General features: G+C 40.7%; 1 long non-coding RNA gene across 1 annotated transcript, besides 2 other annotated features; it reads right to left on the minus strand.

The window, feature by feature from the left end:
- Positions 6,320 to 6,429: an enhancer, noted in NCBI's record as "active region_16790". NCBI's record gives its function as "activates an Ori minimal core promoter by ATAC-STARR-seq in GM12878 lymphoblastoid cells {active_cell/tissue: GM12878}" and the evidence as "EXISTENCE:reporter gene assay evidence [ECO:0000049][PMID:35858748]".
- Positions 6,520 to 6,589: an enhancer, noted in NCBI's record as "active region_16791". NCBI's record gives its function as "activates an Ori minimal core promoter by ATAC-STARR-seq in GM12878 lymphoblastoid cells {active_cell/tissue: GM12878}" and the evidence as "EXISTENCE:reporter gene assay evidence [ECO:0000049][PMID:35858748]".
- NRAL (NRF2 regulation associated lncRNA) lies at positions 39,287 to 40,744 on the minus strand. The gene is made up of 2 exons (NR_186236.1): positions 40,542 to 40,744; positions 39,287 to 39,578 (listed from the first exon to the last, which is right to left on the minus strand). It is a non-coding gene; the product is annotated as an NRF2 regulation associated lncRNA (long non-coding RNA).
- Between the last annotated feature and the right edge of the window lie 31,345 nt (positions 40,745 to 72,089).

Below are 72,089 nucleotides of genomic sequence, written 5' to 3' on the forward strand. Positions count from 1 at the left end.
CCTCCCATAGGCATGCAATAAATATTCGTGGATCTAATGAGTAACAAGAAAAAGAAGGAACAAAACCCTAACCCCTCCCCTACCCAAACCAGTGGCAACCGGGAGGATCAAATTCAACCTTGATCAGTCAGAGGCAGCATTCCTAAATTATTCCCAAGCAGCAATAGACAATGATTTACCTCAATTAATTCAGCCAGTTAAAAGCTTAGTTCTTACTTGCCAACCGAAGGCTTGAAGGCAAATGTGTTTAAGCCTCTCTAAAGATCTTCTGAGTGATTACAAGAGGATTGTAAACATCTCTGGAGGCAGGAGATGTAAGTATAGAAGGAGCGTTTGTGCTTGGCATTGTGCTAGGTACTTTCACATACAGTGTTTCAATTTATTGTTCCCATGTGGATGAGAAAACTGAAGCACAGAGAGGTAAAATAATTTCCCTTAAAGTTATGCAACTATTAATGGGTAAAGTTTGGATATGAGTCCGAAATACTATGTATGTTTTCCACTCGTCCACACTGTTCTACAGTGACAAAATGGAGGGCCTTTTCTTGTGGGTTGTAAAAATCTAAATAAAAAATAAGAAAAGTACAAAGGAGAACAGCAGGAAACTAAAGTGAATAGGAATTAGTGGACACTGACAGCAATATATTACCTGATTACTTTATGACCTGTGGCATCTTTTATTCTGCTGCTTATTGGAACAAAACCTGTATAATTCAATGTAGACTGAGAAGAATCTCTGCATTTGGGCGATAGGAACTTTAAGAATCCGTGAGCTTAGAAAGCAATTTGAAGCAGAGGCTGTAGATGATTCAAAGATCAAATCCGAGGAAACATGTAATCAGAGGGATCAAAAAAGTGCTTAGGGCTGGGTGTGGTGGCTCATGCCCGTAATCCCAGCACTTTGTGAGGCCAAGGCAGGCAGATCACTTGAGGTCAGGAGTTCAAGACCAGCCTGGCCAGCATGGCCAAACCCCGTCTCTATTAACAATACAAAAATTAGCCAGGTGTGGTGGCGCAGGCCTGTAATCCCAGCTACTCTGGAAGCTGAGGCGGGAGAACCACTTGAACCTGGGAGGCGGAGGTTGCAGTGAGCCGAGATCATGCCACAGCACTGCAGCCTGGGTGACATAAGCGAGACTCTTGTCTCAAAAACAAAAACAAAAAAACAAAAGAAAACCCAAAATGTGCTTAGACAGAAGTGAGAAAAAATAACTTCTCGGTAGAATTTTAATTTTTTGTAGTTCTGCAGCGCTTTTGGTGATTCAATCCTTATAGTAGGAAGCCCTCAAAGAATTCAGTTTTTTGGGCACTGCAGTGTCTAAGGCTGTGCTAAACATTGTGGTACATTCAAAAGAAATGCATGGTTGTAATTTCTGCCCATAAGAGCCAACAAGGCAGTCAGGGAGTCAAAACAGGCCCAGAACATAGGAGATAGAATCATCTGTGATGATAGAAAGTCAATTATGAGGAAGGAATAGGAAATAAGGAAAAATAGAATACACTGCTCATTTGGTGGATTTCTTGACCTTTTCTCAGTGTCTCACAGTTTGGAATACAGATTTATGTGCATCCTTACAGCAATCTTGTGAAGGAGGCAGGGGAAGTATTATTATTAGGAGACTCAGAGGATGAAGTGATTTGCCCAAGGCCACCCAGCTGGGAGTCAAGCTCACACCCACTGATTCCCAGGCTAGTGTTCTTACTAGACGATAATTCTTTATTGAGTCACATTTTATTGGGCAGTATTTACATGACCTAATGCATTTTAAAACAGCGACAAGTTTCCTATTCACTGAGTTGACAGTGAGTATACAAATTTGGCTCAATGTTAAAAGTGTGAGAGGAGAAATCTATGACTTTGGATTCAGGCTAAGGAGACATTTGGACATATTCTAGGACTTGGCCAGTGGTGCGCTGCTTAAATGGCTCTAGAGAAGTGCAGAACCTGCTCTGCAGCATTTACTAATTTCCATAGTGTTGGATCCTCCCATCCTAGCTGATTCTAAGCTATCAACCTAGTTTAAGGTCCAGCTCAGGAAATTCCTGAATATCACTGCTAGCAGTAGTTTCTTCACTCTTCTACTGTTAGTTTTGGCGCTAAGAAGCATCTTGAGATAAAAGTTTAGACCCAACTTGAAAATCTTGAGTTTGGTTCCTGGGTTATGCCTCCCTGTCTTCTTTGTCTGTGCCTGTCCATTAGAATACAAATTCATATTATGTGTCTCATTGATTTCTTAGAAAGTGGTTTGACTTTATCTGTTTGATATATACATGCTGACTACATTATTGATTATTGCTTCTTTTTAATTCTCTTTCTTTTGTTTGAGACAGTCTCACTCTGCCACCCAGGTAGACTGATAGTGGTGCAATCTTGGCTCATTGCAACCTCCACCTCCCAGGCTCAGGTGATTCCTATCCCTCAGCCTCCCCAGTAGCTGGGATTATGGGTGCAGTTCACCACACCTGGCTAATTTTTTTTTATTTTTAGTAGAGACAGCGTTTTGCCATGTCGGCCAGGCTGGTCTTGAACTCCTGACCTCAGGTGATCCACCCACCTCAGCCTCCCAAGGTGCTGGGATTACAGACGTGAACCACCATACCCAGCATACTTCATTTTAATTCTTAAAGAACAATGAACTCCTAATGGATCTGAAGTCTTTCCAGGACCCATAAGAAAGATGTGGTTTCATTTAAATATTCTCCCTTTCCTTACACATGAAAACATTTCTATAGGGAACTAATCCATTCAAGATCTCTACTTTTGCTGAATTTCATATATTCTGATGTTAATGAGCATCTGATTCTGGGCTTCTGATGCTTTGCCTTGATTCTGTTGATTGCTATTCCTTGCCTTAGCAGCATTGCTTTTCCATGATTATGTCAAAATATTTGCTTTAATCATGTTGCTGTGAAAACCTGAAGCACAAGGTATCCATTCAGTTTTATTCTTCCCCAGTGGGCACAACTTTCACTGGATACTAATGAAAGTTGCAAATGTGGGTAAAGGAGAAACTAGTGCCTTTGGAGTTGGGCTGGTTATTTAAAGATGTATTGCCATGGCACTTAAGGGAAATGATTTATCTGTTTTGTTTTGTCCTCCTATAAATCAAAAACACACCACAGTGTTAAGCATTTCTCAATATTTATGCTAATATAAATTTGGGCTTACATACTTGACACTAATTCAGGAGAAGCTGTGGTATTAGAATAATGGCTACCTGTGACAGCCACAGTGTTATTCAACAAGCACTTTAACTCTTTATTAGGCTATGGATGTTCTGTAGAAAACAGACGCAGTAAATTTCCCTGGCAGAAGCAGCTTCTCTGGTAGGTAAACTGAGATCACATTTTTTGTCTTTTGCTTGGTTTTGTTTTTGACACTCGGTTAGCAATTGCATTTATAAATTTCTTACTAAGGAGGCACTTGGAATAGAGTTAGGAGTCAGAGGATGAGTCCTGTGGGAAATCGGAACCCAGAAAGTTTGACTCTGTAAGTCTTGAATAGTCCATGGATCCAGCAGGCAAACAAATAAAATAAACATTTGCTAAAGAACAGATTTTTGTCGCTTAACTAAGTTTCTTCCTTTTCTGTCATTGTGTTAGCATCACCAAGATGTGACTCTTTCAAGTTCCTCAACCTCTTTGTACCTCAATTTTCTCATAGAAAAATGGGAATAATAATAGAACTCATATCAAAAGAGTCCTCCATCCATCAGAGTGAGAGTGAGTGAGACAAATGCATATAGGTTGTGCCCGTATATGCACGTGGCAGGCAGGCTCACTACAGGTTACCGGGTGTGACAATTGCCACTGACAACTGGGATCCTGATAATATCTCTGAACTCTGGATTGTGTTGGAGAATTTGTGAAAGTCCACTAGACCTCATCAACCACAGGCAATTTTCTGAGATGTCATGTTGGGGCTTCCCCCAACTAGTCTGTAGCAGAGGCCCAGAGACTTGCTGGGGTCTACTGCACTGGGGGTGTCTTCAGTGCCTCTTCAGTCTATGAATTGGGCCAATTGCTGATTAGCTGCCTGGCTGACCTTTGATTGGGGGGAACACTTCAGCTTTACTTTCCATATTTCTCAGTGTCTGAGTGCATTTTTGACATTTCCTATCTGCATCTACCCACAACGTGCCCACATTTAATTTGGTAATTGGCTTCCTCTGGAAGATATAACTAATGTAGATACCATATTTCTCACAAAAATTTGGGAGTTTTTTGATCATTTTTGATGCAAAGTACAATGAGAATTCAAGACCTTATTATTATTCTTACTAAACAAGAGGCGCACCAGGTTTAAAGTCAGATTTGTTTCTGTGTTAATAATACATTTGTATTACCCTTCCTTGCAATCCCCGTCTCTACTCCTGCTATCTTCAATGTGAGTTTGCACTTGTCAAAATGAATAATATGCAGCATCAATTCAAACTCCACTTTTCCAGTGTGTTCAGCTGTAATAGTTTCACTTTGCCTTGATTCTGTTGATTGCTATTAAATCCTGGATTCCTTTAAAATCTGGGAGATGGTCCTTAAAGTCTCACTTATAAATTGTGTGCATTTATTAGAATCTTGCTTAGAACAAAGAGTATTCAAGCCCCTGGAAAAGATTGCCGTTTACTTCTACACTCTAGATAGAAGAGGTTGCAGAAACACATTTTGTTTTTTGAGGAAAAAATTGTTTCAAAGGTATAATAAATGGTTGTGGAGAAGCTCTTCCTTTTCCTTCCTTCCTTCCTTCCTCTGTCCCTCTCTCTTTCTATGTTTTGTCTTGTGGGGGAAAATTATAATCTAAACCCAACACACTTTAGTGAAGACAGCGGATTTTGGCCAAGATTCACAAGTTTCTTTGTGTCTATATGCCATTGATGTAAATGAAATGTTAGTTGAATGTATTATGACAGCATTATTCTCATGGGGTATATTTAGATTTCAAAATCCAGCCCCCAACTCTTTTATTCAATGACTATGGTTATTTTAGACTACGTTTTAAGAAATAATTCCAGATAAAGTATTACAAATATCAAACCTATTTTTAAGAAAATCAACCTACTCCAAATAAACACCCATCCAAAGTGTAGTTAAGTCAGTTGAGCATGGTAAATAAAATCCAGTGGCTATCAATACTGGCTGAGCACACCTGCAGGCACAGCTGTGTGCTGGGTGCTGGGCACAGGAGTCCTGGAAGGCACTGTGACAGAACAGCTTATGGGAGAGGAAGAGGGGACGCTGATTTGTTGAATGCCTGTTATGGTTACAACTAGATGCAGGTTTACCATGAGGCTAATGAACCTTGAGCTTTAGGGCCCACATTTGCACAGATCCTTTCCAAGACCCTGTAGCACCTAAGTAATATGTTCACATGGCCACGTGTTTTGTAAAGTTTGGAAAAATAAGATATTTAAGTGCAGTTAGTTATGATCACTGTTTTTGTTTGCTCCTACTTCCCCTTTTGATAGGTACTTCCTTTAGTATTGAGTAGTGGGTGTGTTTAAAGATGGCCACTAGTATTTTGGGGACCTCGTTAAGGGAAATTGGGTTGGGACAACATTTGGTTTTGGTTTCCTGGTCTGCAGTCACTTCATGCCCAGTTATGTTCTTGCTAACCATCCCAGTGTAGAGACAGCTTCCCAGAATACATGTACTGTCCACCGGCTGACACCCAGCATGGGGGACAAAACTCAGAGCCCAGGCGTTGTATCACAACAGCAACACGCTCTACAGGGCCTGGCATCAGCATCAGAAATAGGTGACCGATGAGGGAGACACAAGATTTGAAATGTACAGAGGCAGAATCTGGTGTCATCAATGACTGGTGAAAACGGAAGCTCTTTTCTGTCAGGAATATACTTAATAATGAAACACAAATCGCCGTGTATAAACCCACCATACATTTTTCTTGGTGTGAGAAAAACGTGAGAAAAATGTGAGAAATAGAATGGATCACAATTCTTGTATTTTTAGGGTACAAACCCGTAGCCATATTATAAACAGAAATATGGCTGTGTTTAATGCTTAATGCATCCAGCTATCAATAATATAAAACAAGTTTTGTTCAATTGAAGTAGAGCAAAGGCTAAATTATCTTTTTATTCTCTCTATAAAAATCATATTACAAAATCATTGTCATATAAAGAAGTGATAAAGACTGTGCAGCCAAATATGGGAAAAATATTATGGAGGTTCATCAGGCTATTAATAAAAATATTGGGTTATTTTTCTGTATTTTGTGATGCATATGGCATTTGGCAGCTTAAAAATATGTAATTTATGGTGATTCCTTTTCTCTTTCTAAGTACGCATTCACTTTCACTTTCTCTTCTAGTCTTTAGACAGTGCTCTCCAAATTGTAAGCACTCTGAGCCCCACACAGTCTGGATCCACCAGGCCCAGGCTCTGTGCCAGTTTCAGGCATGTTAATCTTATTTCAGCTGCACCTTGGCTGGGCATGCTAGAACCTGCTCATCCCTTTTCGTACAAAAAGTGAGGCTCAACAAGGTGGAGTCAGTTTCCCGAGGTGAGATATAAGCGCAGGCCTGGATCCTTCCCCAGGTCAGCCTGTATTCACCACATGCTGGATTCACACCCAAGCCCAAGACTTGGCAGTGAGACTTTTCTCTTTTCAAGGCTGCCCTTGATGTCTGTCCTTTAATGTAGCACTTAGGAGCTTTCTCATTTAGCCTTCACAGTAGTTTTTTTCTTGTTTCATTACACCTCCCTTATTTTCAGCAAACTTTAAAAAATCTATTTCACACTGTGAGCAGAGGTCACCAGGTGGAAATCTCAACCCCTCCTCTTCCTCTGACCCCCGCCCCCAACCATCCTCCTCCTAGCCTGTCCTAGTGGAACTCAGTGAACGATGCCCCTCTGTTTCGCTCCTGCAAACCAGCAGTCCTCCCCACTTCACTCACTCACTCACCTCTGCATTCAGTCAGTTCCAAGATTTGTAGAGTTAAGCTCGTCAATACCTCTTGCCCTCCCTCCATCCCGCCGACCCTCCCCTCTGCCCCATCATTAGCTCAGGCCCGGATTGGGATTGGTTTAACTAAGTGACCTGCTACTTGGCCTCCTTGGTTTAGCTCTTCTTTAATCTGTTCTCAACAATGCTGCCATCTGATTCTATTCCCCTTCTGTTTAGAATCGTTTAAGTCATTCATTTATCATCTAACAAATCCTTACTGAGATGCTAATTTGACGTGGGCAATGGGGACACAGTGGAGAACAAGACAAAGTTCTTACCTTCATGGAGCTCACATTCTAGCATGGGGAGACCCACTATAAACAATGTTAATAAGTTAAGAATATAGATATTTCTAAAATCTGGACAAAAATGTGCATGTCAGAGAGTGATAAATGTTAGGCAGGAAAATGAAGCAGGGTAGGGGACCTAAAGCAAACGAGCAGCAAGGGAAGGGAATTTCTTATTTTGTGTATAGACTGGCTGGAGGAGGCTTCACTGATAAAGCAGATATTTGTCTGAGCAGAGACTTGAATGAAGCAAGGGCGACAAGCCATCGGGACATGCGGAAGAACATTCTAGGAGAGGAAACCGTAGGAAGGAGCATGACTGCCATGCTGGAGGTGCAGCAAGGAGGGTGGAATCTTGGTACCTTGGTGGGAGCTCAGGGGCATGGGTTGACAGCATGGCATTGGGTGTATGTCATGGGAGGCCTCTTGCTATTGAGAGGTTTGGTTTTTACTCTGAGTGGGTTGCAGCATTGTGAGGTTTTGAGCAGAGTAGTGATATGATCTGAGTTGTAGGTAACAAAATCATTCCTGGCAATGTGTTGGGAAGGGATTGTAGAGGGGCAAGAGTAGAAGCAGGGAGAACATCAGGAGACCACTGCCATGATCCAGGCAAGAGGTGATGATGGCTTAGAGCGGATGGCAAGAAGTGGGCAGATTCTGGATGTCTGTTGCATGGTTCTGTGTCCTTCAAGATAAAATGCCGAGTGCTCAGCATATCACACAAGGTCCTTCGTATCTGTCTCCTTCATATTTCTTAGCTGTCCCTAGGGCTTTGCACATACTACTCTGTGTTCCCAGAGCCCCTAGCTACTTCCTTGAATGCACAACTCAGTAAGCCCTCTCTTTTCTTCCTCCAAACCTGGCTGGACTATTTTTTCAGCTCCTTGCACTTGTCTCCATTCCTTTGTGATATAATTGTGTCTTTACTTGTTTGCCTTCTCCACACTGGGCTGTGAGCTCTTTGAAGGAAGAAATTACCTGAGACTGGGTAATTTATAAAGGAGAGAGGTTTAATGGACTCGTGGTTCCATATGGCTGGGAGGCCTCACAATCATGGTGGGAGAGAAGGAAGAGCAAAGGGATGTCTTACATGGTGGCTGGCAAGAGGACTTGTGCAGGGGAACTCCCATTTTTAGACCCATCAGATCTTGTGAGACTTATTCACTACCACAAGAACGGTATGGGGGAAACCGCTGGCCTGATTCAATTATCTCCACCTGGCCCCACCCTTGACACATGGAGATTATCACAATTCATGGTGAGATTTGAGTGGGGACACAGCCATATCACCAGTGCTTGGCACATAAAGAGATATTCAATAAATATTTGTTTCGTGGTGAAATATACACACTAATAAGGCCTGGGCTTGAACTTCTTTTTTTTTTTTGAGAAAGGGTCTCACTTTGTCACTCAGGCTGGAGTGCCATGGCATGATCACAACTCACTATAGCCTCAAACTCCTGGGCTTAAGTATCCTCCCACTTCAGCCTCCCGAGTAGCTGGGACCACAGGCATGTACCACCAAGCTTGGCTGATTTTTAAATTATTTTTGTAGAGATGTGGTGTCTCTCTGTTTTCCAGATTGGTCTCCAACTCCTGGGCTCAAACAGTCCTCCTCCCTTGGCCTCCCAAAATACTGAGATTACAGGCATGAATCACCATGCCTGGCCTGGGCTTGAACTTCTGGTTCTTCAAGGAAAAGCCCTAGAGAAGCATTCCCAGCCTAGGGACATACATAAACAAAGACAGCAGTGGGATTTAACTTTGGAATATAGACACTGCAACCTTAGGAACTTTTTAGAGTATCGTGGGGTTTAAACAAACAAAAAGAAAAAACTAGCAGTATAGGCAAAAGGAGTGAAGGGTCAGCAGTTATGGAGTAAAAATACAAAGACTTACTGTTTGTAGAGTGCCTACTCTCAGTCATACTCTCTACTAGCATCTGAACTATGGAGTCAGAGATTGACCTGGAGGCTTCTGGGGCCCTGTGAAACCTGGCTGAGTGTGTTTTTTAAAAAAGTGTTATGGTCTGAATGTTTGCATCCTCCCAAAATTCATATGTTGAAATATTAACCCCACGGTGATGGTATTAGGAGGCAGGGTTTTTGGGAGGTGATTAGCTCATGAGGGAAGAACCCTCATGGATGAGGTTAGTGCTCTTACAAGAGGCCAAAGGGAGCTGATTTGCCCCTTCTGCCATGTGAGGTTACAGTAAGAAGATATCCATCTATAAGAAAGCGGGCCCTCACCAGCATCTGGCCATGCTGGCACTGTGATCTTGGACTTCCCAGGCTCCAGGACAGTGAGAAATAAATTTCTGTTGTTTATAAGTCACCCAGTTTAGTGTATTTTGTTACAGAAACCCAAACAGACTAAGAGAATAAGCTTCCAAGAGTTCACCCATCCTCTGAACAGGCAGAAGGATACAAACATGATGAAACCAGCATTTGAGAAAGAGTATGGAAATGGTCCCTTGCCAGGGTCCCCATGTGTCACCATATGCAAGTACCATAAAAATACTTATTCTTCTTGGCATCCCCAACAGCATTTAGAATTGATATGACTGCTGGGTACTTTGTCACAATTCACTTGTTAGTCTTCACCTAAGTGGTTTTATCTCTGTGTTTAGCATTTCGCCTGTATTGTCTCCCACCCTTGGCCCACCTCTTACTCTACCTGCTGCTATTGTAATTAGCTTTATGTGGCCAAATTTGACAGCACCTCACCTCAGCTACACCATGGACCTCTTGCTTCCTGTCCCAAGGCCCCTCTGACATCAAGGCTGAGAGAGATGCCTGTGGAACCCATTCACATACGCAACCTGGAAGTGCAGGAAGGTAAAGTTTCACAGGCAGCCCTTGATCAGTGGAAATAAGAGCTGGCGGAGAAATGCTTCCTCTTCGGTGTCCCTAGGCAGGTAATTCTGAGGCACATTCTTTTTTTGAGATGGTCTCGCTAAGATGCCTAGGCTGGAATGCAGTGGCGTAATCTCAGCTCACTGCAACCTCTGCCTCCTGGGTTCAAGTGATTCTCCTGCCTCAGCCTCCCGAATAGCTGGGATTACAGGCATGCACCATCACACCCAGCTAATTTTTGTATCTTTAGTAGAGAGGGTTTCACCATGTTGGCCAGGTTGGTTTCAAACTCCTGATCTCAGCTGACCCACCCACCTTGGCCTCCCAATGTGCTGGGATTACAGGCATGAACCACTGCGCCACTGTGCCTGCCTGGCCTCTGAGGCACATTCTATACAGTGTCTCAGAAGCTCCTGGAGGCTTGAGCTCCATCACTCACAGCATTGACTGGACAACACACCCTTCTCTGGGCTTTCCCCTCTTTCCTCTTTTATTGTCCACAGTGTCTCATTTCCATTTCCTGGGTTTGCCTCTCAACCAGATGTAACCCACTGTCTTAGACTGCTTGGAAGTGGCAGCACAGTTGAAGGGTAGAAGGGAGCCAGGCTCAGAACCCCATGCTTAGTACCCTCAAGTCATGAGAACACCAGGACTACATCTTGGAGCCAAATAACATGTTTGCAAACAAAATATACACAAGGAGCAGTTTGGGAGAAGCAAAATCATCAGCATGGCTGGTTGAACACCTTCTGTGAAAAGATTTGTTTTCGTTAGATATTCTAAATGTTACCTTCCAGCTTCAATAGGTCAATCCGTTTCTTTCTTCTATGGACACAGGGACCATGTTTTTCAGGAACAAATGACCCTGAGCTGAGAATCCTTGTGGGGCAATCTGCTGCATTATTCCCTGATAAATGGCCTTTACCATAAAGATGTCATGGATTGCCACAAAGAATATTCTAAAAAAGGAATATTTCTCATTATGAAAAATCCTGTGAAGACAGTTATCACAGTTTTGCTATGAACTGTCATAGCAAACAGTTGTTTTCTAGTTGATACAACATTATTTTGTGAAGTCTTTTATTTATTATTAAAATGAGAATTCCATTAATTTCAGTCTTGTGTTTCTAAAACGTAATATTTTCTCATAGGGATCAGGAATCAGGCAAACATCTTTCATTTTTGTCTAAGATGGTTTTGGGTAGACAAAAAGTGAAATGGATTCCATCTCTCACAAGTACAAAGCTGCCTTATTATTGGAGTCCCTCCATTATGCATTGTGCAGAGGAGCAAAAGTAATCATAACATGAAAATCTTTACTAATGTTATTTATTCATTTATTCACTTAAAATTCATTTATTCACTTAAAAATCTCTCCCCTAGTTAACACAAAATTTGCCATTTACTTTAACAAAATAGTATAAGTCTGCAAAGTGAAGCTGTAAATCTTACAAAAGATGTGGGATTGGTAAAGTTGATAAAAGTGATGTTGACAATTGTTTGAATCATATGCAAAGCTATAGAAAGATAGGTGCAGCAAACCACCATGGCACACTTTTACCTATGTAACCTGCATATCCTGCACATGTAACCCAGAACTAAAAATTAAAATTTAAATTAAAAAAGAAATTAAAGAATCAGTAAAATAAACAATAAGTAAAAGAGAAAAAAATGATAAACTAGAAGTTCTTCATAAATGTTTAAAAATCAAATGATTAAGAGGGCCCTTGAGAAAATACTAAAGTCCTAAAATATTACTATTTTTATGATAGGGATATCATGATGTGGTATTATACTATCATAAAATTTGGTAGAAAAGTTATGTGAAGAAATCTACTTGTTTCATTTTTGGTTCTAAAGAGTAATTTATAGTTGCAATTATAGCCCACACTTTAAAATATATGATAATGTAAACCTCTTTTGGTAATTTTTAGGTTTTTTCTTTTTTTCAAAGTGACGTTCCATTCAAACGTTACTCTCAGGCTCAAACTATTTATGCTGAATTTTTAGTTCTTGCTGTAAATGAATTCACTCAAAGAAGCTCTTGCCCATTATAAATTGTCCTGTATATGAAATCACAGAATCATGAATCAAGGCATTTTAGAACTTGGAAAACATTTTCAGGAAGCCATCTGCCTTTGTATGCCCACTTTGCAGTTGAACATTTTAGAAATTGGATGATACAGCTGACTGTCAGGGATATGGCAGGTAGGGGGAAAAGATAAGATTCTAAGTCTTATGATTCCCAACAGTTATCCCTACACTATGCTTATGCAATTTTGCCCAAATCATCAAAATTCTTTGCATCTGAGAACTCAAGAATTATACTTGATACATGGTCATACCTATAAAGTTTTTGGAGAAGATTGAGAAAAGGTGCCATTCAAAATTTAAATATAGTTACATAATTCTTGATTACTTGGGTCTCTGGATTCGAATGGAAGTACAGATAATTGAAAAAAAAACCTCGAATGCTTAAAAATATTTTAGCTCTGTTCTGTTTTATAATGTATGACATTCTCAAAATTACATTATATTTTTACTCTGAAGGTTTTAAAATGGTTTTTGGCCAAAAGTATTAAAATTCTGACCTAATAATCTAAAAACAGTAGATAATTCAGAAAGTATTTATATTAAGCTTTGTAAAACCTTATAGAATATTCTGGTAGTGAATTTATCTTTTCTAAATATATCTTGAGAAATGTGTAAAATTAGTTTGTCTTTCCTCTGAGCACAAATCACTAGTAGTGGGTGGTAGAAGAAGTCAGTTTTGAATTAAAAATTTGTCTTAGATAATCCACTGAGCCAAGAATATGCATTTAGATGTTACAGAGTTGCTCGTATTTCAATTTTTTAAGGCATTAAGAAAATACTCAAAATTGAGAGAGATGTTTTTGGATCATTAAAACTACTTAGTATCAATAAGAAATACAAATAAAAAAAACTCACCTTATTACTTATTGCATTATACTTGATTCCCTCCCATGTCCCCCTCTTGAAATTACAGCTGGTTAACAGATGGCAGACACTAAGATTGCACAAAGAAGCAGTCACACGCACACATGCATCCTCTTAATGAGGCCCCCACTTCTTAGGGTGTCCAGTGAAGACTACTGGCTGAGAAAGACCCAATTGGCAGTCTTCTGTCAGAGCTAATGTGGAAAGGGGAGGGTTTGGGGATACATTAACTCTGTATGTGTGTCCCACAAGACCAGTGGCTAAGTCACATGTTCAAAGTTCTAACATAGTGGAGCCTTCTCTGAATGTTCTGTGTTGTTGTTGTGTTTTTTTTTTTGTTTTTTTTTTTTGTTTTGTTTTGTTCTGAGACACGGTCTTACTCTGTCACCCAGGCTGGGGTGCAGTGGCGTGATCGTGGCTCAATGTAGCCTCGGTCTTCCAGGTCCAGGGGATCCTCCTACCTCAGCCTCCAAGTAGCTAGGACTACAGGCGCATACCACCACACCCAGCTAATTTTTGTATTTTTTTTTTTTTTTTTTTTGTAGAGACAAGGTTTTGCCACATTGCCTAGGCTGGTCTTGAACTCAGAGCTCAAGCGGTCCACCCACCTCGGCCTCCTGAAGTGTTGGGATTACAGGTGCGAGCCATTGCGCCAGGACTGAATGTCTATATTCTTGAAGGAGACCTTCTGGGGCATGTTGAGTAGGGAAGTGACAAGACCAAGTTGAAAAGACTGTTCTTGCTGCAGTGAGGAGAGTGAACTTTTTAATGGCTGTGCAGAGGAAGGTTGGGGGTGCGTGGGGGTGGATGGCTACTGAGGCAAGAGGGGAAGCATGGAGACTCATAGCTGGCTCTTGTGGTGGTTCAGATGAGGGATGATACAGCTTGATCTAGAGAAGTGCCCAGATTCCAGAAAAAGTAGAGTTGAATCAACAGGACATGGTGATTAATTGGCAGTATGAGCGCAAGAGAGAGAGAGGTCTCAAGGAAAGCTCCCAGGTTCCTGGCTTAAACATCTGGTTGGGTAAAGCCATTCATAAAAATGCGGGAAATTCAAATAGGTGGAAGTTGGTAGGAGACAATCAAGAAGTCCATGTTGGACATGTTAAGTGTGAGATATCAGTAAAATATTCAGGTGGAAATGCCAGGGAGACCACCTGGAGCTCAGAGGCGAAGTATAGAGAGAGTGCTGGAGACTTCTGTTTTAGGACGTTTTATGTCTTTCAAAGCACTTATATTAATTTAATCTCAGTCACATAACAATCTCTTTATGAGCTCAGCAGAGGAGATATTGTTATCCTACATTTCACAGGTGAAAATTGAAACAAAAAGACATTCAGAGACTTTGCCAAGTTCACATCCCCTGATCCAAGGACATCCTATGGGATATGGTAATGTGATCTTGTTCTTCCATCTCAAAGTCTTACTGATTGGTTTAGTCTGATTTGAGACTTGCTTTCTAGTTTTCTACAAGTGGATCAAGAAGCAGGGTTTTTCCTCTTTAAAGAGCATCCCAGATTCCATAAGTATTAAAGGGCCACAAGTCAACTTTATTGCTGTCTCTTGTCTCTTGAGGTCCAATGAAGAAAGAAAAGGGATTATTTTCAGCTCAAAAAGAGTTCAAGGCCACCCATGGTTCCCATCAACCCTGACAGAGTAGGTACTGCAGAAATGATGGCAAAGGTACAGCCTATGGTTCTGCAGAAAACTGTTGTGTGTGTGTGTGTGTATGTGTGCACGCCTAGTGCATGGAGGGACAGTGCTATCATCCGTTGGGTCCCAGCAGGAACAACAGTAGACCTGTAGATTAAGAGTTTGTTCTGTTGCCTCAGGCAGTTGGTCTTCAGGCTCTCACTCTTGCGGGGCATCTGGGTGTCATCCTAACTTATCACGAGTGTCTGGGCATCCAGGAGTTCAACTACCTAGACATAAAACCCGTCAGTTCTTTTAAAACATCCAGCTAAAAGTCAGTCACATTTCAAACCTATCTTTGGAGGCTGTAAGAACCCCTTATTATAACCAAGATGCAATAGGCTTAAATTTTTGAGGGAAAAACCTGGTGACCAGACAGTCTTAAGAAAAAGTGGGGTTTGCTTAGGGAACTCGATGCCCCAGGGATGTACATGTCTCAGAAACCAGGGCCAACTTCAGGTTCCTTTGCTCCTTTTCTCTAGCCAAGGTTCGTCTAGCTTTAAACATATTTTTCTCTGTGCATATTTGAACACTCCCTTGTCCTTTCAGCTCCAACATACTTTTTTTCTCCTTTCATTAACTTGACATTAAACATGTCTTCCCTCAGCTGCTACACAGACTCTATTTTCAGTAGGAGAAGGTGAACATTGCTGCACTTTGGGTTCAACTAACATCTTGAACTATTTTTCAGATGTTGTGCGTAAACCCAAACCCTAAATAACTTTAGCTGAATACTTTCCCTTTATTTTTTATAGCCTCAATATGTATATAAAGGGAAATATATCCCACATGGTTCTGATTTTATTTATTCCCAATTCCTCAAGAGGTTATTTTCTGAGACATGGTGGAAGTTCCAGAAGCTTCATGAACATTTTTTCTCCCTCAGCAAAACCCATCTTTCTCAAGCTTAGAAGACCCCCGATCAGTAACTTCGTCATCAAAGTTTTCTTCTGAACTATGTAAACTGCAGGAATTAGGTCCAAAGAGTGTCTCCACAGTTGTCTTCCAGTCTTCAATTTCCTAGATCTTCCTAAGTCTATGTATTTAGGGCATTAGAAATGTACATACCTTGAGATTTTCTTTCAACTTGATCTTTCTGGTTTCAATCAACCCACAAAGATGTACTTAGCATCTCCAGTAGGTCCAGCCAGTGCTGGAGAGAGGTCCTTGGGGGTTGTAGAATATAAAAGTAATTTTGAACAAAATGCCTTTCACTTGGGCCAGTAGAGTGAGGGTGTCTGTGGCCTGTTAGGAATACAGGGCTAGAAAGAAGGTAGGAGAACAGGTGGGCAGTTTAGAAGTCATGAGACCGAATGTGCTCCCAGAGGAGTCAGAATCAAAAGGGAAAGAGAAGGTTGCAGGGAAAGTAAGGAGGCACCAAGGGTTGGGAAGGAAGGTCTGAGATGAAGCCTGGGAGAGCATCCAGCGCTCTGTAGGATGAGAGCAGGTGTCCTTGTCCCCTGAATCCGCGTGTCTGTGTCTCGTGATGCATCTTACAACAGATTATTGTTGCAACAGGAAGGGTTTGCTGATGGAAATCATTTTTCACATACCAGTTTATTTTCATACTGAAGGAAAAAGCCGGTAGAGAAATTTTCTCAGAACTCACATCCTCATGGGTCACTTGGCACTTGGGACAGACACTGTGAAAAAGTGACAGGAACTAGTTTTTTCTTAAAAAAGATATTCCTAAAAGAATAAACAAACTCAAGCAAAACCACTAGATCCACTAAGGACCCAAACACTATTTAAAAATGCCCAAACACTTAAGCTGGGGGAACAGAGGAAATTCCAGGGAACAACTGAAAGAAGAGGAGAAGCACTTAAAAATAGGTGGGGTTCATTTCCTCAGTGCACGAAGTTTTCTCCAACCCTTGCCTCAAGGCTTCGTGTTTCTGGTATTAATAATTCACAGGAAAAGGTAATGAAGTAACCCTAGTCTGGTCCGGAATGGAAATGATTTAGAGCTTTAATGAAGGACGTACCTTACCAGGGAGTTTTCTCCATAGCCGTGTTATGCATCTCCTAACACGCTCTCCTGGGTTTGTTCTGACTCAAGTATGGTTTCATTGATGATATAGAACAGTTTAATGTTTGGCAAAAGAATTACCACCTCGAGCTTGGGACAGCTGACTATAGATCAATTCTGCTTCCACAGCCAATTTCTGTTGGGCATGATTATCTGAAGGCAGCTCTTGGCTCGTGTATACGATTAGCATGGTTAAATGAAGATTTAATGACCCAGGATTCAGCTGTTTAGTTTTCAGTATACCTACATCTTCCAACTAATCATTCTGACACACCCTTCCTTAAAGGGAGCAGTACATCTGGGACTCATTTTCGTAGACACAATCAGGGGCTTGAGCACCAAAGATGGTACCATTCTACAGGAAGTGACTCAGAGTCCGATGAGAGTGAGTGTGTAGGAGTTATTGCTACCTGTCCCCAGAACAGCGAACATGGACTCAGCACCGTTATGAAAGGTCTGTATTTCTCAGCCCTCGTCCTGGTCCCTTGTGGTAGAATGAAGGAACTAAGACCATACCAACCTGTCCAAACCAAGAAAGTAATTTCACATCAGAAAGAGATTAACTCTCTCAACCCTCCGTGTTCAGCTTGCTGGTTATTATTTCACGACCCATCCTCTGCTTTTGACTCCTGATATTCAGAGAAGGCCCTCCTCTGAAGTGAACAAAGCCTCTCCTTCGTAGAGGGTGCCTGCTTTCTCCTGTACCTCCCCAGCAATGATGCATCCCTGTGAAAGCAAATTGAGATGCCTGCTCTCCCTCCCTCCCTCTCCTGAGGCTTATGGTTGCACAGTGGCTGTGGCTGGCTCCACTGTGGAGCTGCTGGGGTCTCTGTAATGTTATTTGACTTATACATATTTTATTATGTTTGGCTGTTGGTGATATTTAGATTAAAATGATTTCCAGATTATAATAAGGGCTGCACTCCATTAAAGGAGAGCAGTTAGATCACTGACCATGTTAAAATCCTCAAAATTGGGGACTGTATATCAAGACACCTAGGAAAAGGGTTTCAAAAGTTGGAATGGGGGTAACATGGGAAACTCCACAACCCATATGTAGCATTTTTGGCTTAAAGGAACTGCTGAACCTTGAAAAAGATTTATACCACATTTATTATGATGCGACAACATCACCAAGGATATAAACCAGTCACTGGCACTCTCTCAAAGAACACATCATTGTAACTCGTTATAACAATACTGCTGTGATATGTGCTTGTAATATTTATAAAGGCTAAGCTATGAAAACAGTACATGCCAACTGTCAGCAGTGATGTATCATTTAAAACAAAAGAGAGTGTACACAACATAATGGTTTAAATGAACTCCATAAAAATGCATTGTTCTGCTGAAGCAGTTTGGCCGTGTGGACCTCCAGTGTCATGCACTGCTTTCCAGGATTTTCTGTGGCTTGGCCTCTGGGAGCTCTTTCTAGCTCCCTTTGCTGTTTTCAGAAATCCTGCAGTGTTCTTGGCAACCTGGCTGGACTCTGTATCTGGTTACTTAGTTCCTAGCAGAGTACCTTGCTAAGAATGCTTGTAATCTATATAGGTAGGCTGATTGGAGTTTTTTTTTTTTTTTTTTTTTAAGACAAGGCCTTACTCTGTCACCCAGGCTTGAGTGCAGAGGCGTGATCATGGCTCACTGCAGCCTCAACCTCCCAGGCTCAAGTGATCCTACCACCTTAGCCTCCCGAGTAGCTGCAGCTACAGGCATGCACCATCACACCTGGCTATTTTTTTTTCTATTTTTTGTAGAGATGGGGGTCTTGCCATGTTGCCCAGGCTGGTGATTTGATTTTTATATGGGTGTGGGACACTTGATGGCCAGTGAGAGGGTGAGGCAAATGGGTTTTACTTCCTTATAAAAAGAAAGGTGATTAAGGGGGCAATCAGGTGGCCTGGCTGATAATTTAGCTCTAACTTTGGGTATGTTCTGTGAAGATGCTCGTGGAGCTTTTCTGAAACCAGCAAGATGTGATTAACCAACACTACCCCAGTGAGACAGATGCTGGGCAGGTGAAACCACAGCAGCACCCACCAGAGTGGGAAAGAGAAGGAACATTTGATAGTCAACTCAAGAAATAACTCAGTGACTTCTGAGGAGTGGGCAAGATGTTCAGTTCATACATTACTTTAGTAAAAAGCCAAGATGGCAGGTAAAATCCCTCCCATCAGTGCAGGATGGAGAGAGGAAGATAGGGAGAGTAAAAGGGAGAAGGAAAGGAATTCTCTTACAGAGATGGCTCTGTAAAGTATGAGCTCTGAACACGCAGACACAGGACATTTTGTAATTAGTGGATCAGCAATGACACACAGAAGGCAATGGTCCCTTATTAAAGGAAGAAGGTAAACAAGACACATTCTCTTTGACCAGTCTTTGTTAAGGGTTCCAAACTTATTTGGAGGGAATTAATAGACCACTGGGAAAATCTGGCTGAGTATGTTTGGAGCTTTACAGGCATTTACATGTAAGTGTAAATGATCTATTTAGCAAGCTGTGTATTTTTTATGCTATAGTATAGGATTACTTGTCTCAAATAATCCTTTATTCTTTTTGATGTCCTTAGAAGTCTTGAATCAAAACAACTTCTGGTATTTTGAAGAAGTGATACCTAAATTATCTAGGGTCAACAGACAACATTTACAGTCAAAAAACTTTGCCCAACTTTTTTAAAATCTTATTTATTTTATTATACTTTAAGTTCTGGGGTACATGTGCAGAATGTGCAGGTTTGTTATATGGGTATACACGTGCCATGGTCGTTTGCTGCACCTATCAACCTGTCATCTACATTAGGTATTTCTCCTAATGCTATCCCTCCCTTAGCCCCTCACCCACCGACAGGCCCTGGTGTGTGATGTACCCCTCCCTGTGTCCATGTGTTCTCATTATTCACCTCCCACTTATGAGTGAGAACATGTGGTGTTTGGTTTTCTGTGCTTGTGTTAGTTTGCTGAGAATGATGGTTTCTAGCTTCATCCATGTCCCCGCAAAGGACATGAACTCATTGTTTTTTATGGCTGCATAGTATTCCATGATGTATATGTGCCACATTTTCTTAATCCAGTCTATCACTGATGGGCATGTGGGTTGGTTCCAAGTCTTTGCTATTGTGAACAGTGCCGCAATAAACTTACGTGTGCATGTGTCTTTATAGTAGAATGATTTATAATCCTTTGCGTATATACCCAGTAATGGGATGGCTGGGTCAAATGGTATTTCTGGTTCTAGATGCTTGAGGAATTGCCACACTATCTTCCACAATGGTCAAACTAATTTACACTCCCACCAACAGTGTAAAAGTGTTCCTATTTCTCGACATGCTCTCCAGCATCTGTTGTTTCCTGACTTTTTAATGATTGCCATTCTAACTGGTGTGAGATGGTATCTCATTGTGGTTTTATTTGGATTTCTCTAATGACCAGTGATGATAAGCTTTTTATCATATGTTTGTTGGCCGCAAGAATTTCTTTTGATAAGTGTCTGTTCATATCCTTTGCCCACTTTTTGATGAGGTTGGTTGTTTTTTTCTTGTAAATTTAAGTTCTTTGTAGCTTCTGGATATTAGCCCTTTGTCAGATGAATAGATTGCAAAAATTTTCTCCCATTCTGTAGGTTGCCTGTTTACTCTGATGATTGTTTCTTTTGCTGTGCAGAAGCTCTTTAGTTTAATTAGATCCCATTTGTCAATTTTGGCTTTTGTTCCCATTGCTTTTGGTGTTTTAGTCATGAAGTCTTTCCTCATGCCTATGTCCTGAATGGTATTGCCTAGGTTTTCTTGTAGGGTTTTTATGGTTTTAGGTCTTGTGTTTAAGTCTTTAATCCATCTTGAGTTAATTTTTGTATAAGGTGTAAGGAAGGGGTCCAGTTTCAGTTTTCTGCATATGGCTAGGCAGTTTTCCCAACACCATTTATTAAATAGGGAATCCTTTCCCCATTGCTTGTTTGTGTCAGGTTTGTCAAAGATCAGATGGTTGTAGATGTGTGGTGTTATTTCTGAGGGCTCTGTTCTGTTCCATTGGCCTGTATATCTGTTTTGGTACAAATACCATGCTGTTTTGGTTACTGCAGCCTTGTAGTATAGTTTGAAGTCAGGTAGCATGATGCCTCCAGCTTTGTTCTTTTTGCTTAGGATTGTCTTGGCTATGCAGGCTCTCTTTTTGGTTCCATATGAAATTTTAAGTAGTTTTTCCAATTCTGTGAAGAAAGTCAATGGTAGCTTGATGGGGATAGCATTGAATCTATAAATTACTTTAGGCAGTATGACCATTTTCACAATATTGATTCTTCCTATCTGTGAGCATGGAAATAAAACTTTGTCCATCTTTATCACTCTTATAGAATGACACCTACAAAGTCATTCCTCCTCTGTAGTGCCAGTCACACAATTGAGAGCAAATGCACCTAGAAGGGCAGTGAGGAAAGGGGATGAGAATGGGGGAAAAGCCAAAGAGTGGGGCCACAAGGCCCAGGCCATTAAATGGGGGCTGTGGTTGGTATGAGAAGATGGGGGCAGGAGGATGGTAACCACAGCAGAGAGGTGGCAGACCTAGGGGATTGGGAGGCTCAGAGAACACATTTCACAGATTGTTCTGGGAGGCTTAACTATGGTGATAGCCCTCCTGGCTGATCAGAATGTAATAACTTGGTAACTTCTAGTTTCAGGAAGGTATCATTCCACCGCAGAATTCCTACAGAAATTCCCACTCTCACCAGAGGGCTCATCAGGGAAGGAAGCTGGGATCTGTGCTTTGAGAACTCTTCAAGTTAAGATGTTGTCTGGGAATGTCCATGTCCCTCTGGAGAAAAAGGGCCCTGTTTCTCACGAAGCAATCATTCCTGGAGGCTGACTTGCTTTATCCATGCTCTATCAATCTGCCACCTTTTGGGAGAACTAAATCTAGTCCAAACATTTTTATAATGCTATTTGATAGTTTGAAACTGAGTCATATTTTATCAAACCTCCATTGTCATAGTTCCAACAGAGAGGTTGAAGAGCTGCCCTCTAAACACGAAGTTTTAAAAAACAATCTGTGTTCCTCATTAGCCACAGACTTTAAATTTTACTGTTGGAAACTTCTCAACTTAGAAAAATGTTAGGTGAAACAGCCTTAAATGTGGGCTTTCTCACGACTGTTAATATTTGATGTGCATACTGAGAAATACTCTTGCTACAGAGTTGGATTTGTGTCTCTGTTGTCCTCAAACCCCAAAACTTAAAGAACAATGAGAAGAAGACAAAGTGTGAACAAAAGATTTAGATGCTCTGAAAATCAGCTATACTTTATCAGGGTTTGGTACTGAAAACCCAGATTCTAAAGTCCGGGTGATGAAGCCTTTTCTGCATGCAGGATAATGGTTTCTGAATAGCAAATCGTCTCATACATAGGTCTCCCTGGTTGATTTCTGCATGGGTCTCAGAGATGACACGGCTTTCTCACTAAGGAGCATTCATTATTTTAGATGTGCCCTCATTTAGCAGTAAATCATCAACAGTAGAAGTGCAAAATTTGGAAATGGAGATTCAGCTGGAGAAAATGCTATGTTACTTCTCTCCTTTTGGAAATATTTTATGTCCTTCATCCCATCACTGCATTATACATTTAAATAAGGAATTCTCCTGTGTAAATTCCTGAACAGACACTACAACTTTATTTGTAATTTTGAAATTGGAAGATACCTTAATCCACCCTTCAACTTTACACATGAGAAAAACAAGACCAGCAGGAGACCAAGTGACTTACTCATGCTCATATGAAATAAATTGTTTAATTTAGGGGTTAACTCAACTTCTAAAGTGAAATAAAATGAACCAACCAAGCACCTGCTTTGTTTCCTATTGTGCACTGAGTGAAGGTTAAAATTCGAAGTTTAAACCTGAGCAGCAGCCCCTCTACTGCCCTCCCCAAACCTCCACTTCCAGACTAAGGGAAACTGGTCAGAAAATGTTCTTAAGAGCTTTCATTCATAGGATTGCATTCAGGCTTTTCCTTTTTGTGGCAATCAACAGTTATAATCAGCAAGTGGGTCACTGCTGGCCCTGATTACAGACAGGAACAGGCTTTATAAGTGTATGGTAACACCAGGCAGGCAGGACTGGCTGAGGTGGAACAGAAAAAGGAGCAACGGGAGGAGAAAGGTGCCATGGCCCCAGAACCTTGCTCTGAATTGTCAGCTGGAAAAGAACAGTGCCTGGGTGCAGTCACTCTTCCTTGAGCCTAAGATCATAGCTTTTCTTCTGGGATAGCCTGGCACTCCACAGACAAGCTGGTGATTCTGAGGGAAGTTTTGGTTCCTTTCTCTTGGAAAGAAGCCCCCTGAGCAGACTGTGAACGTATTTTGCGTGTTAATTATACCTATAGGACCTATTCGGTCTTCTATTGAAATTCGTGGTTTACTCTCTCTTCTCCAGCAGTCCACAGGCACCCAGCTGCAGAGTTCTCCCGAAGGACGACCTGTGTGTGCCTCCTCCAGGGCACGTCTGTGGCCAACCGGGCGCTCAGGAGCCTGTGGGGTGGAGTCCTTCTCCGTCCTCTTTGGCCCTCCCTCTGACACTCTCCGCAACCTTTGTTTTGGATTTTCCTCCCTGTAAGCTGTCGCTGTTTCCCGTGTCTCTGTCGCCATTCCCTCGGTGGCCGGTGCGCAGGGGATACCAACGCAGCCGTTGCCTGGGGACTGGGCCTTGTGCGGGGCCGGTGCTGCGGGCTGAGAGCGAGGCGGGCAGCCCCAACAGTGCGAGGACCGGCTGGAAAGGTTGAAGGAGACTCAGATTGCCAACGGGGCGGCTACTCTTGCTGCAAAGGGAACGAGGACCCGGGCTCTCCCGGCCTCACAGCTGCTCCCCTCCTGGGGATTGGCCCAGGCCTGCACGGCCTGAGCTGCAGACTGCCTGGAGCAGCTTCCGCCGATGGCCGGGACACGGCCTGCCCCTCCCCACAGCGGCGCTTCTGTCCACAGCAGCCGCCCAGCGCAGGCTCCCCCAAGGTTCCCCGGCAACCCCCACTACAATGCAGCGCTGTGGCCTGCGGCGGAGGCAGGAGGCCCGGTGGCGGGTGTTCTCTCTGGCCTGAGCTCTCAGATGGCGCCCATTTTGATGTGCTTGTCATTGTCAGAAAGGCCATTCACAAGCCGAGATACTTTCCTCAACGAGACAAAAACACAAGCGATGCTTGCCTTCCCTCCACTCGGAGGGCCAGGAGGGGTTCAGCGTTCTCACCTCTATCGCTGAGATTGGACACTAATAAGGGAGGATGACTGTCAGTTATTTGTTCCAGCTGGAAGCAGGGGTACAAAAACAAAATCACCTCTTAAAGTTTTTTTCTAGAACTGTATATGAATCTATTGGATTTGGGAACATATCCCATTTGTCCAAGCAAACGTGATAGCCACATACACACAAAGAACCCGAGAGATCATAAATAAAAAACCAAAACTCAAAAGCAACCGCTCAAATAAAATCTGCCCAATATCCCCGAAACTGCTGACCACTTTTATAATCTCCAATGCGGAGTGTTTCTCATGACTAGCAAAGGGAGGGCTTAGGGACGATGATTCAGAAATTGGCCTGAGCCAAATGTGGGTGTCAGTCTCTGGTGATATTTGATGCGCCTCAAGTAACCACAGGCAGAGGAGGAACAGAGCCTTCAAATGAGTTCTGGCTTGTGAAAATGACTCAACTTGTTTGGGGGGTGAACTTGAAAGTGTGCAGCCCAGATGTCAACTTTAAGATCTACTCTGCCTGACACAGCTGTGGTCTTCAAGTTGCCTTGGGATTGGGTGGAGCCACACCCACAGCTGCAGCCGAGCTGTGCTATTTGCAACTCCCCCAGGGCCAACTGCTGTGAAAAGAACAGTTTATTACAAAAAATAAAACAAAATGCCAGCTCATCTTTACAGTTTCACGGTCTGCCTTGGGGAAAGGAAAAGGAGTTTTAGTTTTCACCCCTTGTGCACCAAGTGTGCTGTCTGGGGCCCGTTTTGGAAAGATCTGGAAAATTCTCTACTGTGCTGTTGACTCACTGTCTGACCATGGGCCTGCCATTTAACTTGGCCAGCCACTGCTTCTCTGTTTGGGAAATGGAGAGAATGGCATTTGCCATCTACCACATGGTGATGTATAGAGTGCTTTGGCAACGAAGGTAGATCTGAATGAAATCTGTGATGCGTTATAATCATTTTCTTCAAACAAAGATAACTTCAATCATTGTTTCAAACAAAGATAACTGAGTTTGGGAAAATTGTTTGTCCTGACAGCCTTAAGAAGCTCATTCAAGTTGATTCAAGGGCAGGCTTTAAAAGAAAACAGTGTGTCTGAAAGACTATGAAATTGGAATATTGAGGCAAATATTAAAAGTTTTCCTACTCTAAATACAACACAGACAAAAGACAACAAAAATATCTTGTTATCAAATGAAACATCAAATTACTAGACTAAAGATAAAAAGTGCTTTCCCCATAATATTCAGCAGATAGGCTAAATGCTACTTATTTAGTGTTAGAAAAACAGACCCCTTGTCTATTATTTCTCAGTGCTTAATATATTGAGTTTGATCCTTTGAGCCTAGAAAAATGAGTTTGCACTATATATGTGTGTGTGTGTGTGTGTGTGTGTGTGTGTATGTGTATATATATATTAGAACCCAGCCTGTGAGTGGGTACGATAGTGTTTCTGTGGTACTTAAGCATCTGAAAGAAACATGAACTACATTGATCAACCAAATGTTTTGTCTACACAATACCAAGCATTAAGATATTTCACTTATATGTGGATTCTTGGTGTCATATAGATGAAACGCTTCAGAAGATAATTGAGATTTTTCCTTTTTGTTAAAATATTTATCATATATAGAAACAGTTGAAGTCTTCAAAGTTCAGAGGGAAGAAACAGAAGGACATAGAAGCAAATAAAAACAAGGATGGGGACACTGCTAGCTTTTATGGTGACACTGTCCTCTGGGTGCACAAGCAGAGGACACATTCGTATGAAGAAGAAAGCACCACTTCCTGATTACAGCAACTTCATGCCAAAGGCATGTGACTTGGCCATTGGAACATGGACTAAATTTTATCCTCCATTCTTTCCTCAGCTTGGAGCCTTTGTGCAGTGCACTAACCATACAACTGTACATACTGGCCCTGAAAAGCCACTGAAAGGAATAGGAGAAATGTTCAATAATAAGGTAGAAGTAGATGTGAAGAAGAGAGATAGAGGCTTGTCTTTGCTCACAGGCCTCCTCAGTGAATGTTCACAATCCAGAGGGCACTGTGTGTGTGTGTGTGTGTGTGTGTGTGTGTGTGTGTGTGTGTATACGAGCCACTTGTTTGTTGGTTGGCTTATTTTTGAGGTGAGAAAATACTATAAATTCTGGCCATATATTTACTGCCTTCTCTATTCGGTGCTGTGCCTGTCAAGTTTTCACTTCCTCTGAATTTTAACTCCCTGTCTCCCTCCCTATGCTATTCTCCCCTCCTGCAACACAAATGCCTTTTTAAATTTTTGCTAGTTTAATTAGTACATGCATTCATTTTGATTGATGAATTGATGTGGCTTATTTGTATGAAGACTCTCTTCCACTACCAGCGCTGTAATAGAAACGGCTTGCGTGGGGCGACACCTGCTCTGATGCTGCAGACATTCTGTTTGATGCGGAGAGGCCAGCCATTCGGCTGTGATTTTGTAGTCTCTGGGGAGATATTTTTTCATCACTGTTGGTGGAGTGGGAGGAGGCTGGTGGCGAATAAAGAGAGAGAGTGGTGTGAAACTGATGGCTGAGGAACAACATAGCTAAGGATTTAATGTTTATATCTTACTGGACTGATTTTGAAATAGTCATTGTTCACACCCTGGGCCCAGGAGGGAAGGAGACCTTGACATTCTGCCATCAGTAGTAAGGTATTGTGAATTAGTGCAGCCAGTTGAAACTTTCCAACACCTCTTGCCAAAGAATTAAGCTGAAATTAGTGCACAGTTGGTAACAATTTGATTTCTAGTTTCACTTTAATCAGTGAGGATTAATGGGTAAAATTTTTACTTCTAATCTCACTTTATCCTGACTAACAAAAGCTGTCACTTCCTTGAAAACTGCTAAATGAAGAGGGATTTATACGATCTTTCAGAGAATAAAAGCTAAAGTGCTAAGGCCCACTTTTCAGACCATAAAATTTTCAAATTGCCCTCATACCCTCTACATAATGCTTAGAGAGCTGACTGCTGCCTGATTCAGTAAGGTTTATTGCTGGAAAATGGTGGTGGAAAAACTTAAGAGCATTCCTAATGGCTTCAAAACTCCAGAAGAAATGCAACAATCTTCCTGGGGAAAATTAATTTTACAGAAGAAAAGAGGAAGTAGGATTCGAATTGCGAATACAGCATTGCCCATCTAGTACATATTTTAACTCCTTTTTCTTGTTTCCGTTGGCCACCTTAGCTAGCCCTTTGTATGACCCTTCCCTGACAATCAGTCCACAGCAACATTGTGAAACTGGTGGTCTGTCCCCACTCTACCAAGGTTTTCCCTGAATATCTTATGATCCATTTTTTATTAACTCTCACTCCCAAGAGGCCCTCACTCAAGATCTTTTTCCTTGGGGACAACCTCCTACTCCAGACTTTACTCTGTTTTCTTGTTCCACTTCCCACCAAAACCAATGTTGTTAGGAACCTTTATGCACTCATTTCTCACCTCCCTAATTTTAGTATCTTCAGGGTAGGAACACAGCACCTTGAGCTTGGAAGTCAAGGCTTGAGTAGGTATGATTGATGGAGATGTTGGGGAAGGCATTATTTGAACATCATGAGTTGTGAGACCGGGTGATCTTTCAAGTTCCTTCCATTTTCCAATTCTGTGAGTCCACAGCATCACCAGAAGGGAAACATGGCCTCCTCAACCCTTTCTCTAGTTTGATCAGAACCAAATATGAACCTTTACTCCAAGGCTTAATTATCTTCAGATAAATTTAATTCCCTAGCTACTGGGTTGCTCCCAAGATTATGCCGCAGAATGGACACCTCTTTTCATAATCAACTGGGAAATAGGAATGAATTCTCTAGTGCTCGGATGCAAGAACCATCAACCCTCACAATTCTTTGTTTTTCCCAGTCATATTCATTCTAAGTTTCCACTTAACAAAGCAGGTTCACTATCAGTTATTTAAGGGGTTCCTTCCCCCTCCAATGAATTATGTAAGAACCCTGGAATTTAGGTGGTGCCAAGAAAATTCGGAACACTGTGTTTCTAGCTCGTGGTGGCTTTAATCTTTGTAATAAGACTTCTGCTAAATGAAGTGCTGTTCAGCATTGGCACAGAGGGCTGTTTGGGTGAACCCATAGGGCACCCTGCCAGCCCTCAGAGTCATGATTCTTACCCTCATTTACCACACAGGCTGTCATTTGAGGAACTTGTCACAACCCTTTGTTTCCTATCTTGTTTTGGGAGGATACTTCTGTTCCCTTGGATTGGACCATGTCCAGTTCTCACCCTTAAGGCCTTTCCTTGTCTTAGTCAATTTAACTCCTCTGCTCTGTAATCCTTGGATTACAAAACAAGTTGTTTCTCCTTTCCAGGGACAAGAGGAGCTTCCCTATTGTTCTTAATTCTTAGGGCAGAGAAAAAGGCACAATCATATTAACTTGTAGCAGACGAGAAGGAATTGGGTAGATTAGTGAAATCCTTTATTCCTGCTGATTTTTTTTTCTTTTTAAGACGAGGTCTTGCTCTTTTATTCAGGCTGGAGTGCAGTGGTGTGAGCACAGCTCACTGCAGCCTCAAACTCCTGGGCTCAAGTGCTGCTCCTGCCTCAGCCTCCTGCAAAGCTGGAACTACAGGTAGGTGCCACCACACTCCACTTCCCTACTGAAATCTGTCAGTCATTTAGGGCTATGCCCACATCTACATATGTACCTTAGGTTTATTTAATAGAGGATTGTAACTGCTATTTGAAAGCTCTGTTAGAATGAACTTGTCTAGTGATACTATGTGTTGGCTGGGATTGCATGTGATTGTAGGTAGCAGGGGTTTATTTTCCTCATGTTACAAGAAGTCCCAGGGTAAGGAGCTTAGGGCTCGTGCCATTGCTCCGTGTGGTCACCGTAGTTCCCTTTCCATGCATGGTATGTCCTTTCATCTGTGTGATTGAAAATTGGCTGCTCCCAGGCAGGAAGAAGGAAGACAAGAGAAACCTTCTCTTTGTGAGGCGCTGTCTTTTTATTTAGGAACAGGAGTATTCTCCAGGGGCCTTGCTGGTATCTATGACCAGGACAGTGCTGTGTGGTCGCCCCTGGTGATATGGGAAGCTGGATAGGTATGTTGATTTTCCAGCCCTTCTAGTGGAAGCAGAGGAAATGGCAGAGGGGAAGCATTGGAGTGGGTACTGAGTTAGCCAATCTAAAGTATCTGTCAAAATGCATGAGGGGGTCTACATTATTTACAAACAGAAAAGAAAAACTATGAGTTGTGTCTGTGTTGTGTGACTGTGACTAAAGAGACAAATGGTTACCTAAAAATTACAGTTCACATTATCATTGGATGAAAAGTTAATGTATGGAGATTGACAGCAAGAGCTATGTCAGAGTCAAGGCAGAAAGAGTGTGGAGAGGCTTCCAGGGAAGAGGGCTATAGCCAGAACCATCCTTTGCAAAGACAGGAGAAAATGAAAACTCAAACCTGCGTTGAGACTTGTATATTGTCCGGAGTCTCACAATGGGGGTGGGGGTGTGTGTGTTCTGCTTCTGAGGCTGAACTGGGGAGGTGCCTGTGGGAGAAAGAAGGGTATTTCTTGATCACAGTGGCTTTTGACACTGTCTGCACACTGTACTAACATGGGAAACTGTTTTTTCTTTTCTTTTAATACTGGCTCCTAGGACCCATCCCCAGAGATTCTGATTTAATTGGCCTGGGGTATGGTCTGTGTATCAGGATATTTCAAAGATCCCCAGTTAAGATTCTAATGCATAGCTAGGGTTGAAGCCACTGCCTTAGATTATTCTGGAACAATCACAGTAACCCACCTTCTTTAGAATTATGCTCACTAAATCACACCTTGGCCTGATCTCATCGCAGACACCAGAGGATGAACCTGCCTGTAGGAGCTCCTGGTTGTATCTGCTGTCGGGATGCTGTTGGGCATCCTCTTTACGAGAAGCTATGGGGAAAATGCTTCCAGTTTCAGTTTCAGGAAGTGTGATTCTCCTGAACTTTTGGTTTGCTTTTGTCTTGTTGACATGCTGAGTCTTATAAATGATTGTTTCCCCTTTTATTGTGGCTGCTAGGAAGCTTGGGAGCAGCTCTACATTACCATATGGTCTACATTCCTCTCTCTTAATATCACTTAGAGTTTCTTATCCAAAATGTTTAGTTAGACTCCTTCAATTTTTAAGAATTATTTTTTGTTGTATATCTGTAAGCCATCTCCAATCCTTGGTAGAAAAGACAGAGGATTAAAATGAATCAAATAAATAAAAGAAATATCCAAAAAAATGCCTAAACTTCTCACCATCACCCAAGCAACACCCTTTCATCCTTTTATTTGCAACTTTGCTAAAGTTCTAATTTCTAAAATTTGATTTATTTTTTGCCCTTGAAATTTACTTTAATCTGGGCTCTTCTGTGTAAAAATGTTTTCAATGGGAACTTGAATGGTAGTATCTCCAAGAGTAATTTGTTTCTGGGTCTCTCTACCCTCAAGGGATGGCCTTAGTTCTTTATAAGGTTGCTTTGCTTTGGGAATACAAAGAAATTAAAATTTAGAGAACTAGACATTCAGCTTACTCTAATAGAGTCATTCAGCAGACAGTATAATAGGTGTTGTTAGAAAATGACTATATTTGTATTTTTGCCTTTTATAGTTTTTTTCTTGGGTTTATTGTTTCAAGAAGCTGTTTTTAATCAAAAGAAGTGGCTGCTGTAGCCATTCACTGTGAGACAAAGAACCAGAAAGCCGTCCTCATTTGATTTCATTTCATTTCACAGAGGCAGCACTCAAGCTCTGATTCTCACTGTTGCCCAGCGTCAGTTGTTTAGCAGACATGATTTAGATTGCTACAACCCGTTTGTAAGTCACTTATTTTGTACATTACTTACTAATGTCTGGCAAAGTGGTTCTAAGTTACCTATTGTCATAAAAGTTAAGAATTCTGACAGAGATCTTAGGAATCATAATGATACAATATTTATGAGGCAAACTACCAGGTAACATCTACTGATGGAAAAATAGCTAGCAAGCATTTTCAAAATAAGTCTGCTATTAGCCTTTTTTTTTTTTTTTTGAGACGGAGTCTCACTCTGTCACCCAGGCTGGAGTGCAGTGGCGCGATCTTGGATCACAGCAACCTCCGCCTCCCGGGTTCAAGCGATTCTCCTGCCTCAGCCTCCTGAGTAGCTGGGACTACAGACACGTGCTACCACGCCCGGCTATTTTTTTGTATTTTTAGTAGAGATGGGGTATCACTGTGTTAGCCAGGATGGTCTCAATCTCTTGACCTCGTGATCTACCCGCCTCTGCCTCCCAAAGTGCTAGGGTTACAGGTGTGAGCCACTGTGCCCAGTCAGCCATTGCTAACCCATGTAGAGTTAGAAGGAGGCCAGATGCCCAGGATTAATTTCTAAGTACTTGCTGTGTGTATTTGGGTGACATACTTAACCTTTCTAGATTCCAGCATCCAAGGAAAACAGTTAAAATGACATGAGCATTGTAAGGTTTAACTAAGGAGGCAGACCATCAGGCTCTCGCTCTCATGATTTAGTATTCTGAATTTAACATGGTAATTAACAGGATGGGCTTATGCTTGTAATCCCTGCATTTTGGGAGGCCAAGGAGGCAGATCGGTTGAGTTCATGAGTTTGAGACGAGTCTGGGTAACATGGTGAAACCCTGTGTCTACAGAAAATACAAAAAATTAGCTGGGTATGGTGGCGTGTGCCTGTGGTCCCAGTTACTTCAGAGGCTGAGGCAGGAGGATCGCTTGAGCCCAGGAGGTAGAGGTTGCAGTGAGCTGAAATTGTGCCACTGCACTCTAGCCTGGGCAATAGAGCCAGACCCTGTCTCAAAAAAAAAAAAAAGTAATTAACAGGTGCCAAATTCTTCTGCTGTTGACTGGTGCTAATGTGAATACAGTCCAGAGGGGAGGAAGCCTTCCTTGAGCAACCTGCAGGATCCATTGCATGCATCTCTTAGTCCTTTTCGAAAGCATAAGCAAGGAAAGAAGGACAAATCTGGACAGAAGAGAGGCATGAATTCTGTCTTTTTTCCCCTCCACTTTCTCCCCTCTCTGCTACTAACATTTATATGTGTCTTATTTTGGTATTAGAGGTGGAAAATTTGGTTTCATTCACCCACCGCCCTTCCCACCTCTCTCTCTCTTTTTTTAATCGGAAGACTCTGCAGAGAAGAATTCACAATAGTAAACTTTGACCTTCAAGGTATGAGATCATGCTAGGAAAATTGTAGAAGTCTCTAAACTATAGCATTGGCCATGGCCTTTGGGTAAATTAGATTCCTAGCTTTCAGGGCATGGACTGTCTCTTGCAGAATTCTGCCCACCCCTGCTGGCCTCTCTGCTAAGCAGCAATAATTGTGCTGAGTACTGCTGCTTCCCATTGTCTGAGAGTTCTGTCAAGAGGAAAAATGATAATTGTTACACTGAAGTTATTAAATTTTTGTGACACTAGCAAAATGTCTTGCAATACAATCAAAACTGAGAAGAGAAAGAGACCGTTTGTAATCAGAGATCCCACCCAGCTCCAAATAAAATTTTTTGATCACAATGTGATGTCCCAGTAGTAATTTGGTAGCAAAATCTCTGTGAGATTTTTTCCATTGCTATTTTTCCACTGTGTACCAAGTGAATGTAGGGAGACTTTGGCTCAAGTGAAAAGGCCCGTCTGCTCAGTCTGCATCCTCTTGCCTCCCCTCACTGTCCAGCCCTGCAGGTGTCTGAGTTTTATATATTAAAGAACCGTTGATACTCAGTTTCCAGTGAGGTTGCCTGGACCACCAAATCTGCAGAGACACTTCTCCCCAACCCCTCGACTCCCTCTTCACCCCCCTTATTTCTGCTTGTTCAGTTATGTCATGGGGTACGTGTAACTTTGCTAGTGACTGAGATGAGCTGCAGGACCTGGCCAACCCAAGACACATAGAACCAGAAAGGGAATGAAATGGCTGGGCTTTTGGAGATCAAGTAGGGACACTCAGCTTCTCTGGCTTCCTGAGGAAGCATACTGTGTAAGATGTGAGGTTTGAAGTGTGCTTTGGAAGAAATGAAGCATGTGGGTTTGTTACTAAAGAGAGGAAAATTATACCACACCTGGAAGTGGTGAGATGATTTTTCTTATGCAGATGTTTGCACAGGGTCCTGCCTAGGAATCTCTGATGGGAAATGAGAATAGCAGCAACCAGTGGACATATCCTGAAACTCATACTCTCTTTTGATTGAACTTGAACACCTTGGGTATTTTTAGGTGTAAACAAATGTCCTTTTTCTAACCTACAACGACTCTAGCCACCAATGTCTCTAGAGCATCTGAATCCATTTCTTGATTCCATACTCATACCATACTAGCTATGAACATGTGCTCCAAGCCAGATGGCATAAATGGGAATCCTGGAACTGGGAGGTATGGTCAAAATATGTGGTTTGACAGTGAGGGAGGATTAGCTCCCCAAAGAAAAACTGGGGTATCCCAGAAAGGAAGGAGTAGCAGTTCTGGGGTAAGTTAGACCTAGGCTTGAATCCCAGCTCTACTAAATCAGTGCTGTAAACTGGAGCACTTTATATAGCCTCTGTACACTTCAGTCACTAAAATGGGTAAAAAGTATCTTTTTTGTGTATTCTTGAGAGGACTTAATGAGATTAAGTTATAAAAATATATATATAGTATGTGGGACACAGCAGGCTCTCAATAAAAGGGCATGTTAAAATATTTGGATCTAGCAGATCTTTTGCTCCCTCATGGTATGAGACATTCTCTAAAGTTCTTTGGATTTGGTTATCCTTTTCAGCATTCCCTTAGCCACTAAGGTTTCCTAAACATCAGCATAAAGAACCTTTTCCAGTTATAGCTTTGAGTCTGCCTTCTGTATCCCCTGGGAATGAAACTATTTTTTTGGTATGTGTTTATTGTTGTGTTTATGATTATTATTAATTCGCCATCAAAAGACAGTGTATCCTTAATCAGTTACTTTCTGCATCTCATTGCACACATTTCCAAATCAAAGCATTGAAATGAGCAACTCAGCTTGTTGGTAAAACATGCTTTTTAGTTTGTGTAACTCCAGCAAAAAAATGCTCCCCATGGCCTGCCTTCCTAATAATTCTTGAGGGATGAACTAATGCTCATATAGTTACATCTGGTTCTAGAGTTAACAAATGGGTCACAAGGAAAAGGAGGAGTGAGAAAAGCCAACCAGTTTCCCCCGCCCTCCCTCTCTGCTTTTTTTTTTTTTTTTCCTTCCTCAGTGTGAAGTCATTTGCTTTTCTTTTTAGCCCATACCAAGTCTTCAGAAGTTGAGCCAGGCAGATGGTGAGGTTATAGCTTGGGCAAGATGTGTTCTAATGTTATCAGCTTTAAAGGAGCACATGGAGCAGAGAGGAAAGATGGTTTGTGGTATTTTTGTTTATTAAATTTGATGGTTGCATTATGACATTTATATTTATTAAATGCACAGAATCTCATCCATCACAGTTGACAGTCAGAACATGTCCTGTGTGGTTGGCATAGCTGTCTCTTCCTGCAAGGAGATCTAACATTTATTCTTATTTGGGAGACTAAGAAGAGGTGAAGAAAAAAGGAGATCCACCCTTCAATGCCACCACCCTGGAGACTGTGGGAGCGGGAGATAAGTGTTATTGTGTTTGATTCTGTCATGTTAAGAAGCATTTTCCTTGTTTGGGTTGTGAGTCGGTTTGATGGTGCTGTGTATGGAACACTCAGCAGCATGGGAGCAGCAGAGCCAGTGAAACTAGCACAGGAAAAATATCCATAAAGAGGGCTCTCAGCTTTGCCTCATTAAAATCCTGGCATTGCTATAGTTGAAATAATGTTGCTATGGCTTTGTTTAATTGCTAGAGCACCTCAGCAGCTAGGCGTCCTCATTCCACTCTGTATTTTATTACCTGCCAGATGTGAGCCTCTTAGATATTTTATTAGAGCACCAGGTGAGCTGATGAAAGGACAGCACTCTGACTGCCTTCTAAATGACTCCTGGTTCACTTGAGCTTTGTTTGTACGTAAGAGGCAACAAGAGCTGGCAAGACTTAGGAACAAGAAGAAGGTACTGCCACTCATGGGTCTCAATAGGTCCTTAGGTGGAAGAGATGGTGTGCTTGCTTAAGGTTTACAGATCTGTTCCAGAGTATAACTTGAAGATATTTCCACAGTCAATGTGCAGATGAATTAGACACACATGGATTCAATCTCTCTGCCATATATACTTCCAAGAATAAAAGGTTCATTTAGGTTTGAGTGAACCCAGTCTATCTGGAAATCAGATAATCCACAATACTGCCCATATAGCCTAGAAATCTTTGAATTTTAAATATTTAAGATACCAACCTGAAGAAGAATTAAGTCCTTTTTCTCTCCCTATGCCCCTTGTTATTTTGTTAGGGCTAATGTTCAGTTCTAACTTCAGTCATTAGTGTCCTGGTTGGCATTTTCTGAGGCAGCAGCCTGTGTGTAGTTGCTATGTCTAAGAAAGATTTCAAGCAGTACCAAACATTTATGTAGGCCTCACACAAATTTGACTATCATGTATTTTTTCCCCTTAGGTTGACTTAGGACCTAGGAAATAGTTTATAAGGGTACCATGTACTAATCTCATTCCTTTTTAAATCTAAAAGTAATTGTTCATAACCATTACAAGTCACTGTCTGAGCATCTTTAGGGAACAGCTCTAGTCTACATATTATGTGGGCTGTTAAACAGGTAAATGGCAGTTTATCTCTAAAGAGTTTAAACAAAACATACCAAAAGCCAGACCTCTGTGAAGAGGCACAGTTTCCTGCTAGATAGCATGTGTGCATCTGATTACATAATGGACTGTAAACATTTCCAGAGGTGGGAGAGAGTGCAGGTCCTGAGTGTTAGAAGACAAAGGTCATGAGTGTACCTCACATGGTCCACTTGGCTCCATTCTATCCCACAGCCATAGCCACCCCTCACTCCACCCTGACTACTTTGCAGTTCACATGAGTGAAGCCAGGGCTCACTGATAAGGGAAAATACTAGTAGTCTTCTCTGTCTCCCTTTCTTTCTTGAATAAAAACCATACTTTGAAATACAGTTTTAATTCTTCTTCTAACACATTTACTGCTTATTCTTATCTGCTGCTTTAATGGAGTGAATACTTGTGAGAACATAGCATGTGCTAGGGTACACATACATATCTTATACACATACATGCACACACACATATACATACATACATATATATTTTCATTTGATTGTCACAACAGCCCTCTGAGGTCTGGACTTAGTATCAACATTCAACTGCTAAAAAACTTAAAGATCAGCACCTGGCATGTAGTTGGTGCTTAATAAAGATCTGGTGAATGAATAAAACTCAGAATAAAGATCCTGCTTTTGCTTCTGTGATCATAAAGCAAGCACAAGGCAATGGCAGGATTTCAACCTGGTTCCTGTAGCTGCAAAGCCTGCTCTTTCCTCACCAGTGCATGAGAAGGCCAGCACAGATAGGTCTGTGCCTGCCTAATTCTCAGATGGGTACACCTCATGAAAGAGAAGCACATCTGAGAAAATTCTCTATCCCTCCACTAACTGTTCTGTTGCAGACAAAGCCATAACTATGGATCTTCTAGCTTTTTGTTTTTTGATCAGAACCCTGGCTATAGAACAGAGATCAGGAGACTAATGGGCTCGGAACTGGTCATCTCCCTGGAACAATTTTTTTGTAGCCAATGCAAAGTGAGAGTTCAGAGGGGGCTGAGGACATGGATGTGGAGCTAAGAATAGTGGACCCAGGAGTACTCCTGAAATCTCTGATTTATATTTGTTTCTTGCAGTTGCTAGACCCCTGAAGAACAGATTTCAGAGTTCTGTGGGTTGAGACACACCAATTCCACACTTGGGAGGGAACTGCTATTTTATTGCCCCAAATAACTGTTTTATTTGTTTATAAATTCTTCCCTTTTCTGTTTTATGATGCAGTTGTGGTGTGTTTAATGGAAGTACAAGATTAAAACTGGCAAGCTGACTGCATGTTACATTTCCAAAGCTTATAAATGGTTTGAATCCAGAATGTCTGTGGCCCTTTCCAAGAATATTTGGTTTCTCTAAAAAGCAACAGCTGTTGGGAAATGGATGTAAAGTTTTTTGGCTTTTTTGTTTGTTTGTTTTTCAGGAGGAGAAAAGCCATTGGCTTTTACTATAGTGTGTACAGCATTTTGTTTAATGCTTTTATTCCGTTGGGGAATTTGCCTGTTTGATAAGAGATGAAACAACAGGGACTTAGTAAAATATAAAAACTCATGATGTTAAAAATCAGCAAATTGAATGCTACTTTAAAAAGTCACACAAGAAAAGAATCTTTTTCTAAAAAAATACCTCTTGCTAAGTAGAAATTTTTTTCTGTAAGAGTAGTATAAAATTAAAAATTTTACTTTCCACTAACGTTTCTGTTGTATTCTGTAGTTTACAAAGCACACATATATTTAAAATCTGAATCTCACTACAATTCTACTAAGCAGCTTAGGGACAGTGATTTTCCTTGTTATAAATGATTCACATAAGTCCTGGAAGGATGAAGCCACTTGCCTGGAGTCAGGCAGCTCACCAGTGGCTGAGCCAGGGTTAGGATAGAATTTTGCAATGACTAGCTCAAGGCTTTCTGTCATACCAAATTATCTAATTATTAAATGGTATCATTATCAGTTGAGTTAGGCAATGTGATCTGGCCAAGCTGTTCACACTGCTCCTGCTGGATGCTGTTCCCACAGCTATAAACCCATCACTTATCCCTGGGTCAGTATCCTGGTGGAAGCATCAAATGGCTGAGTATGCTCACATGCTCAAGCCCTGACTACCAGGGGGTGGGACCAGAGAAGCCCTCTCTGCCTGAGCTATCCAGAGGAGCAGGGCACTGTATCCCAAGAATACTATATACATATGGTGAATGGTTCACCTCAAACAGGACAAAAGGTTGGATGCTAGGTAGAGCAAAATGCAGTGATAGCGTATCTGTTTAGTAGGGCAAGTACGGACCGAATTGAACCTAGTTGACTAAAGTGGGGATAAACTTTCCTTCCTCCCCTCACTCCCTTTCTTTCATTTTCCCCAAAATATCAACCAAAAGGATTGAGAAAGAAAACTAGAGGAAGTAGTTTTCCAATTGTAGTGAATGTAAGACTCACACAGGAGCTTAACATACATGCAGACCCTAAGGCTTGAGCCCCCAGATTCTGATTTCATAAACGTTTTTAGTACTTGTCAAAAACAGGCAGGATCCCCTAAACTAAAATGGCCTGAATAATATCAAAGTAACACTAAATAATTCTTTATTTTAAAATAAGGGAGTAGTAAAATAACTGGCCAAAGACCCTTGATATTATAGAATTTCTATGTTACTACTTTTAAAAAAGAAACACAAAGACACTAAGATAGTATCCTAAAGGCTATGACCCCTGATTTTGGCAAGCTGCTGAAATAATAAGTCTGGAATGAGATTCAGGAATCTGTATTTTTATTAAGCCCTTATGTGATTCTGATGCAGCTTGTCCAAAGACCTCATTTTGAGAAACTCAACCTAGGAAGTCAAAGGGTTAACATAGGCAATTCTGTCTACTTGATAACTGGAGAAATCACAGTCCAGCTCAGCTAGGGTCCCTCCTCTGTGCTCTATTAAATGGGCTTCATCTCACCCCTAAATTGCAGGTTTGGCCTCCATCTGTTGTTACTGAGCCTCTGCAGGCATCTACACCATCACCTGATTTGGCCCTTGCTTTGGCTTCCAGTGGCTGGCATTAGTGGTCACCAGAGTGCAGGAAAATGGATAGAATGTGCTCCAATGACAAAGAGAACTGGACTTAAGAGTGAGGAAGTTTAGCACTTTGAGTTTTCTTTATAAACCCTGCCACCACTTCTCCAAGTGAGAGATTGGAGGGTTGGTAAGAAAAAGATGAAAAGGGAGAAAAAAGAGTAAGATAATGAAATTGTATCTTTCTTTACTTTATGGTTTATGTAGCACTCTGTCCTTCAAAGAGCTTCTAGAAAAAGATAACTGTGAGACTAAACAGTCTGGGGCAAAAAGTCAGTGCGATGGGGGACAGATGAGGGCATATGGGAGAGCATCAGAGGCAAGGAAGCATGTTGGGGGACGCAAAGCAACGTGCCCGATCAGGGGGTACATCATGGCAGGGTAAATTCATTGAAATGCCTTCCAACTTCCAAGAGGGGAGAAATAGTCATATTACATAATGGTAGATTGTTAAAAGTCCAGGGAATCCTCTGAATTGATTATGAAACATAAGCCCACAACTGTTTGGTCTGGAATAATTTAAAATATTGAACAATTTTTATTATCAGGGAAAATTGGAACCCATAACTACCATATCCTGGTAAGCTATGCTCCCATACTCCACTCCCCACTCACTGGATTCTCGTTATACCTTCCAGCATTGGTTTCTTTAGAAATTTTTCGAGTTGTTCTAATATAAGGAAGCAAAGAGCCAGGGGTCCAGGACCTGTGTCCTGGACACAGGACATCTTTGCTTGGCTGCCAACTTGCAGGTGACCTTGGAAGAGTCATTTCATCTCTTTGGCTTTCAGTTTCCTCATCTGTAAAAAAAAGAAGTAGTTGAAATAGTAGTCTGTATACCCCTTCTATGTATAACACTCCACATTCCCTTAATATATTCAGGATATTTTTAAAGAACTTGCTAACCTTTCCATGAAAGACAAAATAAAAGTCCACTATTTAGAGCTAGTGATATTTTTATAAGACCTAGGAGAATTCTCCTAACAGTAAACAAACTAATGGCTTTAGTTTCCCTATCATTTTGCTAATGCTGTGAGCAAACCACCCAGTTTTAAACAATAGAAATTTATTTTCTTATGATCCTGGAGGCTAGAAGCCCAAGATCAAGATGTCACCTGGGTTGGTTTCTTTTGAGGCCTCTCCTTTTGTTTTGTAGATGGCCGTCTTTTCCTCTGTCTTCGGATGGTTTTCCCTCTGTTGTGCCTGTTTGTGTCTCAATCCTCACTTTTATTTTTAAGATGGAGTCTTGCTGTCGCCCAGGCTAGAGTACAGTGGCACGGTCTTGGCTTACTGCAATCTCTGCCTCCCGGGTTCAAGTGATTCTCCTGCCTTAGCCTCCCAAGTAGCTGGGATTACAGGCTCCCGCCACCGCACCCAGCTAATTTTTTTTTTATTTTATTTTTAGTAGAGACGGTGTTTCACCATGTTGGCCAGGCTGGTCTCGAACCCCTGGCCTCAAGTGATCCACCCACCTCGGCCTCCCAAAGTGCTGGGATTACAAGCATGAGCCACCATGCCTGTCCTCAATCCTCACTTCTTATAAGGACACCAGTCAAATTAGATTAGCGGTCACCCTAATGGTCTCATTTTAAGTTAATTAGATCTTCAAAGACTGTATCATGAAATAATACAGTCATATTCTGAGTTACTGGGGAGTTAGGACTGTAGCGTATAAACTTGGAGGGATGACGAGACTCAATTCAGCCCATAATAGTCAGTCTCCAAGCCAGTGCATCTTTAGGAGTATGGTAAACATCTTATACCTCAGCTATCTTGGGTGAAGCCCCAAATTAGATGAACAAAGGATTCAATGAACTCTTAAAGACCTCATCAGTTCTAGGTATTTGTGATACTATATAAAGTTCTTCAAACCCAACACCCGATCACCAGGAACATAAACCAAGGAGGGGTACAAAGAGCAAGTCTGCAGGAAAATAAAATAAAAGGGCAAATTGTTTGTACTTTGGGGAAAGCAAAGATGGAAAAGAACTTTGAAGCATTTACATTTAGAGCAGTTCCATTACATCATAAGGGCAGAAGTATTTTATCACACAGCTATTATTGTTTGATCTGTGCCAGTAGGTGAACTTTTAGAGAGCATAGGAGTCCATTTCACATAAATCGCACTTTTAGCAAATGCAGAAGCAGGATCCTGCTGAGGACAAAGGAAAAATTCATGATGCAATTCCCACTTATCCTCATGGGTGCCTTTTTACCACTAAGAATGAGGAAGAAGAATTCCTTTCCAACACCACTGTAAAAAGAATACTTACAAATTACTCTTCCTCATTGTTTGGACAGTAAAAGCAAGTAATGAGTCTCACACCACATATCTCGGGTTTTTATAGCCTCGGTAACCTATCTGTCTCCTCAGGTATGTTCTCAGTGGCACAGATAACTGAAAAGAGAATAAATGCATAGGTTCTTGTGCTCAGGCCTGCCTCCAGGCCATTGCTCCCTGTGGCTTCTCAGGGCCCACAATACACTGCTGGGCATCATCTCTGTTTTCCCAGTGGGAAAAGAGGTACATGATATTCATTGTGTATTTCTCCTACACTCTGCAGCCAACCATCCTCATCTGTAGAACGTTACACTTCTCTCTCAAGGAACCCCTACTGCCTATGAAATCACATTTGTTTAATAACTAAAATTCAGATTTAAACACACACAAACATATACACACACAAAGAAAATAGTTTGGATGCCATCTTAGACATTAGCCTATTTATATGTCATAAACTGTCTGTGTCTCAATCCTTGCTTCTTATAAGGACACCAGTCAAATTCTGGAAACCACTGCCCAACCACACTTTTAACTCATTCTAGTGAGATATCACCCACTCTCTACTAGTTTCTTATCACTGTTGTAACAAGTTACCACAGAGTTAGTTGCTTATACAGCATAAATATATTACCTTATAGTTCTGCAGGTCAGAAGTTCAATGCGGGTCTCACTGGTCTAAAATCAGGTGTTGGCAGAGTTTGGGGAGAATCTCTGCCTTTTTCAGCTTCTAGAAACTGTCCATATTTCTTGGTTCACACCCCACCCCTTTCTCCGTTTTCAAAGACAGATAGGTTGCATCTCTCTGACACTTTTTCCATTGTCATGTCTCCCTCTGACTCTCTGATTTTCTCTGTCACTTTTAAGGACCCTTGTAATTAGATTGGGACCACCTGTATAATCCAGGATAATCTTTCCATCTCAAGGTCTTTAACCTTCATAACATCTGCAAAGTCCCTCTTGCCATGTAAGGTAACATATTCAAAGGTTCTGGGGATTGGTACATGAACATCTTTGGAGGGCCATATTCTGCCTACTGCAGGCTCTGACTAATTTAGCTGTGCATTTTGGTGTCTTCGTTTGCAAAGCCACAGAAAGATATGTAATTACAAGGCAGATTGTTTTTCTTGAACAACCCAGTGTGGTTTCTTTTACATCATGTAGGGAGAGAGTAGGAGGGGCCTACATTTAGAGCCCCACCGGGTGAGATGTGGGATCTGTCAGAGGATTTTTTTTCTTGCTCACCCAACCATGCAAACCAGTGGAAGTCTTGATTTCATTTTGGTTAGTCATGATCTCCGATGGGAACCACATTCATGTGTGTATATCTGTATGTGTGTATGTGTATGTGTATGTGTATGTGTGAATTTAGGTAAAGCCTTCCAGGAGCCCTCTTTGCCCCCTTAGACTGGTTCTGATGTCTCTTGGCTCTCATCAGAGCAGTCATAACACTTTGTTGCATGTGTCTGTCGTCTCATCTGTCAATGTTGGACAACAGGAGGGCAAGTACTCTAACTTGTTTCTGTTGTACTCCCCGTGCCTAGCACATGGCCTGCCAGGATGTTTAATAAACATTTGCTGAATTAATGAATGCTCCACATCAAATCTCCTATTCATAGTGTTACTAGCCCAGCCTCTGACATAAGTGAGTGGCCTGGCAGACTACTAAAGATAGAGTAGAAATCTGAGGAGTATTTCCCAGAATTTTAACATTGAATTAATTAAATTGGGAAAATTCAGAGTTTGTTTTTTTCTCTTGTAAAACAACTTGGCAGACAAATTTTATATATTTGATCATTGAATTTCTAACACAATAGTAAAATCTGCCAATGGTGAACCAGGGACACAATGTAGAATTCAGGAAAGCACTTTGATCTAGGATCACAACGCTTGAATTCTGGTTTACGTAGCTGTATGGTTTGGGGCAAGTCATTTACCATCTCTGGGATCTTATCCTTATCTCTAAGTGATTCCAGTTGATGCTTAACATAGGTAACGGCCAAGGGCCTTCTCAATGCTGAAATGCTGTCATCTCCATGGTCCTGTTATTCTAGTGTGGCGTGACTCATTCTTTCCTAAAGTGTGGAATATGAAATGTAGGTGATCGGTTGGGAGTGGGGTGGATGTGACATGATTTTAAGTACATAAATGAACATTTTTTAATTTTAACAATGTGTTGAGTGGGCTGAATGCCGTGAGGTACAATCAAGAAATGGCATGGTTTTCATCCCCTACTGTATCCCATGCACTCTTACAGCTCTCCGTTCTGCTGCTGAATGATAGTCTAGACCAGTTTCATAATTTTTTGAATCATTTTTGGTATTTGAACAGTCTCATGCTCATGTATTAAAAACTCCAGTCAAATGAAAACCTAGATTTCAATCTTTCATCCAGTTCAAAGTTTTTGCCCTCCACCATCTGAATCCTTACCCTTGATTCTGAAGACCAATAGTAGGAAAAGAGAGTGATGGTTTATTTTGCTTTCCTTGATTCACTGACTCCAATTCATAGTGTTACCACTGACATCCCCAGAGTCAAGGCCAGGGGAGGGGGATTGGAGGACAACAGAAAGACTGGCTTGCCTGGAACTGGTATAAACTTGCTGTCAGAGGCTTCCCCGGGACAGAGGCCCAACTTGGTTTTCTCTGGGGGCATTTTTACGGGCCCTTTGGAGATGCTTTCACCCAATCAGCCTCTCTGTCAGGATTTGCTTTTGCTCTCCTCAGCAGGTGAATCTTGGGTAGCATCCCTTCAAGATGGCTCTAACCCCACTCCTTTCTGGGGCATTGCCCGTGGCTCATGGAAGCTCACATACCTTGCTCTATCTGCCATTTGTAGAAGGGCAGCTTGCTTGGCCCTGTCTTTGTGTTACTGCCTGGTGGAAGCACCAAGTAACCTCTTGTACTCTGATGCCTTCGGTTGTCCAAGACTCCAGGGGATGTGACTTGGGCTTCCCCCAAGAATTCACAAATGCTCTGGAGCTTAGCTCCCCAGAGCTTGCATCTGGCTAGGGAGTAAGAAGCCAGCGTCCACATCTGGCAAGGATCATCATGAGTGGTTTTCTTGGGACCTCCCTTACTTTGCTCAGAGTAGAAGGGGAAGAACCCACAGTATCCTCTAATCCAATGAGATATTCTCATCCTGATGAATCTTCAACCTTCTCTTTGTAGTCCTAAAGGACAAGCTTGGCCACCTATTAGCACCTTACTTTAGATGACTGGGGCACTTCTCATTCCTTTTTAAAAGCTTTGAAACTTAGCCAAAATTTTGAGATGACAGGGAAAGTCCCCTTTTACATTTTGTTATGTATTTATTTTGCTGTGTATCAGCATATATAACTTAACAAATCTGATTTCATAAATACTGTTTATGATTAGAATAAATACGGAAAGTAGGAGAATTAAAGAGAAAAGTAAATTAATAATAGTATAAGTGGCTTATAGATATTGCAAAGACATCATGTATATTAGGGTTCTCTAGAGGGACAGAACTAATAGGATAGATAGATATATAATAGGGAACTTATTAAGTAGTAATAAATCACATGATCACAAAGTCCCACAATAGGTCATCGGCAGGCTGAGGAGCAAGGAAGGCAGTCTGAGTCCCAAAGCTGAAGAACTTAGAGTCTGATGTTTGAGGGCAGGAAGCATCCAACACAGGAGAAAGATGTAGGCTGAAAGGCTAAGCCAGTCTAGCCTTTTCATGTTTTTTTGTCTGCTTTATATACTGGCAGCACTTGCAGCTGAATAGATGGTGCCCACCCAGATTAAGGGTGGGTCTGCCTTTCTCAGCCCACTGACTCAAATGTTAATCTCCTTTGGCAGCACCCTCAGAGACACACCCAGGATCAATACTTTGCATCTTTCAAACCAATCAAGTTGACACTCAGTATTAACCATCACATCATGGTAATACTCTGTTGGGCCTTCATGTCAATGTTAAGTGGGACAGTGCAAGGCTGAGGCAGCATACTCTCCCCTTTCCAGCCCAACTGTGACAAAGAGTGCTTATTCCGAATTAAAGACAACATTTTTACTCCATTGTAGCTAATCTACAATGGGACATTTTCTTCTTCAGCTTCACAGTTAAATTTTTCCAAGTGCTCAAACAGTGAGAAAATGCTAATTGCCAAGTTATAAGAGAATAACCTGTTTACTCTATTGAGATGAAGAATTGTCTTAAAATTATAAAGTGGGTGCTAAATAAGGTGGTCACAATACAGAATAATAAAGCCCTCTATAATGATCTATAGTTAAAAAAAAGAGATGGTCTGTATCTTCTTTCTTGATTACTTAAAGTAGTATAAAGCAACTGCTATGATCTGAATGTATGCATTGCCCTTTCCCAAATTCATATGTTGAAATCCTAAGCCCCAAGGCATAGTATTAGGTGGTGGGACTTTTGGAAGGTGATTAGGTCATGAGGGCATGAGTGGGATTAGTGGCCTTGTAAAATAATCCCAAAGGAGCTTGTTTGCCCCTTCTGCTATTTAAGGACGCAGCCAAAAGATACCATCTATGAACCAGAAGGCAGGACCTTACCAGGCACATAATCTGTCAGAACACATGTTAGACTTTCCAGTCTCCAGAACTATGAGAAATAAATTTATGTTTTGGGAAAGGGACCCAGTCTATAGTGTTTTGTCAGAGTAGTCCAAAGGAACCAAGATGGCAGCACGTTGAAAATGTTAAGGGAAGTTTTAAAAATATGAATTTCCATGGAAAAAGAGGCTTTGTAGGTGAAAGAATGCTGAATCTAGAATAAAAATTCCAGCTTTGCAACTTACCTACAGATAGCATGATCTTAGGCAATTCCCTTGGCCTCCCTAAGCCCATCTTTGTAGAATTGCCCTACAGAGCCATACTGGATCTGTGCAAAGATCAAGTAAGATAATGTACAGTCTTGCATCACATAACAACAGCAATACATTCTGAAAAATGCATCTTTAGATGATTTTGTCATTGTGCAAACATCATAGATTGTACTTATTACAAACCTAGATGGTATAGCCTACTACACACCTAGGCCAAATGATATAGCCTATCGCTCCTAGGTTACAAATCTCTACAGCTGTACAGGATGCTGAATACTGGAGGCAATTGTAACATAAGTAGTTGCATATCTAAACATATCCAAACATAGAAAAAGTACAGTAAAAAATATGGTGTAAAAGAAAAAAGATGGTACACTCGTACAGGGCACTTAGCATGAATGAAGTTCACAGGACTGGAAGTTGCTCTGGATGAGTTGGTGAGTAGTGAGGGACTACGAGGGCCTAGGGCATTACTGTACACTGCTGTAGGCTTCATAAACACTGTACACCCAGGATACACTAAATTCATAAAAAACTTTCTTCAAAAATAAATTAACCTTAGTTTACTGTAACTTTTTTACTTTATAAACTTTAAAAATTTTAAAAACTTTTTGGCTCTTTTGTAATAACACTTAGCTTTAAACAGAAACACATCGTACACTTTACAAAAATATTTTCTTTCTTTACGTTCTTATTCTATAAGCTTCTTTCCTGTTAAAAATGTGTTGTTGGTTTTTTGAACTTTTTAGTTAAAAATAAAGACACACACACACAAACACACACACACACACACACACACACACACACACATACATTAGTCTAGGCCGACACAGGGTCAGAATCATCAATATCATTGTCTTCCACCTTCACATCTTGTCCCACTGGAAGGTCTTCAGGGGCAGTAACACCCATGGAGCTGTCATCTATGATGATAACGCCTTCTTCATAGCTCCTGAAGGACCTGCCTGAGGCTGTTTTACAGTTAACACTTTCTTAAAAGTCAAAGGAGTACACTCTAAAATAATGACAAAAGTATATTCTAGTAAATACTAGGTGATGGGAATTTTTTAGCTCCATTATAATCTTATGAGACAACCACTGTATATGTGGGCCATCATTGGATGAAACGTCATTATACGGTGCATGAGTGTATGTGACACAGAAATAATCTAAAGAGCCCAGTGCAGTGCTTTATCAGTCAATAGACAAGAGAAATTGACCTTAACATTTTTCATTGAGATATAATTTACATTGACAATGGGCCAATTTTAAGGTACAGTTCAATGTGTTTTGACAAATGTATGTAGCCATATAACCGACGCCACAATGAAAATTATAGAAAATTGCCACCACCTCAAAATATTCTATTGTATCCCATTGCAATTCCCTCCCTACTCCCACTTTCATTTTTTGTAGAATTTTATATGTAGTCATGCGCCATCTGAAGACATTTCAGTCAAGGATGGGCCACCTCTATGACAGATTATAACGGAGCCGAAACATTTCTATCATTTAGTATTTACTATACTGTACTTTTTGTCATTATTTTAGAGTATACTCCTTTTATTTATTAAAAGAAAACACCCACATTCACTGTAAAACAGCCTCGGGCAAGTCCTTCATGAGGCATTCCATAAGAAGGCATTATTATCATACGAGATGACAGGTCCCTGCATGTTTTTGACCCTGAAAATCTTCCAGTGGGATAAGATGTAGAGGTGGAAGACAGAGATATTGATGATCCTAACTCCGTGTTGGCCTAAACTAATGTGTATATTTGTGTTTTTGTCAAAAAAGTAAAAAATAAATAAATAAAAATAGAAAAAACCTTATAGAATAAGAATATAAAGAAAAAATGTTTTCATACAGCTGTACAATGTGTTTGTGTTTAAAGCTAAGTGTTTTTACAAAACAGTCAAAAAGTTAAAAAATATTTTAAGCTTATAAAGTAAAAATGTTGAAGTAAGCTAAAGTTAATTTATTATTGAAGAAAGATTTTTAAAATAAATTTAGTGTAGCCTAAGTGTACAGTGTTCATAAAGTCTACAGTATACTACTGTATACTACATTATACTGTATACTACATATACTGTATACTACAGTATACATATACTACATATACTGTATACTACAGTAATGTCCTAGGCCCTCACATTCACTCATGACTTACTCACTGACTCACCCAGAGCACCTTCCGGTCCTGCAAGCTCCATTCATGGTAAGTACGCTATACAGATGTATTATTATTTTCTTCTTTTACACCACATTTTTACTGTACCTTTTCTATGTTTGGATATGTTTAGATATGCAAATACTTATTATGTTACAATTGCCTCCAGTATTCAGTACGGTAATATGCTGTACAGGCTTGTAACCTAGGAGCAATAGGCTATACTATTTGGCATAGGTGTGTAGTAGGCTGTACCATCTATGTTTGTGTAAGTGCGCTCTGTGGTGTTCCCACAACGACAAAATCATCAGTATGGAATGCACGACTGTAAATGGAATCAAGCAGTGTATAGTTGTTTGTGTCTAGCTTCTTTCACTTGGCACAGTGCTTCTGATAGTCATCCATGATGTTGCCAGTATCAGTAAGTTCCTTTTTTATTGCTGAGAACTATTTCATTATGTGGATACATAAATATTTTGTTTCTCCATTCACCACTTGATAGACATTTGTGTGATTTCTAGTTTTTGGCTATCATGAACAAATTACTATAATTATTTCAGCATAAGTCTTTGTATGAATATGTGTTTTCATTTTTATTGAGTAAGTACGAAAAAGTGGGATTGCTGAGTTGTCTGGTAAGTCTGTGTTTAATTTTACAAGAAACTTCTAAACTACTTTCTAAAATGGCCACACCATTTTGCATTTCCACTAGCTGCATATGAAATTTCCAGTTGCTCAACATCTTTGGCAACACTCAGTGTTATCAGTATTTCTAATTTTAGTTAATCTAGTAGATAGGAAGTAACATCTTATTGTGCTTTTAATGTACATTTCCCTAATGATGAGTGATGTTCAGCATCTTTTCATATGATTGTTTCTTGGGTGAATAATCTGTTTGAATCTTTTGCCTATTTGTAAAATGGATTTGTTGTTTCCTTATATTGAGGTGTAAGAGTTCTTATATTCTAGGTAAATGTTCTTTAGATATATAAATGGAGATTTTGCAATATAATTTCCTGGTCTGTGGCTTGCTTTTTTATTTTCTTTTGAAATGTAAACAGTGTCTTTTGAATTGTAAAGTTTTAATTGTAGTTATACCACAGAGGCAGGATGGATCCCCTCCCCAGTTTTGGTTTAGATGTTGGTTTAGATGTGTGATACCACACATGCACCAAGAATATATGAAAAAGTTATGGCTTGCAGAATGAGACTTTCTTGGGAGAGCAGGGCAGGCTCCTAAGCAGGTTTAAAAATGGCTTGAGAGAAAGCAAGAAAAGAGTTTGGCTTGGCTTTTACTGTGATTAGGGAATGAGGTTGGGGTGAGAGTTCCTGTGCATGAGAGCCAGGGCTTGCATATTTTGAACTTCCCGTTGGCAACAAAGGTAGGTGCACCTGGGTTTTCTTATCAGCTAGCCCAGATGTGGGGCAGAGGGGAAGGGGAAGTGGTGGGGCTTGAAAGATTTCAGCAGTCAAAATCAACCATCCAAATGGAGTCAGGCTCTTTATTATAGTTTTGATTTTTTAAAAACCAATTTATCATACTTTTTATGTGGTTCATTATTTTTGTGTGTTCTATCTAAGAAATATTTTCCTAACCAAAATAAAACAATTTTCCCTTATGTTTTCTTCTAGTAGTTTTATAGCTTTAGATATTACAGTTAAGTCTTTGATCTATTTTGAGTTAGTTTTTGTATATGGCATGAGGTATGAGTCTAAGTGTTTTTCTTCATATGGATGATCAATTTTTTCAGGACCATTTATTGAAAAAGACTACCTTTTCCCACACTGAATTTTCTTGGCACCTTTATTGAAAATCTGTTGGCTATAGATATGAGGATCCATTTCTGGACTGTCTATCTCATTGATTTATATGTTTATATTCACACCAATACTACACCATTTTTACTACTGTAGCGTGTGTCTGTGTGTGTGTGTGTAATTTTATTTTTTAGATGGAATCTCACTGTGTTGCTCAGGCTGGCATTGAACTTGTAGGCTTAAGCAATCCTCCTGCCTCTGCATCTCAAGTATCCAGGACTACGGGTCCACACCACTGTGCCCAGCTATAGTTTTATAACGTGTCTTGAAAATGGTTATCATAATCCTCCAAATTTGTTCTTCTTTCCAGAATAATTTAACTTTCTACATCTTCTTTTGCATTTCTGTATGTGTTTTAAAATCAGCTTTTCAGTTTCTACAAAGATACCTCTTGGGGTCTGATTGAAATTGCATTGAATCAATAGATCAATTTTGGGAGAACTGATATCTTAACAATATTGTGTCTTCTGATATATGAACACGGTTCATCTCTCCATTTATTTAGGTCCACTTTTAATTTGTGTCAAAAATGTATTATAATTTTCAGTGTAAAATTTTACATACTTTGCATTTTTTCCTAAGATTTTATATACATAGATTTTGAGCTGGAGTGCAGTGGTGCCATGTCGACTCACAGTAGCCTTGACTTCCCAGGCTCAATTAATCCTCCTGCCTCAGCCTCCCAAGAAGCTGGGACTATAGGCACATGCCACCACACCTGGCTAATTTTTGCATTTTTTGTAGAGATTGCATTTCACTATGCCCAGGCTGGTCTCCGACTCCTGGCTCAAGCAATCCACCCACCTTGCCTTCTCAAATTGCTGGGATTACAGGTGTGAGCCACCACACCTGGCCAGAGTTTTATATTTTTGATGTTTTTGTATTAGTATTTTTTTTTTCAATTTCAAATTCAAATTGTAGAACTTTTGCTTCCATCCAAAGTGGAGTAAACAGGGATTGGATCTATCCCCTCAACTGAAACAGCTAAAAAGCTGAACAGAATATATCAAACAATGGATTTCAAGTCATGGGACATCAGGTATTGAAAGACAGTGATTTCTGAGTGATGCAGCACAGTGAGGAGAGCCCAGCTCACCACCAGGTCATGGCAGAGGGAGCAGCAACCCAGGCAGGGCCCAGCAGTTGCCCTGAGTTGAGTAAACAGAGATGGGAGTTCAGGGAATTCCGCTGGGCGTAGAGGTGTGTGCGTGTAGTCCCAGCTATGCGGGAGGTTGAGACAGGAGAATCACTTGAGCCAGGGAGGCAGAGGTTGCAGTGAGCTGAGATTGCGCCACTGCACTCCAGCCTAGGTGACAGAGCAAGACTCTGTCTCAAAAAAATGAATAAATAAAATTTAAAAAAAGTAAATTTGAAAATATAGCACCCATCCAAAATGAAACTCAGAGATGAAAACTTACTGAAAAACTAAAAAGAATAGAGCATCAGTGAGCTACAAGACAACTTTGAGTCTTAATGGGGCGGGAAAAGGGTATAGAGGGAAAACAGATAGGGATTACCAAGGGACACAAGAAAACTTTTAAGGATAATGGGTATGTCCATTTTTTTATTATAGTGATGGCTTCATGGGTGTGCATATATATGTGTGTGTATATGTATATATATGTATACACATGTATGCTAAAACTTACCAAATTGTACACTTTATGTACAGTTTATTATTTGTCAATTATATCTTAATAAAGCTGTTTAAAGGTCCCAATTATTTGTTGATAGTATGTAGAAATACAATTAATTTTTATTTATCAACTCTGTGTCCTGCAACTTTGCTAAAACTCACTTGTTCTAATAATGCTTGTTATTGCTACTATTATTGTTGTGATTAAAATCTACACTATCAATGAGAAAATCATTATCTCATTATCAATGAGATTTAATGCAGGTGTTAGGGCTTTACAAACTGTGAAGCACTCTATGAGTATGAGTTATTTTATTAACTATAATAGAAAAATCAAACTTTTATTCTTTTAGGCACCTATGCAGAGGGTTTCTCTGTAGAAGAAGGCCCAGATAAACTGGGATCTTCGCCATCACATGAGAGCAGTAATGCACATAGGACTCTAACCTACTCATGGGCCAGGCTGCCATCCTTCTCTAACAATTGCAGGAAATGGACTTAGATCCCTTTTCCTTAGAGCTCGTGTGTGCCAGCTCCCCTGCTGGGGAAGCCCCTGCATCCTGTCTGCTCTGTATTTGATGCTTGGTGATAACAGGCCTTCATACTCCAAGAGCTGGGAGCTGCTCAGGACAGAGGTATTTATAGGTTCTCTGGAAATGCCTGCTGAATGTACCCTGGAGGCTGGCTGGAGAGCTTTCCCTTGCAGCGCTGCTCAGCTCCTGGACTGTTGTCAACGCCAGCAGAGCAGGGTAGAGAGTCTTCTACAGAACCAGGCTCACTTTCCTGGCTTGCTTTCCATATGACCATCTACAAAAGACCCTCTTCACCCACTGGCCCTGTTACCGCAAAGCTATAGTTCTATGTAACGGCAGTTAGTGTTAGAACAACAGATTTCATTTACCCTTTATGAGGAATTAATTATTCAGTGTTGGTAAATTTATTAAGAATTCTCCATGGGCTGCCAAGAACAAAGCATTAGACTAGAGCGCAAATTAGATGTGCTGAAATCCATGTATTTATATTCTATTGTTTTCTTAAAGCCATGAACGAATATTATTTCATATGGACATGATATTTCTTTAGTCCTGTCAAACATTTGATGTATATTTGGTACATTTGAGTTTTTCCTTGTTTCTGTAGACAGCAATGTAACAAGCTAGGCTTCCAGCTATTCCTCAGGGGCCTTAGCTGAAATCACAGCCCTGATTTTTCCTCTTATGGAACTCATCTTTGCTCCAAATGTCTTCTTGAGCAACACAGAGTTTAGCAATGGGTGAACTCATTTTCTTCAAGTTCAAAAATTATTCAGATGTGAAGATTTTTGAAATTTAAGGGGATTCTTGGTTTCTACATTAGGTCACCCATGACACAGTGCAACTTCTGTTTTTGCTTTTGTTTTTGTTTTGAGACAGACTCTCCCTCTGCCACCCAGGCTGGAGTGCAGTGGCATGATCTCTGCTCACTGCAAGCTCTGCCTCCCGGGTTCACACCATTCTCCTGCCTCAGCCTCCCAAGTAGCTGGGACTACAGGCGCCCACTACCACGTCCAGCTAGTTTTTTGTATTTTTTAGTAGAGACAGGGTTTCACCGTGTTTGCCAGGGTGGTCTTGATCTCCTGACCTTGTGATCCCACCTGCCTTGGCCTCCCAAAGTGCTGGGATTACAGGTGTGAGCCACCGCACCCGGCCCGCAACTTCTGTTTTTAAGTGGGATATAAATGCTTTAAAGAAGCTTGTTGAAAGGCCTCAGAAGATTTTGTGGACATCAAATAGTTTTTAAAGAACATTTTGCTGGTTTAATTATAAGAAAATAGAAAACATGCAGATCAAATTGACCCTAAAACACACGATTTTAAAAATTAAGGGCAAATAATTCTGACAGAACACATTTTTCAAATCTAAAACACATGAACAAAATCAGGAGGACTGAGGAATTCAGGTTATATTAATAGCAGTTGGACTAATGATATCAGCCATACAGAACTTCCGAGGAGACCACGGGCTGCTTCCCTGTGTTGCCTCGGACCTCATCACCTGGGATCCTGTTTCTCACCTCAGTTTTTAAAATTTTATCCTTTTAAATGGACCAAATACTAAATCTTTCCCCTTGTCAAGTGTTTGTGTTTTTTTCTTAGATTCTAAAGAAAATTACATGCTCTTTGAATTCCTTAAACATATAGTTTGTTCCCAAGCAGATTAGGTTCTTGTCTGAAGGAATTTGATGACTTTTACTCTGTTTGGCTTCCTAATTGTCAGAAAACTGGGTGCACCTATGAGTCACATAATTAAGAAATCCCAATATTTGCAGCTCCATGACACTGCAGTGTTTAACCATTTTTAGCTGCAGAAACTTTTCTACAAATAGTAGATGTATTAAAAGACACCTGCCCTGGTGGGGCTGGGACGGTGTCCCCTCCTCTCCTAGTGATCGTCCTTCTGTTGCGCACAGCTTAGGGCTACTCAGCAGATAACAGATTTGCTCGAGGTACCTTGTTTCTGTGTGTTTAGTAAGTTTTATGCATGTACTAGTCATTGCCTTTGAAAATTATTTGTGAGTGTCTTTCGGGCCTATCATGAAGGTGCCTTTCTCCAGAGAAGTTTTGCTACTGCCTGGCACTTGTGAGCATTACTAATCCTCGACCACCTTAAACAAGTTCAGGAGTTGAGGCTCCTTGGAAGCTCCAGGCAAAACAAACCCAGGTGCAAATTCACATCAGGGGTGGCCTGTGGCTATAAAGTCTCAGAGATGGATACTTTTTCTTTCTTTTTCCCCGCTTTCCTTCCTTTCTCTACCTCTGGATGTATTAGAGGCTAATTGACTTACGGTTGATACTTATTCTGAGGGTGTAGTCTTTGGGCCCCATTTAATGTGAGGAAGGACTTTTTCCTCAGACTTCCTTCTTGCATTGGCCCTGAGCCTTAACTTCTGCCCACCTCTGCATAAGACCAACAAAGTTCAGCAGATGTCTTCTGCATAAAAGCGTCTGTGGTGCTCAGGTCTTGCTTTCCTCTCTTGCTTCCCTCTTTCTCTTAGGTTTGGGCCTGGTAGTTCCTTACAGCTTTGTCAGCTTGTTGACATTTTTGTGAAACTTTTTAAATTAATGTTTTATTATATATTTTTAGTTTTTTTCTGCAGGAGATTTCATCTGAAAAAACCTGTCTCACCATCTCTGAAAATAGAACTTCTCTAGATATTAAACTGAGTTGACAGTTCCCAAGCATCTGATAGTCAACTAAATCTTACCGCAAGGCCCTGCATTAAATCAGGGCTTTCAGATTTAGAACAAGGAGATCATTTTCTGCTTCTCCTATACTGGTTGACAACGTATGTTCCACCATTTTTCATTAATAAAATTGTATATTAGAGATTTTATAGGAATCCTGTTTTATCTCAGCCCTATACTAGGCAGTACATGTGATGGTATAAAATATGATTTATTTCCATATAATTCTAAGGAATTTGGGATGCTGTTTATTTTAAAGAATACATTTAATTGGCCTTTAGCTTTAGGAAATAAACATTTTTAAAGTGAATTATATGATGTCATTAATTTATCCTGAGCAGAAAACTAACTCTAAGTTGAGAACAATAGTGTCAACTCCTCCAATATGGAATTTCCCCCACTGTGCCCGAGTTGGCATTAAACCAGCTTCCATGCTCCACCTCTCTCATCAACAGAGTCTACCCTGCTGTCAAATGATTGTGGGCTCAAGCTCACAGCCAGTCATTTAAACCTCCAGCATTAAAGGGGGTTTCAGGAAGTAAAATCAAAATGCTGAAAACAGAGAACAGAACATGGGCACTTGTATGGTATCTTTCTGGAAACAAGGAGGCTATACTTGAAGAACAGTGGCTAGCAGCCTCAAAGAAAGGGAAATTTGAGGAGAAAAAGAATAATTTCCTGCGCCCAATGACTCTGTTTCTGACAATGGGCCTTCTCATGGGCTAATCTCTATGCATGGGCCTCAAAGAGCAGCCACAGGCCTGGAAAGCAAAGAAGTGCTTTGTGATAGGTGCTCAGTGGGATTTGTTCAAATGAATGAAGGCATGAGCGAAGAAACAAATGAACAGAATGCCCTTTCCTTCCAGACTAGCAATCTTTCTTCTGCTCATCAGAGAGCAATTGTCTCCATGTTGCTTTCTAAAGTGCTTCTTGGCTTACTGGAAATACATCATTCTTTCTTCACAATTCATGCCCTATAATGGTATTTTTCAAAGTGTGGCCCACACACCATCTACATCCAAATTACCTGAGGTGTTGGTGAAAACTACAGATTCCTGGGCCCTATTCTACACCTACTGAATCAGCATTTCTGGGGATGGGCTCAGGAATCTGCACTTTTAACACACTCCATGTGATTCTATTTTACAAAGAGGTTTGAGGAGATTCTATTTTACAAAGAGGTTTGAGTAGCATTGCATTATGTGAACTGTATTATTACCATCAGTAAACATTTATGAAGCAACCACTATGTTCATTGCAAATTTTAGTCTTCACTGTATGAAAATCTGTAGGAAGTCTGTAATCTGTTCTATCATGTTGTTTGATGCTTTCTAATGTTGAATGCATCTGTTTGCCTTATTACCACAGTCATCTTTATTAAAAACATTCATACACATCCTGTATCATGATGAGTTTCCTATAGAATGAGAAAAACAGGTAGAAATATTTCCCTTCAAACTCTAGACAGAAAATCTGAAATATGAGAGTACCATTGAGGATATAAAGCTTAGAACCTAGCTAAAGAGTTAAGGGAGAAGGGAATTGTTCCTTTCAGTTTTCTGTAGTTTGGAAGTTCCTTCAATCCTGAAATAGTAATTTGTTTAAGCAAGTTTGTCTGATCTTTGTCCAATATGGCTTCACATAATAAAATGAAATTCCTTTTATGAATTCTAATCAGAATTCCTTTTACGAATTGACACAAGGTAAGTCCAGACTATTTGGCTTGGCTAATTCTCTTTGGTAAGAAAAATTTCTTGGGTGTAAAAGAATTTTTTTTAAAGAAGAAAAAAAAATCTTGAAATAGGTTCATGTTCCTAAAAAGTAAGCTTGCATAAAGACTGTTCTTGTTGCCAAGTTCAGGAGATTTCTAATGCAATGTAAAGGATTAAGTGACACACTGAAGAGAGATTTGAAAAGTTAACTATGCTGCATGTGAACAGAAAGCCTTTAGCATCTCTACATAACATCCTTGCATGAAAGAAACGTGGATTAAAACCACTGTGACTTAACATAGTACACACTTTGTTGCAGACAATAGGTAGGTAATTGATCAGTTGTTCTCCACTGACTTTTCAATCTCGTGTTTACAGCAATAAAAACATAAAGCAGTACTCATGCAGACACCGGCAAAGAAGCATATTGTGATGGATTTACTATTTCCTTTGTATAGGCCTTAGATTGGAAATTAGCTGAACTTGTAGATTTTGAGTCCTCATTCGTCATATGAGGGGCTGGCCTGCCAATGCAAGGCATGTTGCTGCACAAACATAAGATCTCCAGGAAAACAGCGTTCTGATGTGGGCACACCCAGCCTGATCTGGGCAAATGCTTTAAGCATGCCTTGCCAAGGGAAATGGGCGATTAAAAGAAAGGCTGTCAGGATCCTAGTGAAAAAGAGGCCATAGAGACGTCAACCATCCTGGATGACCTAAGGTTCTACCACTATTAGGTGAGAGACACTGTAGCTTCCCCAAAGGTTGGTACTATAAAGGAGAGTTCACTAGACTTCTAAAGATAAAGGGCAATTTTATAAGACAGAACTGAAAGGACTCAAATAAAATATAATGACTTTTAATTTATAAAGGCACTGGTGGATTGTTGCCTGGTGTCAACCAGAATCTTGTACCCAGTTAAGAGGAATAAGTTCAATTGTTCAGAAAGAAAAAATATATTTTTAAAAATTCGTTGTTTTAGTGATCATTTAATAATTGTTCATTGCAATAGTTACAAAGAAATCAATTTAACTTTAATTCTCATGTCTCCAAAAGGAAAAAGAAGATAGCTTTATAATTATTTTACATGAAATCTTTAGAGCAATTTATAAGCACTGCACATTTGAAACAATGAAGGAAAAATCTAAGGCATTTCCTACTGCAAGATTCAATTGTATGAAGGCAAAAGGGGCTAGGAGTAGTATATTGCCCAAATGAGCATAGGATGTATATACTCAAATCAACTAAGAGTTTATAGGAGCTGGATTTCATTGATTAGGACTGTTTTCTCTCCTGAAAGCATCTGATGGTTAGAAAGTTTAAAAATAAAAAAGTCCATCTGTTAGCTTGATTCAGCTGTGTGAGTATTGCTGATAATTCATCAACAAAACACATAATCTACCTCACTTGTAGAAAAGGGCAAGAGGAGAATCCTCAAATGGGGAAAAACAAATTCCGTCATAGATTCAAAAAGCCCAAATAGATTTTGTCTTCTTTTCCCTCTTATCTTTTTCTCTTGGCCCATCTTATGTAAAGATGCTGCCCCTGGCTTATATCTTTGGTATTCTCCTTCATCCAGTGGAATTTGTGCTGTGTCTTAAGAGCTCTTCTGAATCATAAGTAGTGTATTAATTAATTATTGAGCAAGTGAAACAAATTGCACATCAGTGTATTTTATAATTATTCTCCAATTAGATTTGGTTTATTGAGTTAGAGGAGGAGGAGAATGGGATTTCTGGTTAGACTAGAGGGAGCAGCATGCAGGGTTATGTTCTGAATTGGGAAATATTTTGAGCTTTCTTATTAAATAAAATCAGTCATTACATGTATCCACAGCAGCTGGAAGAGTGTAGAGAGAATGTTATTCCAAGAATCAGATGCCATGTTCCTTATTTGCAGGATTTCCCCAACTTTTGGAAAGGCTGCAGCTGATATGCAAGTGCGAAATGCTGTCTGGAGAAGATATGCTGGAAAGGGAAAGAGAAGGAGTTGAAATGTTATTGGCATGGGGTCAATAAGGCAAAGGGTCAGGAATTTAGAGTATTTCGATGGAAGAACAATTTTGGATCTGGGATATCAAGGAAGAGAAACAGAAATCACAACGGACATCACATTCAAATGGTCACATGCCATAGAGATACCATTATAAAAAAAAAAAATTCTTGTACCTTTGGAAGTATCCCACTTCTGTTACTGCTAGTACATGTTTAGTGTGCGTATTCCTGAAATATTTGGTTATGAGCTTTGGACTCTTTTCACTTGTAACCTTTTCTCTCCTACACTAGGGATCCTCAACCAAGGTCCTCCACACTTGTCAACGTTCTATACAATCTGGCCACTATCTCCTTTCAAATGTTACCCTTCCTGTGTTACCTCCAGAAACCTCTGCACAGCCATGCTGCTCCATCCTCTGAACACTTGTAATGCCTACCTGCACTTGTTCAGAGCATAGCTCAATCTCTGCTTGATCCTCCTCTTACCCATTTCCATATTCTACCCAGCCTTCAATGTCCAGCACAAACACTTCCTCCCTTAGGAAGCTCCCCCTGCTTTCTCTACCCTGAGAACCCATGGTGCTTCTTTCTGAACCATTAGTTTGGCAACTTACTACATGCCATCATATATATTATTGCTTATATTGTTATTAACATTTTGAGGTGCTATGCCTTGTCTTTCTTATGTGGCTGTTTGCCCTTTGAGAGCAGCAGCTGGGTCTTCTATCTTTATACCCTCCACAGGCTCTAGGACAGTGCCTGATGCACAGTTGGAGCTCAATTAATGTAGAATGATAAATTTGTAAACAACAAAAACAAATTATAAGTTCTAAGAAACGTTTCTTCCATTCCTTGCAATTTCTTCTTCCCAATAATATTAGATTTATTAAACCTAATTTATTTATTTATTTATTTTTTGAGACGGAGTCTTGCTCTGCCGCCCAGGCTGGAGTTCAGTGGCATGATCTCTGCTAACTGCAAGCTCTGCCTCCCGGGTTCACGCCATTCTCCTGTCTCAGCCTCCTGAGTAGCTGGGACTACAGGAGCCCACCACCATGCCCGGCTGATTTTTTGTATTTTTAGTAGAGAGGGGGTTTCACCCTGTTAGCCAGGATGGTCTCAATCTCCTGACCTCGTGATCTGCCCACCTCGGCCTCCCAAAGTGCTGGGATTACAGGCGTGAGCCACCGTGCCCAGCCTAAACCTAATTTTTAAATTTGTTAGATGCTTAATTAAAAAAAAACTAATAAATTATTAGCTTTTAAAAAGTATTTAATTACCGTGAAGGAGGGCCCAAGGGATGTGAACTACTCTGTTTCTTGGCATAATACTTGTATTTTCTCATAAAATGCAATAGAATAATATTACCTTAAGGAAATTACTTATCTTCATTAAATTTTTGTATTTATTCTTGCTTCCCTCCTTACTATTTGAGAATAACTGATGAACTTGCTGCACGACATAAATAGTAAAAGGAGGAAGAGACAGATATCACGTTGGCTTTCTGGCTCCTTTCATACAGAAATGTCCCAGGTTTGACCTCTTTTCTTCAGTCGACACTCACCCGTTGCTTCTGCTCTCCTTTCTCAGGTTAGGGCTGGGCAGGAGCCCAATGTGATATTCTCCTACATCACTGAGCTATTGGAAATGCAGCATGCATCAAGAGGCAGCTAAGTGGTTAATTGCAATTCATGGACTCAGCCAAACTAAAAGGCAGCTTGTTCACCAAGCCACCCTCCTTTTTCCTCTTTTCTCTGGAGCAATCCCAGCTCTAATTAAAATGTAATATTCTCCTTATGTGATTCCTTGGAAAAGTTTGTGGAATGACCACATAATACAGAGCAGATTTTCCAGATGTTCCCTGTCTTGGCTGGTATTCTCATGCACAGAATCTCCACCTCCAAATTTCTCTTCTATATACTTACCAGATGACCTCCTCTCTCCTCCCACTTCTCCCCTGCTGTCCCTGATACATTGTACATAACTTCCTGAGTCTTATTGTTGTGCCTTCAGTGTGTAAGAACCATTACTGAAGTGCAGTGGGCCAAGAAAAAAGTAATACTTGCCTCCAAAGAGCACTTTAATGCTATTTACAATGGAAAAAACAACTTTGAACTGCTTCCAAAATAACAGGCATTAAAATCACTTCTGTTTGCAGTTGAGATGGATTTTGCAGTAACCTTTCCAAACCTGCTTCCTCTGAATGTTTTTCAGTCCAGAGAGTGGCTTTCTCAATGAAAATTTAAAATGGTGCCCACATAAACACTTGACATACACCGCAAAAGGCAATTTTCCAACACTTACTCAAACAGTTGCTCGTGAAACCAGGGTCTGCAGTCACACGATCCCAGTGAAGATTGTACAAGCCTAGAGATATTATGAAACACTGTTGCAAGCCATGAATCAATAAAAGTGGCCACGATGGCATAGCCATCAGGTTTAGGCACATGTTTGATAAAGTGATCATTTAACATAGTTCCATGAATTCAATTTCCCACGTCTTTCCCCCACGTATTTTCCATCAACCTTATATCCCTTCAGTCTTTTAATCTGGGTTCATAAAATGTTACGAGGATTTCTCAGCCAGAGGTTGCAAAATGGCACTCTGTAAGTGAAATCTATGTGATTTCTGTTTCATTTTTAATTCGTATAGGTTTTTTTCCCCACAATTTATGAATCCATACTAACATACAATTTTATGTTTTAAAATTGTAATATTCCACTCAAAAATTTGGATTCTTGGCTTCTTTTGAGATATCATTTTGGTCTAGCACTGTTCTGCTAGCACGAAATTGAACGGCTGTCCCCTTCACAGGGGCAGGAAACTGGTATTCTCTGGAGCTTCTGATTCTAGTCATTTTTTCCTCTTCACCTCCCTGGCATTGAATTTAACATTTTGAGTCATAACTTTTTCAGTTTAAACATTTTATAGCCAAAAATTCAGCCAAGCAAGACATTTAAAGCCATATGTCCTAAGTTAATTTTTTTTTGAAATCTAAATTCTTTCTCCATAGTATATTTCTCACTTATCTATATTCTTGACATCGGATTCCCAAGTAAACTGAGGTTCATCACATAGCAAACCTACGTGCTATGTTAAGAACAAGGGCTCTGGAGTCATGCAGTCTTGACTACTTTCTAGCTGTGTGGTGCTGGAAAAATTGCTTAAATTCTTTGTACATCCTTTTTCTTATCTCTAAAATAGGAATACTCCTTAACGCAGTAATTCTCAACTATAGTGTGCATCCAAATAATCTAGAGGGCTTGTGAAAACATGATTGCTGTTCCCAGCCCCAGAGTTTCTGATTCAGTAGGTCTGGGATGGGGTCTAGAAATCTGCATTTCTAACAAGTTCACAGGTTATGTCACTGGTCCAGGGACCACACTTTGAGAACAACTGTGTAACCCACTGGATGAAAGTTAAACATGATAATTGTGTAAAACACAGGGTGCGGTGAACTAGTCATTTTGACTGCAAGAAAAAGTTATATTTAACTTGTTAGAGGTTCAAAGTTTAACTCTTTATAAAGCCTGATGAATTATTGCATTTTTATAAATAGTATTGATTAGTGGAGATTCCACATGTAATTATTTCATTTCTGCAACCTATATATTTTTATAATGAAAAAGATAAAACTCACACCTTAACCATGTTCTGGTCTTACTTTGGGTCTCTTGCTCTTTCACTGCTGTAAGGGGAGAATTAATAGATTTGTCATAAGACATTGGAAGGAAAGATGAGCTGGAAAGGTATCATCTTAGATTGCCATGAATGAAATCACATTCCATTCTTCCACTACCCCCTCCGTCCTCCTCCCATACCCTCCTGGAATCTAGACCCAGTGATGGAGGATCACCCTAACAATGCAGCGTTCCCTCTCGTCTGCAGAGAACACAAAACAATCCATGTTCCACTGGCTGTTTGTCTGTCCCTTCCCTCTCCCTGCGTTGCCCCAGTGCTGGGCAATGAGACATGGCATGGCCTCATAGCAGACTCAAGAATCCTGGGAGTGAGTTCCACATGGACTTAAAATCATTAAACAGATTTCTTCCTCCTTTTCCTCTCTCCTTCCCTATCTCCCTCCTTTCTTTCTCTTTCTCTTTCCTTTTTTCCTATATTTGAACATTAAATGTCATAGGGATATAGTATCCATTTTGCAATACTGGCAACTGACACCTCTTTAAAAGAAACTCTAGAACCCAATCCTATTTGCCTGATTCTAAAAAAGAAGTTCTAGCACAGTATTCAGGCATATTCTACTCACAAAAATAGCCCTGGTGCACATGCAACAAATAGAAGCTATGTAAATAACACATGGAGTTGAATGTGTTATATCTAATTACAAATTTATGGACTCCTAATTTTCAAAAAGCTTAACCATTACATTGTACTCTACTTCTTCCTGTGGTAGACCACTTGGGATTTCAATGCCTCTTCATCTGGGAGAAATGGGAGTGAATGTGAGCTGCAGGGGCTTGTGGAGGTGCTGGGGAAAGCTTACCCGAGTGATAGGCTTGTTGAATGGTAAATTTTGTTACCAAGGAAGGAAGTCTATGGAACCTCTTTTCTGAAGATTCCAGGGAATGTTCTAAATGCAGCACTGGACCAGAGACAGCAGACTGGACCAAATGACCTCCAAAGGATCCTTTCAAGACTGTGATTTTGTGAATGTTTTTTTTATACCAATCTACTCATTGCTTCCTAGAAGCTTATGAAGCTCCACACATCTTCTCCACTGCATAGTTAACTGCCATGAAGTCTTTTACAAGCATTTCTAATAACATACCCACTCCAGAGAAGCAGAGCCCATCACAGTCAAAAATGGCTATGACTTACAGCAACCTTTGAGATAGGAGCTCTCAATTGGTATTTAAATTTAAATACCACATCATAATTCAGGATGCTAAATCAGTGTGTAAAAAAGGATCAATACACAATAAAACTACAAGCAAGACTGGCATAGACCGCACAGCTTCTTTTTCCATCTAAACGCTCCCAACTTGTCTCCAGATCTGCTTGACACTGCCTCATTTGACATTACTTAGTCCATAAAACTTTACACATTTATAATGGGCAACAATAAGACTGGGCAGTTATCGTGGCATAAAAATGGGAGAAAGAAGTTTCCAGATCATCAAATATGGACATCGTTTTCTAGCCAAATGCTTTATTAATGATAAATTAGCAGTCCCAAATGAACACAGGTGTGATAAAATATCTACTTCATTGACAGGTTTTTATTATGAACTGTACTTACAGGCTTAAATTGAAAAGACCCATCTCCACAAACCACTTCCACATTTTGAATAATGTTTCACTTGTGATAGGTAAATAGGAGGCATTTTAGGAACATTTCAATAAATCTCATTTGGAGTGAGACTGATTTTTCTTAAGTAGACAAAGTTGGGTTGGAAGACTTATAAAAATAGATTGATTATTTCCTGGTGCCATAAGAAAAGAAAACCGCAATAAGTACTTTGCTGCTGACATTTTGAAAATCTTACATCCTATAGCTTGTTTGACTTCATTAGATTATACTAAATATTAGGAAGGTGCAGAGGAATGGTGAAGAAATGAAACTAGAGAACAAGGATGTATTTGCCTAAAAAAACTGGAAGGAAAAAATGAATTCTTTTCATTGAACCACTATCTGTTCCTTTCCATCCTACTTATGAGACAAGTCAGTCAACAGCTATTTACAAGACATGGAAGCTTAGAATTACATTGCTTTAAAGTATGAGGACTTCAATATTATGGCCTAACAACTAGCCAGTATCTTTTTCAACACAAGAGTAAGCAGTCTGGCAGATCTCTGGAGTTCTAAACCAACAGATCAAGTTCCCCCCTTGGTTGTTTAGGCCTCTATAAAGAAAGAAATGCAATCCAATAATGACGATATTGGCAGTGGAGAAACACACCCAAACCCCTATTAAAGCTAATTCAGAGAGACTTCCTGTACCCTGTAATGATATTTCAAGGCATCTTTTTTGACTTGTGGTGGATTCAAATGTATGTAATGGGTCATAGACTAATAAGATTTTATTGTTCTTGGAATTGGGTTGAAATATCTCCTTTACCTCCCACCTCCTTCATTCTATCACATACCCATGCCCTCTCTGCCCTGATCCCAATATGACCTCATAGCACATGTCCCTTAGGACCAATGCACAATGAGGATTTAGCACAGCTCTCACTGCCTTACCTCTTTGGAGTCTTTGGATAACCTTCCAGGTATGGTTCTGAACCTTTTCCATAAAGCAGTAGCAGCCTTGCAGGAATTTTGCTATGAAAAAAGTAAAATGAACTGGACTTCACGATCAACCAGAAACAAGCGTGAACAGACCTGTTCTCAGACCAAATCAACATCTACTCCTGCCCTGACAACTATAAATTCAGAAGTCGTCACCACATAAAGTGCCTCATGCACAAATACTTGAACTCTGACTTCCTTTCAACAGCCTTAATGGTACTGCTTCCCATATCATTTTAACATGTCCTGGTGTTGTAATGCCATAAATGACAAGCTCAACTATGATCATGGCTCTAGTTGCCAGGCCTAACTCCACAACACCTCTGTCATGTAACAGGCGGCCCTGATGTGGCACACACAAGAGAACTCCGCCCCCGCAACTCCCAGAGCCTCAACTCTCTCAAGCCTTTCCTTCTGTATTAGAATGTGGAGGCCTAAAACCCACTACTGCAAAGTACAGACATGAAAATAATTAACCATCTCTTCTATTCAGCTATAACTTATATTCCCTCTGAGGAGGAAAAATGGAGAGAGAGAGAAAAAGAACTCCAGGCCCAGAGACCCACATTTCATTTGGAACACTAGGGGTTCTTGGTAGAGATCATTAAAGTGTAGTTTGAGATATTTTCCTTTTCTCATCAAATCACTAGCCCTGTAATTGATGTCATAAAAAATATCTGTGTTCAGTTGCAGTGGGTTTCTCAGGTCCCTTCAAGTTATCAATTATTTATATCCCAATGAAATGAAAGGAAGCTGCATTGTAAGGTCCTGAAATGCCACTGAGGAGTCTGAGGGTGGCATCGTTAATCTTGTGCATTGCACCCATGAAGAGCACATTATACTCTACTTGGGAAAGTTCATTTCCCCTTCTCTGTCATACATTATCTGGTGGATTTTATTGCTTCTCCTCATAAATAGTCTCATTGGGCTTTTTGTTTGTTCATATCCTCCACAATTTAGACTCATAAGGATGACAGGAAAAACACCAGTGCCTTCAGATTCCACAGACCCTTTTCTTTGGGTCTTGTGGGCTTTAGCCATTTCCTCCTCATTCCATGGCATCCAGGGAGTTTTGTTCACCTACCAACATTACATAGTCTGGATTTTAGGAAGAATTACATTTTCTAATGGCATAATTTAATTAGTATTAGGGTTCATAGCCTTCCATTATTTTTCCTGCTTTAATTTCCCCCTTCCCAAACTTTCTTCCCCTATTCACACAACAGAGTAATTCTAGCAAGATGAGATAATCACACTGTTACTTTTCCTTGGGGGAAGCAACAGAAAACATTTGATGATAAGTCTTAACATCCTAACTTGGCCATTATTCTTTTAGTGAAATGAAAAGGAGTCTTGGCTAGCACACTACCTTTATATATTCTGGTAAAGAACTTTATAGGTATCGCTGGTAAAATCTGATACTGCACCTTGTGCCAAGACATTATTTTCAGGCTTATTTAGGATTGCCCTTTTATAGGCCTCATTGTAACAACTAGAGACAGTTCATGGAATCAGAGTTATATCTAAACAGAGTGCTGCAATAGGCTTTAGCTTTTCCATCATGCAAAGTGCAGATCGAAATCCAAATGAATCTGTTCCTAATCAGCCTGTGTCTCTGATCTACAGACTATAAATTTGGTTGTTATCAATGATATGGCATGCAAGTGTAAGTAAGGATTGCTTATGTGGAGAAACCACTAAGAATGTTCTAAAAATGTTGGAAGAAAGGAGCATGAATTTATAAGAAAAAAATGGGTACAAGCAAACCCAAATAACCTTGTGTAGTCTTACCTCTACATGACCTATATTTTCTGTTATAGGTCATGATCTCCTTTTGGAAAACAGCAAGGTGGCTCTTTCCAGGACTGAGGAGGGCATATATATTTATTGTTCCCCATCTAGTCAAAGGGAAGTTTTGAGAATAGGGAGCACGCTGGTTAGACAGGACTGCAGCCACAATTCTTTCTTAACGCTGCAGTTTCATGTTTTATATTTACTGTTCCCTAGACATGTAGACATCTAAATTGGCATTAGGAGTGTGGGGAAATTCTGCCAATAATTGGATCCTGAAAACCTCAACAACTTGATTAACTTCAGAGACTTGCAGTCCTGTTTGCCAAGTATTATGCCATCCAGAGTTTCACAATACACCTAGCAATACAGATAACTAATATTCCTCTCCCCTTCATTTCCTGCAAAGAAAGGACTCTTTAAAACATAAGGGGATATGTTCATTCAATGCAGCTACAAAGAAGGAGAGAGGGATATTTTTGCAAAGTGATCAAAAGCTACTTAAACAATTAGGTGCCTGCGATGAAGGCCCCAGCACTTGTGATCTCAGCTTGGTGCTCCAGCTTCCTGTAGGATGGAGAGGCATCATATGGCTGAGGCTATGTGTTTCCTGTCCAGAGGAAGCAGAAGGGATCAGGAAAAAAAGAGAGTAGGGGAAGGAGCAGATGGGTAGAGCTAGAGAGGACTTCTAGCTCTCTCTGACCCTAGCCATGGTCCGTGCTTGATGGTTCTTTTAACAGAATGTGGTTTTGTAGAGGACAAAGCAAGTGCAGCTTAAAGAAGCCCCTGCAGACAATTTCAAAGCTGAAAAAAAAATCAGGGTTGCTTATGTGGAGAAATTACTAAGAATGTTCTAAAAATGCGGGAAGAGAAGGGCATGAATTTATAAGAAAGAAAATGGGTACAGGCAAACCAAAGTCACCTGGTTTAGTCTTAGCTCTCCGTGATCTGTATTTTCTGTTATAGGCTAGGATAAATGATTTCATCTATGTCAAGCTTAATGTTTTTCTTTTCTTTTCTTGTTTTGTTTTGTTTTGAGATGGAGTTTAGCTCTTGTTGCCCAGGCTGGAGTGCAATGGCGCAATCTTGGCGCACTGCAACCTCCACCTCCCGGGTTCAAGCGATTCTCCTGTTTCAGCCTCCCAAGCAGCTGAGATTACATGCATTGCACCACCACAGCTGGCTAATTTTGTACTTTTAGTAGAGATGGGTTTCACCATGTTGGCCAGGCTGGTGTCAAACTCCTGACCTCAGATGATCCACCCGCCTCGGCCTCCCAAAGTGTTGGGATTACAGGCGTGAGCCACCATGCCCGGCCAAGCTTAATGTTTTTCAAAGCATGTTCACATAGGTTTTGTTGGTTGTTCCTTGAGTAGGGTCTGGCTGCTGTCCTGTTTCCAGGTTTAAGGCTCGGAGGGGTAAGTGACTTGCCTGGTGTCCAGCAGCCCAGAGCAGGAAGGACATCACTTAGCTTCTGTTTATGGCTTCTCCGCTACTCAGCTCCCCTAGAGTGGAGCCTTTGTCTCAGGGACTCCTCCACCCTTCTATTGCTCGGCAGGGCACAGTGCTGCTCCCCTTTCTCAGTGGCAGCTCTGTAAACACCGATTGATGAATTAATTGGCAACAGTGATAATGACTGCTCTCAAGTACCTACAACAAAAGTTGTTGTTTTCCTCAGGGATCTGCCCAGAACTGATGTACCTAGGGTTGGCATTAGAAAAATAATGAACAATATCAGCGGATATTAGTGACCGAGGAAGCAGGCGCCAGTTTAGCTCTAGACACCACACTGAGATTCACACAATTAGAAGTTTACAGTCAACTGTTGGATGATACAGTCCATTAATCTTTCTAACAGTTACATGGTTCCATTTGGACCAGGCTCAACTCTCATAAAATGCAGACTCATTACACTGACTCAGATGGGAGCCGGGAGAACATGTTCAAGGGCAGCACTGCCATTGGCATGCATACTTGAGGAACTATTTTGGCATCTTAAATGTGAAATGGAAGTTAGGCAGTTTCTCCGGAAAGTCAGTCCTTGCTTTTGCTTATCTAGTCCTTTGCTCCTCTGTCCTGCTTGTCTCATCCACTTGGGCTGGGAATTCAAATACAAAGAGGAGAGCATCTGTAATCATCTGCTCAGAGAACATGGCCAGGGAATTTTACCAAAGTAGATTTAAGAACAAAATCATCCTGTTTGGGAGGCAGTGGAATAGGCAGCCAATGTAAATATAGCAACTCAGAGGATGAAGTGGGTAATTTGACCTCTTGAATACCCTTTGGATCTTGAATATCCAGTCTGATTATATTGAACAAATGAGCTCATAGTTCTCAAATCTACAGACTTAGAATGATGAGGAGAACGCTGTTTCACCTATGTACTTTCTATTACAGAGACGTGCCTCTTGGTGTTACGAGCTTGGTGAATGTAATTTCATTACATCTGTATTGCCACTTTTTCAGCTGAGAAGTGATGTCTTAGAAAAGTAAAATGACTCGCTCAAAGTCACACAGCTGTGAAGTGAGCAGACAAGCATATGTAAATGGACCGCAGGCTTATTGAGGCCATGCTCTGAAATCTACCTTGGCATTATCAGAGGGAGAGGCTATACTTTCAGCTTTTGTTAATAATTTTAACCCTAAAGAGGAGGAAAATGAAGGGTAAAATATGAGGAAGTTGGGAGAGAGAAATGTAGAAATGGTGTTGACTTCACCTACATCACCATCGGCCTAAACTGGCTGTGCAGTCAGGGGAAGGGGGCATTTGGATGTGGTTCTATGATGCCTGGGAATGGGAATTAAGATTTATTTGAGATCAGTTAACAAGTAGGCATCCTAATAACTGCTTAAAAATGCATGTGAGGCTGGAAAACATGCAGGCTCTAGAGGAGAATGTAGAAACGCTGCAGGACTGTCAGTTCTAAGCATTATTACTATGCTGCAGTGGTTTCCAATGACTATGTAGTTCTGATGCATGTGGCATGGGTCTTTCCACTTAAAACCACTTTCAGGATCTTTTACACACTCTCCTTGCGTTTGCATAAACTATAACCACTGTAATCAATATTTCCTACCAATAGATTCTGGTCATTGAGCACTGAGCCTGTTCTGAAAAGATGGTTCCTGGAATCCTAACAGTGATGAAGTCATATTGATCATCTGCATATGGATTGTCTATGGCCAATTTTTAAATGCCATTCTGATTTCTCACAGCCCACAAGATCCTTCTAAGCCAGCTCCTTTTATACTCTGTCACTGGGAGCAAGGGAGGGCACATTGATTTTAATATTGGCTTTAGTCAAACCTCATTAGGAAGGTCAATGTACTGCCATAATCTCACTAAATAATATGTTTAAAACACTAAATAAATAACACATTATCCATAGTTTTGGAACATCAAGGCAGCTTTTTTAAGTATCACAGCTTATTTAAGACAAAGGAGTTTTAAGCACAGTACTTTTGGCTTCTCTCCCACAATGTTGCAATATGATATTTAGAGCTTGTGAATCGAGACAAACATGTATGGCCAGGTGTGGTTTGACATAAAAATTTCTGAGAGACAGTTGGTCTCTGTGCATGATAAATGGTCAAAAATCTCATTCATTTCTCATATCTGTGCTTTAAAAGGAAAGGTAAATATACCGAAGGCTTCCTTTTCTTTGGTTGGCATTTATCTTCTCAAGTGTGGAGGTCCATTTGATTAATGTCTAGTCATTTAAGGAAAATGATGTCTGCTTTAAATTGCATGAAATATGAAACGATTAGGTCATGCTTCTGGGGAGTTTTTATGTTCAATTACTTAAACTTTTTAAAACTTTTTTTTTTTAAGTTTTGTGTTGTGTGCGTCAAGGAGACCCTCACATCCCCTGCATAACTCAATAGATGGGGCAGGCCAGGCATGGTGGCTCTTGCCTGTAATCCCAGGACTTTGGGAGGCTGAAGCAGTAGGATTACTCAAGTCCAGGAGTTTGAGACCAGACCTGGCAACATAGTGAGACCTCATCTCTACAAAAAAAAAAAAAAAAAAAAAAAAAAAAAAATCAGCCAGGTGTGGTGGTGCATGCCTGTAGTCCCAGCTAATTGGAGTCTAAGGTGGGAGGATCACTTGAGCCTAGGAGGTTCAGGCTGCAGTGAGCCATGGTTGTACCACTGCACTCCAGCCTGGAGAACAGAGCGAGACCTTGTTTAGAAAGAAAAAAAAAGATGGGGCTATTTTCTGATGTGGATCCTTCTTTAGCAGGAGTCTTCATCTGCTGGCAGTGATGGCTTTGAATTCTGGCTGTGCCCAAGTACTAGTGGGTAGTGGTCTCGTCTGGTGGGCAACCACATGCTAACCTATCCCTCTTTCAAAGTTTTATTAATTATGAAAGACAAATGTCCATTCTAATTTGGAAATTACATTTTACATTGTTGGCCATGGTACCACACTGAGGCTGCTGCTTTTCATTATATTATTATCCAGTCTGGGTTTTGACTTTTGTTGTGTGCTTGTAGTCATTTTCTCCTAGTGGACTAACATAGTTTCAAACACTACATAAATAACCCAGTTCCATTTGCTAGTTTCCACAATTTTTAAAAATCAAGATACCAGATAAAATAATGTTTTGATGGCTAGAGGCTATTATCAGCCTATTACAGAAGCCTGGTCTTTGGAAAGGTATAAATCAGACAACGCAGTTTCAGTGATGCTGTGCTCTTCTGATTTTTTAACGCCTTCTGTCAAGGCTGCCTTTACCTGCATCTTTTGATAATAAGAGAATTAGATCATTGGCATCATCACAAGATGCATCTGGCAGCAGCGTTTCTTCATTATTATCATTACCAGGGGTTTGTGGTGTTGGATTTCTTTCAGTTCCATTTGTTTCATGTCTGTATGTTTCTGGGTTCTGATAGTGCCTGTCTCTCTCTCTCTCTCTCTCTCTCTCTCTCTCTCTCTCTCTCTCTCTCTGTGTGTGTGTGTGTGTGTGTGTGTGTGTGTGTGTGTGTGTGTGTGGTTTAAGGATACAGAGAGTTAGAGAGAGAGACTAACAGAGAGATTGACAGTGAGGAGGAAAGAGATTGGTAGAAAATTAAAAGAAGGTGGGGCTGGGCGCAGTGGCTCATGCTTGTAATCCCAGCACTTTGGGAGGCAGAGGCAGGCGGATCATGAGGTCAGGAAATCGAGACCATCCTGGCTAACATGGTGAAACCTCGTCTCTACTAAAAATACAAAAAATTAGCTGGGTGTGGTGGTGCACACTTGTAGTCCCAGCTACTCGGGAGGCTGAGGCAGGAGAATCACTTGAACCTGGGAGGTGGAGGGTGCAGTGAGTGGAGATTGCAGCACTGTACTCCAGCCTGGGTGACAGACTGAGACTCTTGTCTAAAAAAAAAAAAAGAAAAAAGAAAAGAAAAAGAAAGGAAAAGAAAAGAAAAAGAGAAGAAGTTGGAAAAGAGAGACTGGGTAGTGGTGTGCTGGGGATTCCTTCCCTTACCCTGATCACACCCCTACCCCTATTCTTTATCTACCAAGCAGCCTATGAGGCCTAGTCAGCCATTCCTCAGCACTCAGCCGAGGGATAGTGTGGCTTCCTTTGAGACCGTTCCTGGGTTTTCTATCCTTTCTCTGTCTACCTT

This window comes from Homo sapiens, chromosome 2 (genome assembly GCF_000001405.40).
Source record: "Homo sapiens chromosome 2, GRCh38.p14 Primary Assembly".
Classification (NCBI taxonomy): Eukaryota; Metazoa; Chordata; class Mammalia; order Primates; family Hominidae; genus Homo; species Homo sapiens.